General features: G+C 39.4%; 2 protein-coding genes across 3 annotated transcripts; one reads left to right on the forward strand and one right to left on the reverse strand.

The window, feature by feature from the left end:
- Positions 1-11695: 11695 nt before the first annotated feature.
- Positions 11696-56130, forward strand: LOC149004819 (cysteine--tRNA ligase 2, cytoplasmic-like). 2 transcript variants are annotated; one of them, XM_089169178.1, is made up of 10 exons: positions 11696-12061; positions 12148-12422; positions 13275-13338; positions 16328-16489; positions 38337-38510; positions 38623-38904; positions 39020-39145; positions 54688-54921; positions 55046-55165; positions 55505-56130. In XM_089169178.1, the coding sequence occupies exons 2-10, from the start codon at positions 12256-12258 to the stop codon at positions 55727-55729; spliced, it is 1554 nt and encodes a 517-aa protein (XP_089025304.1). In that variant the 5' UTR covers positions 11696-12061; positions 12148-12255; the 3' UTR covers positions 55730-56130. The 2 variants fall into 2 exon arrangements, with proteins under 2 accessions (XP_089025304.1, XP_089025303.1); XM_089169177.1 differs by having other exon boundaries at positions 12219-12422.
- Positions 56131-56238: 108 nt separating this feature from the next.
- LOC149004820 (wax ester synthase/diacylglycerol acyltransferase 4-like) lies at positions 56239-60027 on the reverse strand. The gene is made up of 5 exons (XM_089169179.1): positions 59754-60027; positions 59101-59676; positions 58319-58675; positions 58043-58180; positions 56239-56605 (listed from the first exon to the last, which is right to left on the reverse strand). The coding sequence occupies exons 1-5, from the start codon at positions 59952-59954 to the stop codon at positions 56468-56470; spliced, it is 1410 nt and encodes a 469-aa protein (XP_089025305.1). The 5' UTR covers positions 59955-60027; the 3' UTR covers positions 56239-56467.
- Positions 60028-72089: the final 12062 nt, after the last annotated feature.

Genomic DNA, 72089 nt, shown 5'->3' on the forward strand with positions numbered 1-72089 from the left:
GATTAACTTGCCTTACTGGGTTTCTTTCGAAACTCATTCCTTTTTTTGTACAATCTGTTGTTAGACTTCTCTACAGGTTCGGATTTCTTTGACGGTACGTATGAGGAAGCACAAGGTGAAGAAGATGAAGACTGAAGAACAAGAAGAGCTGACTGAAGATGTAGATTAGATTTCCTTTGTTTCTTCTAGACTTATCTTTTACTTTACTTGTATTAGCTTAGAGCTTTACTTGGATTCCGATCTACCTTCCGCATGTATTTGTAGGGTATAATTCCGCTATACTCTATAGTTGTCTTTTGATTTTGGTATCTTGTTATTCCGCACTCTGATATTTTTTATGATCCTTCTGAGATCATTTCTTGACTTTTATTATAAATTACTTGAACATTATGATTTGTTCTTGCTTTTGATTATGTTATTGTGCGAAATGGATATGATCATTCCTAAACTTGATCTTTTGGGCTGTGGATCACACTCTCGGGTATACCAGATAGGGTACCGGCTGGGAGGATGTGACAACTACCCTCTCGAGAGGGGGTTGAAGCCGAGTGACCTATGATGGCAGTGGCTAGATCCTGTGGGCATCCAACAGAGGTAACCAATCTGTGAAGAGACACAAGCCCACTATTATCATGTAATGTATTGCATATCTTGAGGGTTGGGCTCATGGCATCCAAAAGACGACTTAGGTGTTGTGAGGAGACATGAGAGGCACCCTAGCATATGTGAATGACCACAGGGTTAAGGAATGGTATCCAACAGAGGTAACTAGTCTGTGAGGATTAGCATTCATAAGTGGAAAATTATACTAGACTAACAAGGCACTAGGCATAAGGAAAGGTATTTGGACCACATGTAATGCATTACTGTATGACCTTGCATTGGGTTTTAGAATCCCTAACATGCACTTAGACCAATGGTTGTGGTGAGAGAATATGGACCTATACCTCACCTATGGTGATGATGTAGACTGTACCCCTTACCTCGGATCCCAACATAGGTAGCCAGTCCATGAGGGATTAGAGTAACAAGACCTACCCATAGGAAGGCTGGTGTATAACTTAATGCATGTCAGCCTAGATAGAGACTAGCATGGTTAGATTATTAGTTGCATGCTTAGCATATCATTGCTTCACTTCATTTTTCTTATGTTCTTTTGATCATGGTATATATATATATATATATATATATATATATATATATATATATATATATATATATATATATATATATATATATATATATATATATATATGAATTGTTCCCTTGCTGAGTTCTTTAAAACTCATCCTTGTGGATTTCTTGTTTTCTTCAAATTACTTTGTAGGTCATGATGGAACCATTCTCCAGGAGAGTTCGACGTTGACAGAACCAAGCTATGAACCCTCAGGAGATGCTCCGAGGTGCATGAAGACAGTTGCTGTCACACCCCACCAAGCCAGATCCGGTCATACCCACATACCCGTGGGGGTGATACACTGCAAAACCTAGGTTCAATGACAATTCCATACATCACATGATATAGCATAATTAAAAGGACAAGAAAAAAATCAAGTTCAAGTATAAAGTTATATTGTCTAAAGTTAATCAAAATGGACATCATAGTTTTGAAAAGAAACGATGATAGTTTTTTTCGCAGCGAAATTATCTAAGAGTTTCCCTACTTGGAGCCATATAAAAAAATAGTCCTAGCATGGGCATGAAGCTTCATGCGAGTCTACATCTTCTTCAGTCACTCCTTCAAGAAAGTCTACCGGGCGACAAATCCTCCACTTGGAAAGAGTCCCCATAACCTATAGTATATGCTAATAGAAACAGACATATAAAAGGAATGAGTTCAACAGAATTCAGTGAGGTCAACTCAACATCATATCATACATTCGTTCACAAGATTCCACACCACATGTATAGCATGAATATTGATAATATAATTAACGATAATAATATTATATATGAATGATTATGATATTATGCTCCAAACTCTATCATTAAGTCTCTATGGTAGACACACAGTAAGTCATACACCAGTCTCCTCTAGGCAGTCTCATTCACTCTCCCTCAACAAGAGACGTCTATTGGGTTCTCCACAGTTGTTGGGCAAGTCACATTAATCCGTGGCTGGGGTATAAGTCACCACTCTCTCACATCACCTTCTGGCATGAGAACCGGCACGTGTCATGGATTACTCTAGGCCAAATGCACAATCATACGGTCTCGTACTACGTATGGTCCAGATATTTCCCCTATGAAACTAGCCAACTCAGTTCAATATCTTTTTTCACCTAGAATCATCGTATCCTATGTCACCAACCAGCTTGGACTACATTGACTCTTAACCCTATTGGTCATCCATATATAATGGACAGGATGCTCCTATGTCCTCTCACGGGTTGGTTACTGGTCATGAGCGCATATGAGCCCTTATCTATTACATGCAACCCTACCATCTCATGATGGTAGTGGACATGCTTGATGCTCACAGGACCTAGCCATTGACATCACGGGTTAACCGGTTTCAATACCCCTACCGGAAGGATAGTAGTACTCATGAGGTTACCTAGCCAAACACTTCTAGTCCCTTAGCATTCATGCACTTAGGTCTGGATGCATACTCATGTAAGTTCACTAGGATAATGAGCGAACGCACAACCTTAGTTGGTAAATAGACATAAGAGAATCTAAGTCTCAAAACCATTTCCACACACATTCTCATATCATCATTCAAAGAATATTGGAAATAGAAGCAAACGTACTTTCTTACCTTTCATTCTCACAAAGTCACACACATAATCACAAAATAATAAATACTAAAGCAAGGCAAGATATCAATAATGAAAATTAATTAACGTCATTAAACATGCAAGATAAGGTTAAGTGTATTCCTCACCTTTCAATTCGATTCCTTTCTCAATTTCACAATTTCGGCTCACAAGAATCGACGATTAAACTCACAAAAATTCCTAATCATACAAGAAGATTAATAGACACAAATTATAATTCAATTGGGTTTCAAAAGAGTTCCCAAAATCACCCAACAAAACCCAATCTGACAACTAGTTTCAAACCCATCGTTATCAACCTAGTTTAGGCGAAATTCACTATTTCGCCACCAATTCGAGGTCGAATCGAAACAAAACTTAGGGAAAGTCTAATTGGAAGCAATAGGGTTTTAAGAATACCTTCAATTAAATCTAGTTCATTCTAGATCAAAAAGCCCCCAGTTTGGCTCTCTAAATCTCCCGCGGCGTCTTAGAGAGTCAAAACGCAAAATCTTTTGCAAAGATTTGCACCAACAACTCTCATACTAAAAGGAAACATTAATACAAGAATTTAAAGAGAATTCAATAAATCTAACATGCTTCCACTACCTTGAGGTAGTGCAGAAACTTCAAGGATGCTTTTCTCGATGAATTACCCAGAATACCTCTAGAAAGAGAGTTAGAGTTTGCCATTGAGTTGGCACCTGGAGCTGCACTTGTAGCTAAAGTACCATATAGGATGGCACCCTTGGAGTTGAAAGAGCTTCAAGATCAACTAAATGAGTTGCTAGGGAGAGGTTTCGTCCAACCTAGTGTATCTCCTTGGGGGCTTTGGTGTTGTTTGTGGAGAAGAAGGATGGAAGCATGAGGCTACGTATCGACCATAGAGAGTTGAACAAGCTCACCATCAAGAATAGTTATCCTCCACCAAGAATTGATGATTTTTTTGACCAATTGAAGGGAGCTTTGGTATTCTCTAAGATTGACTTGAGGTCGAGATATCATCAACTTAGAGTGAAAGCAAGCGACACATGCAAAATAGCTTTTAGGACTCGATATGGTCATTACGAATTCCAGGTGATGCCATTCGGTCTCCCTAATGCACCCGCTGCTTTCATGGACTGGATAATTAGGATACTTCATGATGTCTTAGATAAATTTATAATAGTTTTTATTGATGACATCTTTATCTATTCTAAGGATGAGAAGGAGCGTGCCAAACACTTGAGGTTGCTATGCAAAGGTTAAGAGAAAGGAAGTTATATGCGAAGTTTTCCAAGTGTGAGTTCTAGCTTCCACAAGTGGTGTTCTTGGGTCATGTCGTATCTACGGATGGAATCAAGGTAGACCTAGATAAGGTTAAGGTAGTGGCAGATTGGGATCAACCCAAGTTGGTTACTAAAATTAGAAGTTTCTTGGGACTTGCGGGATATTATAGAATGTTCATTGAGAATATCTCTAGGTTATCCGCCCCAATGACAAGATTGACAAAGAAAGGTGAGAAGTTCATGTGGAGTGAATCGTGTGAAAAGAACTTCCAAGAGTTGACAATGACATTAATCAATCCACCGGTTTTGGTTGTACCCGATAACTTTGGAGGCTTGACGGCTTACACGGATGCATCGAAGATCGGTCTTGGTTGTGTATTCATGCAACACGGGAAAGTGGTAGCTTATGCATCACAGCAACTCAAGGATTATGAACACAGCTATCCCACTCATGACCTTGAGTTGGCAGCAGTGGTCTTTGCTTTGAAGATATGGCGCCCTTACCTTTATGGAGAGAAGATAGCCATATTTACCGACCATAAAAGCTTGAAATACTTCTTCACCTAGAAAGAGTTGAATATGAGATGACGTCGATGGTTGGAGCTAGTCAAGGACTACGAAAGCGATATCCAGTACCATCCGAGTAAAGCAAATGTAGTGGCCGATGCTTTGAGTAGGAAGAGCACCCGAGAAGTGATTGATCTTAATGCACTTTGCAAGCCTTTGTTGAACTCCATCATGGAGTTAGAGTTGGAGATTGTACTGGAAGGTTCCAATGTGGTCCTTGCCTCTTTGACAGCAAGGCCTACCCTAAGAGATAGGATCATTATCTTACAGCCTTCGGATCCATTGTTGCAAGAGAAGCTAGAGAAGATTTCTTCGGATCCTCAAGAGGTAATTGATTTCCCCTTATCTTCCGATAATGCTTTAATGTACAAGGGAAGAATGTGTGCACCAGCGAATGAAGATCTTGACATAAAATTTTGGGTGAGGCACATCATTCGGTGTTCACCGTGCATCTCGATAACCCCAAAATGTACAAAGTTTTGAAAGAGCATTATTGGTGGGCTGGTTTAGAAAAAAAGATGTTGGGGAAGCCTTGTGGGGAAAAAGAGGATGAAATGCGAGTGAAGTATCCTATCCTCTTTGGCATCTCAAGTACGTCAATTTCGTGGACGAAATTTCCTTTAAGGGGGGAGGAATGTGAAATCACCCAAATTTCTAACCCTTTAACCCATGGTTTCAAGACCACGAACCTAGGCCTCGAGTCGGTGACAACTGTGGGCCATTCGAGTCGAGCTCAAAGGTTTGGAAGTGGACACAATGTTGGTGGATGGCCCTATTCATGACTCGACACCTCTCCTAGAATTTAAAAGGAGAGAGAAGGTTAGTCATAAAGGAATTAAAAAAAAAAAAAAAAGTGACTTTGGCACGCCCATAGGCCAACGATGGAGAGTCTGATTGATGAGGTTAATATATCCAAACGTAGATAATCGAAAGACCTTTAATTCAAGAAAAAAATCACCAAAATCGGAGTTTGGATGGGGGTCCAAACTTGGACCGGTTGACTGCCCCAACCCCCATCCCTTTTCCAGCTTTGGGACAGAATCAGGATTTCGGGTTTTTTTATTTTTTGGTAAACCGGATTTCGGGTTTTAAAACCCTATTTTATGTTTTAAGTCACCTCTAAACGCATTTTCTAATGCTAGGTCTTGTGGTGTATCACTCCCACGGGTATTTAGGTATTACCGAATCCGGCTGGGTGAGGTGTGATAGTTTCTCCTGCTGGGACTGTTCATATGGAGTCCAGCCCTTCTGAGACTCAAGAGTTATGAAAGCATCATGGCCTTGGTTGTATTATGTTTACGTTTGGTCACCAAGTTAGGCGAGTCCCTAGACTTTTCAAGTGGTTTGGGATAAAAGAAATATAAACAATAATGAGACTATTTCTTTGCTTCCGCTCACTTACTCTATTACAGTTATTTATTAGCATTCATTTTTGGGATTTTGAAACCTTTTTATTATTATAAATTGATGAACTATTTATTCTTACTCTTGATTACGAAATTGTGTGCTTTACTAATTATTGATACTGTAATCAGATCTTGCGGCTATGGATCACACCCATGGGTTGTTAGGGCGAGTCCGATACTGTTGGGTGGGGTGTGACAAAGCTTGAGTGGTCTTTTATTGAGGCATCTTTTAGGAGATTTGGATTTGTAGATAGACAAATTATGTGGGTGATGCAATGCATCACAACTGTGGAATATCAGCTCAAAATTAATGGGGACCTAACTGAGACGATAATTCCTTAGAAAGGGATTAGCTAGGACTGCCCTTTGAGCCCTTACATATTTATACTTTGTCAAGAAACCTTTAGTCAATGTTATTGTCCAACATTGGCATCCAAAGATTATCGGGGTTCAAAGTGGCTAGGCAGGCCCTAAAAATTAACCATTTATTTTTTGTTGATGATTTTATGATCTTTTATCCTGCTACAATTCAGAATGCATCACTAATAAAATTTTATTGTAGGAATATGAATTAGTATCAGGGCTCTACATCGATTCAAACAAGTCCAAAATGCTTATTTTCAGCCACATACTCCTCCAAACGCTAGATCTGAGGTAATCTCTACACTGGATATCCTGGAGGTGTAATCACATGGCATTTATTTAGGTCTCCCTACCACTTTTGTTAAGTCAAAATCTCACACTTTCTCTTTCATTTTAGATAGATTAAGCTCTAAATTATGTGGTTGGAGAGAGAAGTATCTTACCTAGGCAGGGAAAGAATACTCATAAAAGTCGTGGTTTGTACCCTCCCTATGTATGCAATGTCCCGTTTTTTTAATATCTCAAAAGCTATACAATAAGTTAAAAACAATGGGAGGGTAGTAAATTGGGTGAATTGGGATACCTTACACAAAAGAAAGCATGAGGGAGGCATGGGCTTTAGAGACTTACATTGTTTTAACAAGGCCTTACTGGCTAAGTAGGCTTGGAGGCTTTTCATGTGCCTTGAATCACTATGGGCTAGGGTCATGTCTACAAAGTATCTCTAAAATTATGACCTACTCACCGTAGTGGCCCCTAGAAATGCCTTTTGGGAATGGAAGAGTGTCTTAACTGGGTGAGACTTCCTACTTTCGAGTTTTGGAAAGAAGATTGGCAATGGACAAAATACATTGGTTTATTATGACCCTTGGATTCCTTCTTTCCCCTCTAAAGGTATTGTGAGCCCCCCTTCCCACTCAAACGGAATACATGGAATTCAAATCCCTGGAATCATGAAATTTAGTGATTTCACTTTTTTGCCTAAAAACATGAATTAAGCCATTGTTGGTATAGGTTGAAATCCATGGATTCCACCCTAAGTATAAAATGGATGAAATTTGTGGATTCATGCAGAGTAACTTGACGGAACTCTACAAACTTCAATAGATTTGAGGCTCGGTCAAATTTTTGAACTATGAATCCATAGATTTGAAATCTCATTCCATTTTAAATCCCTAGATTCATGTAACCAAACAAACCCTAATAAACTGGAATTCGAATTCATGGAATAGACCCCTTCTGGAGACTTTATTCTCACAAATGGAGATTAATGAGATTGTCCTCCTACTTATATTATCCCAACCCACCTTAGACACTTGGTATTGGGTGTAGCATACTCAAGGAAAGTTTACTATGAAATCAACAAATTCTTGTGCCTATCACAGTCTTGTGGAGTTAGCAATATTGCCTCTTCTTCTACTCCTTTTTACTATTGAAAGGAGATATGGAGTATTCTGAACCTCCCCAAGATTAAACGCTTTATTTGGAGAGCAGCAAGTGAAACCATTGCTACTTGTGCAAATCTATTTCATAGGTAGTGTTATGTGTCACCTTCATGTTTGATGTGTGGTCAAGATATCAAATTTACTTTGCATGCATTAGTCTTTTGTTCTTTTGCACAAGGTTGTTGGAAAGCATCCCCTCTTATAGTTAATTGCTTGGAATTCTCAGGCTCATCGTTACATGATTGGATTGCATTCCTACACTTCAAGTTTGAACAAACAAAGGATTTGTGGATATGATTTTTGAGTGCATTGTGTTGGATCGTATGGAAAGCTCAACACAATTTCTTGTTTAAAAGGAAGTATCCTTCTTTAGATGGCACTGTGAGAGCTTTTTGGGCTCCATATAATGATGTGCAATTCCATTCAAACAATCCTACAGGAGAAATTCCCTTTCCTCTCCATTCGGCCCCCAACTTATCAAATATGGATTTTCATTTTTAGGTATAGATACGTGGATGGAAGTTGGGGAAGACATACAAAAAATGGTGGCCACAGTTGTGTGGTATGGGATTACCATGGGAGTTTCTTAGTTGCCAAATCGATGTATGGCTCAAGCAGCTCTGTGGCGGCAATGGGAATCGAGGTTGTTAGAGACAGTATTCTACTGTCTCAGGACTTGCATGATTTTCATGCCTCTCATTAGAGTGGCTGAAGCTCTTAATGGGCAGGGACATGCTCTAGATTAGCCTAGCTACTGCATGATGGATGAAGCGCTTAGGATTAGGAACTATTTTGATTCAAATTTTTTTTTCTGCTATATTAATAGGGGCAACAATACTTTTGTGGATTATATTGGCCATGGGGGGCAAGAACTCTTAATCTTTGTAGGGTGTGGTGGAACTGTCCACTGCTATTTATGTTGGACTTCTCTTTTGCTACATCCAGGGGCGTTACTCTGAATAGCCTAATATTACTTATCCGATTGATGAAAAAAAAGACCTCAATTGTGTACTCAATATTTCATTTAGTTGTAAGTCCACAACCTTTGTTTTTATTACCTACCACTTTTTTTATTCTTAAAGTTACTTGATCAATCTAATATTATTATAGTAGGGGTAAAAAGAATTTACAAAATAAAAGATATAAATGTGTTATTTATGAGAAATGATCTGATCTACTTTTAGTGTGAATTTACTTGTCATTGTGGTTCATGTTTTTCCTAACACAATTTTCTTTAATTTCATTTTTACGATATCCTGCAAACTTTTCTGAGTATGGTTTATATATATTTTTCACAGTATTTTTTAAAGTGTTTTTTTCTATTATTTTCATGATTCATCTACATGATTTTCATGTCTCTCATTATGAATCACATCATTTAGGTTCTTTAAACTTAATAATAATCCCTGATATGATTTTTGCCTCTTTTGATGTTTGCTGGCATTATTTGATTATTATTTATGAGCTATTTTATATTTAAAATAAATCAAGACAATGGAAAGTAAAAAGCTATAATAATATCAAGAGATAATTGCTATTGTCCTCCCGTACTTCGGTTTTATTACTAATCAAATCTCTTTCTTTATGAAATTACTATTGCCCCCTCACTTCTAACGATGTTAAGTGGCTATTAAGATTGAATATGTAATGTTTATTTTTTCCTTCGTTAAAATTAAGAAGTAAAAAAGATGACATTACTCTCATTTAAAAAACTATATAGAATGCCAATTATATCATTAAAATCTTACATTTTAGAATCAGTTTTAGATTTGAAATAGTACCAGTCATCTCCATTTAAAATGTGATGAAGACCTAGATCAAGAAAATTTGTGAATGAATTACCTCTTGAAATCTAGCCTCTTCGTCATAAGTCCATCCAAATGTGTCGTGATGAAGACGAATTGTTTCGTAGTATAAATTTAAGTTAAAAAATTAGAGAAGTTATCTGGGAGAAAAGAAATGAATATCTGTGTGTATATTGTAATTCTTAGAATTTACCCAAAAAAACAAAATAATAATGATCTTTGTTGTATCGTGATACTTGTTAATGAGGATTTTACTGTTGCACTAAAAAAATATAAATCACATGTATTTTTAGGTATGGTTCATCTTCAATGGAAGCATTGTCTTGGATTTTTTTTTTCTTCTAAGAATTTAATTCGGGGATTGGTGAAACAACGCGCTTATGGTTGTTAAAACTCTCAAGCTCGACTTAAAATTTTCACAATCACAATGATGAAAATTTTACAAACAAATTAGCATATAAGATGTTACTTGATAGAAAATTTAGAAACATGCACAATGATTTGCATATATTAGGTGATTTCCAACTTTCAGCTTTGAATTAAATTTAATCTTTGAATTAAATTTAATCTTTCCTCATTTTTAGTTTCTATTTTGAGTTTTATTCAATCACATCTTTCTTTTATTGGATGTCTTCTTTTTAAAAAAGAAAATGGATTTAAAGTTATTTTTTCTCCGTAGTTAATTAAGGATAGTATTATAACCAGGGAACTGAATATCGTTCATCTCGCCCGGTTCGCCAGGGTAGCGAACCGGGCGAAATGGTGAAATATCGTTGACTTCTCGGCAATATTTCGCCAAGCAGTTCACTAAATTTCTATGCAGATTTATTTCTCTGTTCATCGAATCCTTGAGTTTGTTTTCAATGTTTAAGTTTAACTCTTGGGTTTTAGGATTTTAGGTCTCCTTCATACCTGATGCTACCCATTTCTTATTTCTCTCTGAAGCATTCACTATGGCTCCAAGATTTCTGCACCTCAAAGTACCCACCCTTCTGAGTTTTGATCTCTTAGTTAATTGGTTTTGAAGGTGTTTGTTTCGTAGAGAAGATGATGTTGCTCAAGAAGCCATCTCCTTCGTGGTGGTTTGACAGCCACAACAGCCCCATACGTTCTCCATGGCTTCAATCTACTCTCTCAAGTACATTTCTTCCATTTACCATTAAGATCCTTGATACTATAGCATAGTTTTTCTAATGGCTGGCTTTGCTGAAATCTGTTTCTTTTTACCAAAATCGCAGAGCTAGACCAAAAGACGGAGGTGATGCTGAAATTGATTGAGGAAGACGTGGACTCCTTCGCACAACGAGCAAAAATGTACTACAAGAAGCAATCGGAGCTTATATCCATAGTTGAAGATTTTTACTGTGCCCGTCGTTCCTTGGCTGAGCGGTTTGATCTTCTAAAATCAGACAATGGAAACCGACTATTTGGTTCTCCTCTTCATTGGTTACAGAGATCAGCTAGCCCTCTGGAGAAATATCGCCGATCAACTGATATTGCCTTCCATGCTTTCTTCTTCTTCTTCTTCTTCTCCTTCAACAATCCAGTTTTCGTTTGATTCGCCGGAAAATCAAGCGATTTTCGCTGATTCGTCGGAAAATCGTAAAAAAATTTCTTTCTGCCCTTTGGTTTCGGGTTCTCCAAGGGGCGAAATCACCGAATTTCGGCGATATATTCTTCTGTGATTATAACTTGACAAAAAGATAAATAAGTAAAGAGATAACTTTAGGGTTATTTTTGAGATTTGAGATTATATATAAATGTCACACCATCATAAATTAATGGAGCTTAACCATAGGAGAACATTAGTAATTGTAGACAAAGTTAGTGGTTGGAACAGTAATTTAAAAATAAAGAAGATAAAGTAGTAATAAAGTCGAAGTAGAGGAATGCAATAATAATTATCCCTTTGATTAAACATTTATATCTTAAGATATATGTTTTTTTGGGTAAAATATGTATTAAGATTTAAGGTATTCATGACTTAAAAAATTATTCATAAAAAAGAAAGAAGGGGGAACCCAGCGACGGTTAATTAAGGAAGAAAACTACAGGTCCTATGGAATATGAGTAAGGCTTGTGAAGGCTTTAGTTATAAGGTGATGAAAGGGGAATTTGGCATAAAAATGGTAGTTCAATTTATGTGAAGGATTTTGATGAATTGATATTCAAGACTAGTTTGGTTTGGATTTGGAGAGCCTGTTTCAGATTAAGATAGAAAAAGAAAAAGGAAACACTTTGCTTCGTTTCTTCGACTTATTTCAGTAAAATGTTTGAGAGTGTTTATATATTTCCGATTCTCAGTTTTAAAACCCTGATCGGCTGATCCTATCTCAGTAAGGAATTTATGCTGATCCGTGAAGGAAGTCGACATGGAATGACAAAGTTGTCTACAGTATTCATCTTCCGTATCTGTGAAACCCGGCAATTGAGGTGGAAAGCATATAGGTTCGTAGCAGATCACTCTCCTTAGATTCTAATATTTGCTTAGATTGGTGAACCGTAATGCCTTACCCAACGGTTTTAATCCGAAGGTGCCTGTTCCTCTGCACATAAATATACTATCTTGGGTGCTCGTTCGTCATAAAGATACCAATTTTTGCAGCCAAATTGTGAACGCATTGTGGAAACCCGAAGTTATAATGGCGAAGCCGGAGTTTCAGGTCTACAATACCATGACTAGACAGAAAGAAATCTTCAAGTCCAAAGAGCCTGGTAAGGTGGGCTTGTACGTTTGTGGCGTCACCGCCTACGATTACAGCCACATTGGCCATGCTCGTGCTTATGTCGCTTTCGATGTTCTCTATAGGTGAACTCTCTCTCTAGTCTTTCTGATAATCTTTGTTCTTTAGTGTTGCCCATGATTTATCTAGATTTAGTATTTTTCTGTTGGTATACTAAGCAAAGCTTTTTAATTGGAAAAGAAAAGTTTTTAGCTGGATTTTAATGAGCTTTTGCATATGGAGCTTAACAATTTCTCTTTAACTATAACTAATTTGAAAAAGGGCTTAAAAGTGATCATGAGTCTTTCTTCATCTCCTTTGTCATACTGTCAATGTTTGGAGGATACCTAAGATGTTTTGCGTATTGAGCAACTGCTCTTTGTGACCCTTTTAACTGCATGTGAATTTCTGACCTGGAATTTTTGGCTCATTAATGGTGAAAGAGAATTGTGTAGCTGGATTATAGTGTCCATATGCAGTAGGCTGTTGGCATCTGATGTACTTCATATTGCATACTTGACCTTTTATTCAGTGTTACTTTTCATATCAAGTAAGGCCTCAAATCAAACTGATTAGAGGGCGTTGATGTTGTGCTGTTTTCTGTTACTTGTATGTCTAATTATTTTTGTCTTTGCAAGGATCCCTGTAGCTGACCCCATTTAGTTGGGATAAAAATTGGTTGTCATAGGGAAAGTGTGGTGCCTTTTGGTAGTACATTGAGTCAATTTCTTTGTTTTTAGTGACCAATAGTTTGGTAGATCAAATTCAATAACTAATTGTTGCAATCCAATTATCATTGAGAAATGGCATTGCATCCTGCCTTCTTTCAATAAATTTGCTAGTTAGTTGGACTGTGATTAACTAAATCTACTGCAGACATCCCAAGGTGACCCTAATTTTGGATATTAACCAGGTTTTGTTTTGTTGAGAATTGGCAGATACCTAAAATATCTGGGATATGAAGTCAATTATGTGCGGAACTTCACAGATGTTGATGACAAAGTGAGTATATTGTTGAAAGATATCATTGTTTTATTTTTCCTACTGTGGTTACTTCAACACATTTTAGGCTGGAACAGCTTGGAGAGCTATGGTGTGGAAGGAAAATAGTGACTAACGTACCCTCCCTTCTATGAAAGCTGTTGTGTTATTTATGAAGTGATTTCTTCCACTAGTTCAGAAGTGGGTTATTCATTTAGAGTTATTGGTTTTATATCTGCACTCAAGCTTTTTCTGTGGGTGGTACTTGGTAGACTGTGCCACGGGGGTCTTAGTGGTCACTGTTAAGTCCTTGTTTGTGCACATGCGAATAAACATCATATAGATTTCAGCCTGAAACTTGACACTGATTAGGAATTAAGCAGGTTAGTATTCTTATCTCTGCCATCTTTCACCTAATGGGAATCATCGCAGTCTGGTAACTTCTGATGGGTGAGATGGAGGAGATTGATGGTGATCTGGTTGAGAAAAAGTAGTAATTGAAAATTCTTGCCATATTAGACTGAGAAGAACCCTGGTTAATTGGATATAAACCCCCCTGCAACAAAGCTCCTCTCTAGCTCGTACACCTGCAATACAGAATTTCACCACACCACACACATGCACTCTGCAACTGAAAGATAAACAGAGCTTGAAGAAGATTGTAAATATATTAACTCAATCAACTCAACACTAAAATTGGTTAATGTTGACTGCAATACAAGACATCCCCCCAACCTGAGTACCTACTTAAATCACCACTAACTGAAAGTCTTCTTCTCCTCTGTGAGCTTAGCTCACCCCTCGCTTACTCACTTTTTGCCTACCTCTACTTCCTGCTCTTCCCTCTAATATAATTATATAACCCAAACAAAAAATCTAACCAACTACTTTACACCTAAGCTGTACACTGCAGAATGCCAGCATGAATGTTGCTGCTCCCCCATGAGCCCTGCCACCTGTCCTTGTCTTATGATTCTGTCCTGCACATGGTCCGATGGGTGTACCCCCTATGCATGAGTGCCTCATCAGAGACTTCTATTTTCTGTTTTTGAATGAATAATCACAGGCTTGTATCTCTTTTTCTAGTTAATCCCAGTTGCTGGTTTCTGATTCCTATTTCCAATAATCCTGGATTTGCATGATTTCTCTTTATCTAATCCTGATCCTTTGGTCATTAAAATGGCCATTTTTTAGTTCATATAGGTTCAACCAGGAAGGCCTAATGATGTAGGCCTAATTTCCGCACAGTGCAGATTTTGTGGGGCCTCAATTTTCTGGACAGGAAGTCACCTCTCCAACTCACTTGCCAAGTTTCACTGAAATGGTGTTGTTGTCACTGCCTTAGAAGTTGGGAATTGGATTGTGGAATTGGCCAATCTGTACTGGAATATTATGTCACAGAACCATGGTTGTCAAGGTGTCACCTAGGTGTCTAGGTGTCGCTGCTTTATTACCTAGATTTCCCCCATGCCCCCACCTAACCCAAGCCTTGCTTGCTTGGACACCATGACAACTGTGGTCCCAACCCAATTTCAACTGATTCAACATGAACGGTCAAACCCTATAAATTTCTGTATTTTTTGGTTTGTGGATTGATTCTGGGGTTTATTCTAATCAATTTTGTTCTGATCTGGATTTTATCCTCATTGGCTGATTGCTTTCCTGGTTCCAAGTTATAAAATCTTAGGTGTTAGCCAAATGGCAAAATGAAAGCTCTGAAGATCTTCCGCAGAGTAGTTGAAAGTATGAAACTTTCTGCAAAATTGTTGAAGTTAAGCAGATAAAATGGAAGGGAAATGCTAATACAGGAGGGTTTTTTTTTTTTTGGTTTGCCAACCCCGGTTTCCAAGGCTTTGCCCTGACTAAACCGGTGTTCGACCCGGGTCGCACACCTGGCTGTGGTGGGTGAGTCTCCCAGCGGGAATTTTTTGCATCTACAAGGTTTCGATACCGGAACCTTGCTTAAGCGGACCAAGCTGCTTACCACTTGGACCAACCCCCGTTGGTAATACAGGAGGGTTTTATAGTATTGATTTTGCCTTTGAAATTCAGTAGGTGGCCAATCCAGACAGCACCTTACTTAATGGTCCGAAATGCTACATGGCTAACGTTGGTGGGTCATGGCTGAACTTCCTAGGTGTCTGGCATATGGACTTTTTGTAATATTATAGTAAATCAAATTAATAATATTCTCATTATAAAAATTGAAATGTTGAGCAAAAAGGGGATTCTACTGATAGACCTGGATTAAGACAGGGTTGCGTTTGTTCTTTTGAGTAATATAAATTTATTACATGGTTGAAGTGGTTGCTTAGTGGCTTGGTATTCTACGTTGAATGTATAATCCAACATACTCTGTACCTGGTTAGTGTTTCAACTTTCAACTGCCCAGAGCTCTTGCCTAGCCATACTGGTTTGATGATCTGTTGTTTACCAGACTTGATAAAAAACAGGTTATAAAGCTCCCTAAGTTGACAATACTTGAATCCTTCCTTTGTATTCAGGAGTGTCCTTACCCATTTTTCTAAGAATCCTTTTGAGGTTGTTGGAATAGGAAAAATTCTAATCAAAGTTGACCTCTATTTGAGTAACCTTTCACTGTTGGTAATTAGGCAATGCCATGTGCAAAGTATGATTGTGGATGATGGGGCATCCAACCTACTGTATATTTGGTATCCCCATCTGTTCGCCATAGCATTTTAGTTTTTCAGGTTATTGTGGAAAGAGCATCACTGGACAAGAGAATGCGATGAGCTATAATTTTATGTGATTTTGTTTGGAGATTCATCAAGTTGCTGTTCTTTAAAAAGTTGAATTTTTTGAAGCCAAGATTGCTTTACAGCAAATGTTGTTTGGGATAAATCATATTTTTTTCTGTTTTTTTTCTTCTAAATGTTCTTGATAATATTTATAAAATTCTTCATGTCCTTTGGTTGATATTATGTGTTCTGGTATTTACTGATTGTTTTATATTTCTTGGATGGTTGGCTAACATTTGGTCAATTTGCAGATAATTCGTAGAGCAAATGAGCTGGGGAAAGATCCAGTAAGTTTGAGTGGTGAGTTCTGTGAGGAATTTCATAAAGACATGGATGCTATAGGGTGCTTACATCCTACACATGAACCTCGTGTTTCTGAACATATGGACCAGATTAAGGAAATGATTACTCAGGTGTCCTTTCTCCTCTTCTTTCATATGTTTTGTCTATTGAAATGGCTCTGGAGGAAAATGTTGTAATTCTGATGATTATTCAATAGTCTATGGCTAAGCTTGTAGCTTCATTCTTTGTTGAACAGCTATTCTTCACCTCATGATTTTCTAACGTTAAGGGTATCTTATATTTGTTCTTATTTTTATTTTATTGGTTGAAAACTGAGTTACCAGATCTTGCTCTTGAGGTCAATCTCGCCCTAGAGAAAAATTGAGATCTCACCACTATTGAAATGGTTCTCGAGGAAAATGTTGTACATCTGATAATTGTTCAATAGTCTACAACGAAGGTTGTAGCTTCATTCTTTGTTGAACATCTATTCTTCAACTTGTGATTTTCTAACGTTACGGGGTATCTTACATTTGTTTTTATTTTATTTATTGTTGTTGAAAACCAACTTACCAGATTTTGCTCTTGAGGGCAATCTTGCCTTTAGAAACAGTGAGATCTTGCTCGAGATCTGGTATTTTTTCTTGGGCCCATTTAGGGGGGTTTTAAGGATCAGGTTGGGTTCAACGTTGGTATTTAGCCTATTTTAGGCCTTCTAAACACATTGGTGGCCTTAGATTTGTGAGAAAACAACCTTAAGTATGAGTTCCAAATTGATCCTAAATGTGAAACCGAAATGTTGCAGGAATGAACATGCAAGGTTATAAAACATGAAATATAAAACCATTAGGACATATAAACGAAAAGCAAGTGATAAGATACATCAAATAACTTAAATACCAACGGAATTCCATCCATATGAGTATAATAGAACTTCACATTCTCGACTCTCAAAATGCAACCATCATAACTTCATAATAGAAGTGTTGGGTATGGCTCATGCTTTACATTCTGTTGTTGACGACCTTCCCCCTGATGCACACGGGTTCTTGCCCCCGAGTGAGCAGGTGAGGGGCCGCCTTGGTGGGGGTGTAAGAGGCAACGCCCCTGGGCTAGTAGAGGCCTTATATCACTTTGAGCTTGGGGATTTTCTTTGCAGTTTGTGCTTGGGCCCATGACTAGCTATTGTGGCTTAGGGTTTTTGAGCCTATATATATTCTATTGTAACCCAACATCTGTAACGAGTTGTTAAGAACAGAATATAGTGAAAACCTAAAAGCTGGACGTAGCCCTATGTTGGGGTGAACCAGGGTAAATCAATGCCTCTTTTCTTTCTTGCTCTTACTTGATCGTATGTGATTGATTGTCCTAATCCTAACAAGAAGAAGGTGAGAGTGTTATGATTATGGTGGGCCAGGGGTAGTTAGAGTAATAATTATACTGTGATTATCTTTACATTGGCTTAGTGGTTATTAGTAAGTTGTTAAATGGGAAGTTGTAACTGTAAATAGTAGTTGTATGTGGTTATTCTCCTATGTTTATGGAGATAATAAAATGAAAAAAGTTACCTTTTTTGAACCCAAATTATGATTCATTTGTAGAGGAGGATGCCTCAGTACGTCCAAGTTTCCTAAAGCTAATCTTTTTCTCTCGAGGTAGCTACCTGAAGGAAGAATTTGCCTTCATACGTACCAACTTGGTATCAACGCCTAGCTATGGATCAACGAGTTGAAAATTAGAAGGTGAGTTAAGCTCTCTGAATGAAATGCAACAACAGATACTCTCCATAATCAATGAATTGTTCCAACGGCGTACAAATCAGTCCGCTATCCAGCTTCTCTTTGATGAAGTGTCTGTCAATCTCAATGTGCTTGGTTCGGTCATGTTGAATAGGGTTATGTGCTATAATGATTGCTGATTTGTTGTCACAGTAGAGTCTCATTGGTCCAACCCATTCAACCTTTAGGTCTTCTAAGATAATCTTCAACCAAAGTAATTCACATATTCCTTGAGCCATTGCACGAAATTCGGCTTCTGCACTTGACCGGGCCACAACATTCTGCTTCTTGCTCCTCCATGTCACAAGATTGCCACCAAGAAAGGTGCAATATCCTGTGGTTGACCTTCTATCTACTGCTGACCCTGCATAATCAGCATCAGTGTATGCTTCTAGTATCATACCTTTATTCCTTCTAAATAAAAGGCCTCTCCCTGGCGTCCCTTTTAAATATTGTAGCACACGGTGAGCTACATGCAAGTGAATTTCCGTTGGACTGTGCATGAATTGGCTGATTACACTAACTGCATATGCTATGTCGGGCCTTGTGTGAGACAAGTAGATTAATCTTCCTACTAGTCTTTGATACATCTCTCGGTCCACAACAACATCTTCTTCGCATTCCCAAGTTTCTGTTGGGATCTATTGGAGTGCTTGCTGGTTTACACGCGGCCATTCCTGTTACTTTAAGGAGATCAGTGATATACTTTTGTTGAGAGATGAAAATGCCTTGTTGAGAGTGAGCAACTTCAATGCCAAGGAAGTATTTTAATCTTCCTAAAGCCTTGATCTCAAATTCCTTAGCCAAGCATTGAGTCTAATTTTGTTTCTCTTTTTCTTCATTTCCTGTCACTATTATGTCATCAACATACACAAGTAGTGCCGTGACTCCCCCTGATGATGAGTGCTTGATGAACAATGTATGGTCTCCTTGACTTTGCTTGTAACCCATACTAATCATGACTTTAGTAAATCTGCCAAACCATGTCCACGGTGACTGTTTGAGTCCATATAAGGCATTTTTTAACTTGCATATAGTATTAGCAGCTAAATCATTCTCATAACCCGGTGGAACCTCCATGTAAATTTCTTCCTTTAGTTCACCATGCAAGAATGCATTTTTAACATCAAACTGTTGCAAGTCCCACTCATAATTTTTCGCCAAGGATAGTAAGATTCTGACAGTATTCATTTTTGCAACTGGAGCAAATGTTTCAAGGTAGTCAATCCCGTAAGTTTGGGTGTAGCCCTTGGCTACCAACCTTGCTTTGTACCTTTCTAAAGATCCATCTGCTCGATACTTCAATGTATAGACCCATTTGCACCCCATAGGTTTCTTCCCTTCTGGTAACCTTACAAGTTCCCAGGTTCCATTGCTTTCTAATGCTTCCATCTCCACATTCATAGCTTGCTTCCACTCCTTGTTGGATAAAGCCTTAGATAAGTTGTTAGGAATGGCAATGGTGTTTAAACTTACCAGAAAGGCTCTATGAGATGGGGAAAAATGTTTAAAGGACAAGAATTGGGCAAGAGGGTACATGGGTTTCGTTGTGCATTCTCTAGTGCCTTTCCTAATGGCAATAGGAAGGTCTAGTTCATTACTATCTGTGGGCACATCAGATTCGGTTTGTAGTGAAGGATTAGTCATTTGTACCTCATTTCCAGAATTTGGATTGGAGTCTTGAACTTGCACTAATTCTGGAACAAGATTCTTCTTCCTTGAGAACACCTTTCCTTTGCCAAATCTCACATGCTCAATATCAGAAATAGGCTCTTTCATTTCAAAGTTTGACATATGTTCATGTTGTTCACAGTTTGACACAGACGAGTTTGACACAAGTTTAGGTTGTTCACAGTTTGACTCAGGTGACATAGTGAAGTATTTGGGAGTAAACTCTAAGTCAAGTAAGGAATTCCCATTCTTATCTTCCATTATTGAATGCTCCCCTTGAAGATGAGATGTGGAAAAATAAGACTTATGTTCATGAAAAGTGACATCAATGGAAACATAGAACCTTTTTGAAGGAGGGTGATAGCACTTATAGCCCTTTTGAGTGGAGGAATATCCTATAAATAAACATTTGAGTGCTCTAGGATTTAATTTACCCCGATGTGGTCCATGAATATGAACAAATGAGACACACCCAAAAATTCTTGGAACAAGGTTATTTGTCGTTTGTAGGTTTGGGTAGAACTGGGAAAGGACATCCATTGGACTCTTGAATCCTAAGACTCTCGAAGGCAGCCGACTTATGAGATGAGTTGCTGTGAGGACTGCTTCCCCCCAAAATGACTTAGGCACATTGTATTGGAATAGGGAGGCTCTAGTTACATCAAGAAGGTGGCCATTTTTCCGTTCAGCTACTCCGTTTTGTTGTGGGGTATCAACGCACGATGACTCATGTATAATTCCCTCCCTTTGAAAGAATGGAGTTAGAATTTGATTGAAATAGTCTCTGGCATTATTAGATCTAAATCTTTTTATACTAACTCCAAATTGGTTTTTAACCATGGAATGGAAGTTGGGATGAACACAACTAACGTCGGATTTGTTTTTGAGTAGAAAAATCCATGAGACACGAGTGCAATCATCAATGAATGATACGAACCACCTAGCCCCAGACACATTAGGAACTCTAGAAGGACCCCAAATATCACTGTGAATGAGATAAAAGGGGATGGAACTTCTTCTCTTGCTTAAAGGAAGTGGTACACGCTTGTGTTTAGCAAGCTCACACACATCACAATGAAACTCATCAACACGTATGCCTTGAAACAAAGAAGGAAACAAAAGACTGATTACCCTAAAGGAAGGATGTCCAAGTCTGTGATGGTAAAGCCATATTTTTTCTTTATTGGTTTGAGAAGGACTACCATTAGTAGCATGTGATTGGCTTGGTGCCTCAAGGTAGTAGAGTCCATCCCTTTCTCTAGCATGTCCAATTGTCCTCCCCGAATCCTTGTCCTGAAATACACAATGACTATGGTGAAAGACTACATTACAATGTAAATCTTGCGTGAGTTTCTTCACAGAAATGAGATTTGTAGATAGTCTAGGAACATGTAGGACATTTTTCAAGGTGAGGGATGAGTTGAGCTCAATATTTCCAATTCCAGCCACAGTAGTTAACGAGCCATCAGCAGTAGCTATCTTCCTACTACTTGGACAGGGAGAATATGTGGTGAAAAGATTTGGTGAGTGTGTCATGTGGTCAGTTGCACCTGAATCTATGATCCAGGGGCTTGAAAGAGAATTACTAAAGACATTTAATCCAATAGAAAGTGGAAACTCACCTGAATATGCCAAAGAACATGTACCTGGTTTTTTGTTAAGGTTGCTCAAAAGAGTTTTTATACGTTCTATGTCCTCCTGATTAAGGCTAGCAACCTCTTTATTGTGGCTTCAGGTTGTTGTGTAGATGTAACATGCGCCTGACCATTATTTCCAGATTGCTCTCCTTTGTGCCCCCACTCTCAGCTAGGAGGTTTACCATGAAGTTTCCAGCATCTTTCCCGTGTGTGACGAGCTTTCTTGCAATAGGTACACCATAGATTGTCTCTGTTTTGCTGTTTGGATTGCCCAGCTTTTCCACTTTCAGCAGCAAATGCCTTGTCGGTTGTGGGAGTTGAATGCTCTCCTCCTTGAGATACCATTGCTGAACTATCAACACTTGTAGGCTCTAACATCAGTCCTCTTCTGCTCTCTTCCCCTCGAACCAATGCTACAACTTCATTGTAACACGACACATCTGGTTTTCCAAGAATCTGAACCCTTATTTGGTCAAACTCAGGATTTAACCCAACCAAAAAATCATAGACTCTATCTTGCTCAATATACTGCTTTACTACTGCAGCATCCTCAGAGCACTTCGTCTTGATGACTCGGTAATGATCCAACTCTTGCCACAAAGCTTTCAGCTGGTTGGCATATTCTCAGAATCGTTTTATTTCCTAGTTTGGCTGCTACTGTTTTAACCTTGACTTCATAGACTTGGGCCGCATCTCTCGCCTTAGAATACGTCTGTTGGATAGCCTCCCAGATGTCTTTGGCAGTTGCCAAAAACATGCATGTATCACTGATTTCTGGAATCATAAAATTCCACATCCATGCCATAATCATAGAATCTTCTTCGTCCCATGCTTCATATTTTGGATCTCCTGGTTTCGGTCCATCTCCAATCAGGTGGCTCATCTTTCTTTTGCCCTTCAGAATGGTCCGAGTGAGTTGAGACTTGAGACCATTTTAAATAATTTCTTCCATCGAGCCTGTAGGTAGATTGAATATTCTGCAATTCTCCATTCTGCAGATTTTTGATTGTCTGATCAAATGCAGTCCCGGAAGTAACCTCTCTTGGTTCTGACATACTCTTTGTAGGTGCTGAAAAATAGTATGTGAAACAGTAACCAAAGATGCAGTAGAACAACAGACAAGACGGAGAAAGAAAAAAATCTGTTTTTCAGGTAAGGAAAAAAAAAACAGAACAGAGCTGAATAAAGAATGGCGATAAAGGCCAAAGGAAGAATAATCTCGTGTGGCGGAAACACCCAGAGATTAAAGGCAATGAAGGCCTGAAAGCTGAACAGCAATCCCAAGATTGGTTGGCTTTGATGCCATGACGAAATAGGAATTGGAGTGTTGTATTCTTCTGTATATTATTCAGAACTTTACAATCAATATATACACAGCTGCTATCTATGTAATAGGAAAGAATATCCTAGATACTAATAAAATATTATGATATGATTCTAAGATTTTCCACAGTTTACCTTCATCCTGTATTAATGGGGGACCCGAAGTTGGAGAGAATTCAAGGCCTTCATCTAATGAAAAATCTTCCTATTCCAATCCATCACATCAATCCACAACACCTAAACTTGTTAAGCTTGATTTCCCACGCTTCAACGGCGGTGAAGATACTACTAGTTGGATTTGCCACGTAGAAATTTTTTTCCAATTCCATAGGACACCGGAAGAGGAAAGAGTTGCTCTTGCATCTTTCCACCTTGAAGGAGATGCTCAACTTTGGTTTCAATTATTCAAGCAAGGGAAGACATTGTTACTTGGTCGATGTTTTGTGAAGGAGTTCATTCAAGATTTGGACCCAACCAATTCCAAGATTTCTTCGGTGAACTCATTAAATTACAAAAAGTGGGCAGTCTTCGAGATTATCAAATGCAGTTTGAAAAACTTCTATTGAAAGTGGGTTCGTTGTCAAGTGAACCACAAATTAGGTGTTTTATGATTGGGTTGAAGGACAATCTCAAGGCCAATGTTTTGGCGAGACGTCCAAGTACCATCTCTACTACCATTGGATTGGCATGGCTTTACGAAGCCCGCAATTCATCCCCACAATGAACTAGTGCTTCTTGGGACATCAAGAGAAATCCACCACCAACTAGGGAGTAGTCTAAAATCTGCAACCTTGTCGATTCGTTGATTCACCACTACTGAGATGCAGGAAAGATGATCCAAGGGACTCTGCTATAATTGTAGTGAAAAATATGTACCTGGTTATCGTTGTAAAAAATTGTTTCTTATTGAAGGAAACTGTGATGATGACATAGAGGAAGATGTAGATCCAGAGACAGACCCACCATTTGAAGAACAAGAAGTTGCTGAGATTTTCTTGCATGCCATATGTGGTTACCAATCACCAGAAACTATGAGAGTTAAGGGTAACGTAGGCCAAGTGACAGCTACAATATTGGTGGATACCGGCAGTTCCCATTACTTAATTAGTAATAATTTGGCAAAGAAGGTAGGATTAAATCTGACAACAGGAAGCCACTTTAAAGTAACAATGAAGTAACAACGGCATCTGAAGAGAAGATAACCTGTGTAGGTAAGTGTACCAACGTGGGATTCAGTTTACAAGGAATCCAATTTCATGCGGAATTCTATATCCTTCCATTATGTGGATATGAAATTGTCCTTGGTGCACAATGGCTATGGACTCTAGGTCCAATTTTGTGGGATTTTGCTAAGCTGTCAATGGCATTCAAATTCGATGGGAAGGAGATAATTCTTATGGGCCTGGTCGAACCAGCCAACAAATTGGTTGATGGTGAGCAAATCCAACGTGATATAAAGAAGTCCAAACATGGTACATTGCTTCAATTATGTGCAATTTGGACTCCTCAAACTACAAATCTGGAAGTGGCCCCACCACTAAAATTACCGAAATTCCTAGATACTTTCCAAGTTGTTTTTGAAGAACCCAAAGGTTGCCTCCTCAATGTGCACATGATCAAAAGGTTCCCTTGGAACCTAGAAGTGGCAAGTATATTCTAAGGCTTGTTGACATTCGCAATCCTCATATTCATAAAAAAGAAATTGAGACAATAGTGGCTGATCTGCTCAAGGCAGGTGTGGTTAGGCCGAGTTGCAGTCCATATTCTTCACCAATACTTTTAGTGAAGAAGCAGGATGGGTCTTGGCGGATGTGTGTGGACTATCGTGCTCTTAACAAAATTACCATCAAAGACTGGTTTCCAATTCCAATCTTTGATGAGTTACTAGAGGAGTTACATGGTGCTCGAGTTTTCTCAAAATTGGATCTTTGATCTGGCTACCACCAAATTCGAGTCTCTCTTGATGATGTTGAGAAAACAGCATTAAAACATGTCATGGCCACTACGAATTCCTTGTTATGCCATTTGGGCTTACAAATGCTCCATCAACTTTTCAGTCTTTGATGAACAAGGTATTTCAGAACTACTTGAGAAAATTTATCTTGGTTTTCTTTGATGATATATTGGTCTATAGTTCATCATGGGAAGAACATCTTCAGCCTTTACAAATTACCTTCTCTATTTTGAGAACTAAGAAGTTGTTTGGTAAGCAAAGCAAGTGTCAGTTTGGCCAAGATAAAATTAATTACCTTGGGTATATATTGTTTCTCCTGATGGAGTAGAGGTGGAACCTGAGAAAATTGCTTCAATGCTTAAGTGGCCACAACCCAAAACGTTGAAGGCATTAAGGGATTTCCTTGGATTAACAGGTTATTATAGGAAATTCATTCAAACTTATGGGAAGGTAGCGTCTCCTTCGACCAACATGTTGAAGGACAATTTTCATTGGATTCCTGCTACAGTGGAAGCCTTTCAAAAATTAAAGGAATTGATGACAAGGGCACCTGTTCTAGCATTACCAGATTTTACCAAAAGATTTATTGTTGAATGCGACACAAGCGCCACTGGAATAGGAGCTATCTTGATGCAAGAAAGGCCCATTACATTTTAAGTCAAGCCTTGCAAAGGAAGAATTTGCTGCTCTCTACTTAGGAGAAAGAGATGCTGGTGTTGATCTTAGCCGTACAACATTGGCATCCCAATCTTTTAGGGCGGCAGTTTGTGGTGCGAACGGATCATAGGAGTCTACAATATTTTTGGGGTCAAAAATTTACGTCGCCAGCTCAGCAGAAGTGGTTGTACAAACTCATGGCTTATGACTTTGTAGTTGAATATAAAAGAGGACATGAGAATGTAGTTGCTGATGCACTATCCAGAAGGGATGAAGAGACGGCTGAAGAGGTTGTTATGGGTGGTGAACTTAACTCGTACTCACATCCTATTGCTGATTGGGTGGAAGTTAAGGATGAGGTGGCATTTAATCCATTTCTTCAGGAGCTTACCAACCAAATTAAAGAGGGAGAATCAGTCGGGCCATGGACTCTTATGGATAGACTTATCTTCTTTAAAGGTAAAGTCTGTCTTGCTAAAAACTCTCCTTTAATTCAAGATATTGTGGATCAATTTCATGGGAGCACCCATGAGGGTTATCACAAGACCATGCAACAAATCTCTGCAAACTTCTGTTGGCCTTCCATGTGAGAGACAATCAAGCAATTCATCTCCAAGTGTGACACTTGCCGGCACCACAAATCTGAACATACATTGCTAGCGGGTTTACTTCAACCTTTGTCAATTCCTTATCATATTTGGGAGAATATATTGATGTACTTTGTAGAAGGACTCCCAATATCTAAAGGTAAATCTGTGGTTTTTGTGGTGGTGGACCGTTTGTCTAAATATGCTCATTTCATCCCACTTTCTCATCCTTACACTGCTGTGAAAGTGGCCCAATGCTTAGATCATGTATTTAAATTTCATGGCATGCCCAAATCAATTGTCTGTGATCGAGATGCCACATTCACTAATCATTTTGGGCTGAATTATTCCGTTTTAATGGCACCAAGTTCAACTACAACTCTGCTTATCATCCCCAAACAGATGGGCAAACTGAAGTTGTCAACCGTACCTTGGAAATGTATTTACGTTGTTTTTGCAGTTCTCACCCAAAAGAAGGGGAACACTGGTTATCATGGGCGGAATATTGTTACAATACAGGATGGCATTCTTCCATTAAGACCACTCCTTTTGAAGTTGTTTATGGACATCCACCTCCTACTCTTCTTACTTATGTAAAAGGCACTACAACAATGCAATCAGTGGAGCATCAACTTCTTGCACGTGACGACTAACTCAAGGAGTTGCGAGCTAATCTCCGACTGACCTAGGAACGGATGAAAAAGATTTATGATCGCTATTATTGTGAGAAGAACTATGAAATTGGTGACTGGGCTTATCTCAAACTCCAACCTTACCGGCAGGTTACTCTCTCATCAAGGCAAAATATGAAACTTTCCCCTCGATTTTATGGACCATGTCAAATTGTGCAAAGAATTGGACCAGTACCTTACAAGTTGCAATTACCTGCTGATTCTCGGATTCACCGAGTATTTCATATTTCTCTTTTAAAAAAGAAATTGGGTGAAGGGTTTGAACGTCAGTATTCCGTGCCAGTTGTGAAAGATGAAATCTTGCTTCCACGTCCACAAGCAGTCCTTGATGAACGCATACGCAACAGGAGGAAGGAGATTCTTATTCATTGGAGTGGACTTCCTACTTCAGACGCCACTTGGGAAGCAGAGGATGGCATTCAAAATTAGTTCCCAGATTTTGAAACTTGAGGACAAGTTCCATGCTAAGGGGGAATGGACGTTATGATTATGGTGGGCCACGGGTAGTTAGAGTAGTAATTATACTGTGACTATCTTTATGTCGGCTTAGTAGTTATTAGTAAGGTTTTAAATGGGAAGTTGTAACTGTAAGCAGAATTGTATGTAGTTATTCTCCTGTATGAGATAATAGAATGAAAGAAGTTACCTTTTTTGAACCCAAATTACGATTCATTCGTAGAGGAGGATGCCTCAATACGTCCAAGTTTCTTGAAGCTAATCTACCTGAAGGAAGAATTCGCCTTCATACGTACTAGATAGGGAGTTATGGGAAGCTATTGGCGAGATTCTTGTGCAACTTTTACATTGCATTCACTTCATAAATTCATCTCATTCTTGTGCAACTTTTACATCGCATTCACTTCTTAAATTCATCTCATTCTTGTGCAATGTTAGGAACTCGTGAATCGAACACGAAAAAGAATAATATTTGATTAATAGAACAATGAAGAACAATGATAAACTGGTTACAATGGTGCCAGTCACCCCCACAGCACACCGCTGCCCCTTAACCTACTACTGCCCAAACACCCACATAAATAATCCCTAACTACTTCTCACATCTTATCCCTATTTATAACCCCTAATCAACCCTAACTCTCTCTCTCTCTCTCTTCCCCCCCTCTCAATGTACCATAATACCGTGATCCCAGGGTCCTATCACTACCCACCTCTCAAAAATCACTTTGTCCTCAAGGTGATGGAAAATTAAGAGTTTAGTTTTCACATGCTTGCCACATAACCATGCCAATTTTGCATCCTCAAAAACAAAACTCTCTACAAGAGTCAAGGATAAGGGAGGATGCGGATACAAATGTTCTTCACCTAGGAAAAACTGATCAATTTGTCCAGTTGCATTGCCAAGGGGTCCAAGACTGCCCCTTCACTCCACAATGGACAATCAGATTGCCCGACGTATAAATTGGCACTAAGAGATATATGCATGGAAGTTCAAATTCCGAGTCATGAACACAGAAGCCATTTAGGAAGCTTAGGTAAGGAAAGCATCCTGAGATTGCAAACATCCCCTGGGTGTCATACGACTTTATGGAAGCAATTGTAATGTCCACCCTAGTATTAGTGTCAACCCAAATTTCTGAATTCGCAGCTAAGAAGTAACCAACTGAGATCCCCTGTAATGTACCTAACCACTGTATATTATCGATGTCAACTCCATAATTTAAATGCTCATGCCTATTGAGGTACCCACCTTGCAGCCCACACCCAAGACAAGAAACTGAGTGCATCTCGATATATCTTCCTGGGTTGTAGTTGATATATTATTGTGTTTCCCATTTACCACACCAAATGAAACAACAATGCTGAAAAGGAATAAGGGCACTGCAAAGTCTGCAATGGGAATATTGTACCATGGGGAGCAATTTATGGATGGAAACAATCCACCTTCATGATCAATAGTCAAGGTGTCTCCAATCGCTTGACAGTCCAAGCTTCGACTTGCAACTAGACATCCCTCAGCCCTAATTGATCCACCATGGGAACGCCTTTGCATCCCAAAAAGTTCGCAAACATTGTGTTGAGATCCTTATGTTCAATACGTGAATTGCGCCAAGGAGTAGGAAAAATTTCAGAAATGAAGACACCGGTGCCAAAAAATCTTCCTGGAACAACTGCAATTGCGAGGTGCCACACCATCACCCTTGGAATCGAGACCACCACCCATGCCACCGTTGATTGGGGGTCTTCCGCCATTGCCTTTGGCTCTTGGAGGCTTGATGGCAATTGAGTGTTGGACTTCAAGCTTATGGTTTCCGCTACCCTTGGTTGCACAAGAGAAGTTGAGAAGCTGGAGGTTAGGGGTGAGGGAATGGTAGTTTTCCCTAAATGCCCCTCTTTGAAAACTTTTACTAATGGCCCAAAACCTCTCTTGGCAGGCAGTGTTTTTCCTCTTATGCTGGGCCTAGCAAAATATTCTTCAATTGGCCCATGATCTGGGGCTTGGTGCTTCAATCTGTGCCTCAGTAAATTAGGCTGACAGCTAGTTAATTCAGTTGGGTTCCTTAAGGCCCAATAACCTGTTTTCAGTTGCTGGTCCAAGTAAATGAACCAGACCAGTGTTGGAGGTTTAATTGACTCAACGCAAGGTTGCATCTGAACCACCGGTACAACCTGTATCTTCCTTTTCTCTTCTCGTATGATCAAGACCCAATAGTTTCCTTCTTCTTTTACCGTCAATTGTGATTCTTCTTTCCGCTTTTGAGTTGTAGACAATCCCATACAATACTCGTAAGATTTCGCCATCAAATTCAATTGGGTAATCAAATCTTGGAGATCCATCTCAATGGGAATACTGAATTAGGATCTTACTGTAATTTCCACCATTGTCGGATCTGAAACCAATCCATGACTTCTACCGCTGCCTCCGCTGTAATCCAAAGGGGCTTCACCGGAGCTCTCGCCTCCTAGTCGACCATCACACCGACCCTATGAGGCTTCCCCATCTCTCCGTCCTTGAGGCCTTCATCTTCTTCTTCTTCCACTGCAAACAACCCCATCAAAACTTTGCCGCAGAAATACTGCCTGCCTGAAACACTATGAGAAGACCTGATACTATCCACCATGCCATATTGACTGAAGCAAGATCCTACGACTTCAATTTTCTCATTGGACTCCAAAGATCCAGGAGCAATCATTGTTAAATATACTTGCGCGTGAATCTCTTTTGATTTCATAAGTTCAGCAGCCCTTCCAATCTTCTTGTCTTCATTGAAGTCCACTTTCAGAGCTTCTTTGAAGCATGACCAATTGAATTCTAACAAATTCTTTTGGTAAACCCAATCTAAAGCATCCCCTTTTAGGTGTTGGAGAGCCACACTCAACCTTCTCTCCTCCTCAATTTGGTGTTCCTAGTAGAATAGCAACACTTCAAGAAGCCATTCTTGAACGTTGCCTTCGCCAAAAAATAAGGATAATCCGGTGTTCATCTCTTCCCGCGGATCGTCACTTCTCTGATACCAATTTGTTAGGAACCCGTGAATTGAACACGAAAAAGAATAATATTTAACTAATAGAATAATGAAAAAATAATGATAAACTGGTTACAATGGTGCCAGTCACTCGACTCACTCCTACAGCAGACCCCTCAGCGTACGGCTGCCCAAACACTCACATAAATAATCCCTAACTACTCACATCTTACCCCTATTTATAACCCCTAATCAACCCTAATGCTCTCTCTCTATCTCTCTCTACCCAATGTACCATAATACCATGATCCCAGGGCCCTATCATGCAACTTTTTAGTATTATTTTTCTCTCCTTAGCCTCACTTGAATTTATCTTTACACTCCAACTTTTAGTGAGCTTAATTATAAAAAAGCATCTCTAACTCCAAGCAATAGTTCTTTTTTGGGATGTTTTAAACAACTTGTTGGTGGTGTGGGAGCAGGGCAATATTGCATTTCTTTTTCTGAGTAATTATTTGGATTGTCTCTGCCACTTTCTGTAAAATTTTGGAAAAGTAAATGTCAGTTTGACATGATCTTGGTACTCACAACATATTAATAGGATGCCTGACTATGATGGAGTTTTCCTTTGGGAACTCTAATCGAAGAGTGCTATGATTCAGGTTGGAGGAGCTAAAGTATATCCCCTAAAATTGCATATATGTTTGATAGGTCCTGAAAATAGATCTATCTTTCGGTTGAACAACTAAAATGACCTCAGGCTCTCAAGTAGATATAATGGCAACGTAGGATTCATTTAGTTTACTCCATGTGATATCTCATGTGTGATGTGTCTTTGTTTCCTTATTTGTTATGGTTCTTTCTTTCTCTTGCTTGCGTGTAGAGTTGTATCCTGTCTGATTCCTACTTCAGTCACAACTTAAGTGCTGTAGGTAGATTAACTGGACTAATAACATATAGCTGCAAGAAGCTTGGTGGCTGAACTGAGGTCCAAATAAGGAGCTCACTTCTGCTGGTCGAACAGTAAGCTAGGTTGGGTAGTCTAGCATTGGCTTAGTAGTTTATTAGCTTATTTTCAAATCTGGCTGGAGTAGGAGTAGTTATCTAATTTTTTTTTTTTTTTTTTTTTTTTTTTTTTTTTCTGTTTTCAACTTGGCAGTAATAACTTGATGACACTCCTGATTGTGATGTGAGTTTGAATTGAGCTTTCATGGCTCAATTAGGAAAATGTTTTGATGACTATAAATATAATGTAAGATTTGAACAGAGACATGGTTTGATTATTGAATTGAAGCTGCTGAGTTTCTTAGCCCGATAGCTGCAAGAAAAGAGCCATAATTTTCCATGGTTTCATTGTCAATTTTGGAGAAAAAGTTGATGCTGAAGGTTTGTCAGAGTGTGAAATGAATAAGACTATATAGCATGCAGCTCTTGATTCCACCATTGACACTGATGAGAAGAACGTGTTGAGGTTAAAAGCTGAGGAATAAAATTCCTGACTCCTTGTATCCTTCTTGAACAAATGGAACTCGTCCCACCAGTGCCTTCCCCTGTCTTTCCTGGTTGAATTGCCCTTCTGATACTGTGTTATATCCAGGAAAAATGCAAAGAGACCAGCTACAAATGCTTCCGAGGAAAAGGGTACGCAGACGATATCATTGCACCATCCTGCACTAGTGTGAACTGGACATAACCATTAATTACTGTGTAGTCATTGAAATATTGAGGCACTGATAAGCCAACGAAAACAGAGAAACCTAGTCTGACGGAGGATCAACAAAACCCAAATAGGCGATGAACAGGCAATATAATGCACAATAATTGGTGCAGGAATAGATGGAGGAATGCTCCAAATTTTCCAAGAACAAACATGAAGCCAGGAAATATTTGAACCACCCTTTGGCTGCCAACACGTGTCAGTGCCAATAATCCAGCATTTTCAATAGATACTGAAAATGTTTTTCAATGTTTCCTAGTCCTCTTTGCTATTGAATTCCTTCGTAGGCCAGAGATGAGGTTTTCTGCCAGAACTTAGGGCTGCTACTTGATGGAGGTTTTAGGGTTAGGTGGGGCTGAAACTTGTATTGGGAAAAATAGGATGAAGGTAATTCTACCAACAATCTCAACCCATTACACAGCAGGGGCAAATAGGTCATTTACTAGACAAAATTAACAATCCATTAGCAGTGTTAGTTTTTTGCACCTGTATGCAAGTTTTTGAATTTTTTGGGGAAACACATGATACAGGTCAAATTTGAGGAGGTGCATGTAATTAATTCTTCTTACTATATATGATTTTCTTAGGTTAGGCTATTAAGAAAAATTATATCATATTCCATTGATATGACTTCTATGTTGTATATAGCATAATTATCCAACATTAATAGCTGTATTACATGTACTGCATGCCTGTACATCCCTTCAATGCCTTGTGTTGCCTATTCACCTTGAGAACTATGTTCATATAATTTTCATTCTCTACATAAAATGCTTTTTAATTTAGGCACTTATGTTTGTATATATTTCAAAGATAAAACAACATAGACTCATACTCTTGTGTTACTTTTGTTGGGAAAAATATTGAAAGACGATTCACTCTTTTCCCGACTGTGTAAAAGATCGACAGAGAAAAAGTAAAATAAAAAAAATTTGTGAATTGTGCCAGTGTGAATAGTGCCTGTGTGAATAGTACTTGTGTGGGACCCATGTGAAAGATAACAAATAAATAATCACAAAAAAAACACAGACACAACAATATACGTGGTTCAGCTTTGCCTACATCCATAGGCATAATGAGACTTTTACTATAAGAGAGTAGAAATACAACATTTGTATAGTGCTTGGATTTATAACCAAACCCAACCCTGTATCCAAAATTGGATATCCCTATACACCCTCTCTTAACTCACACTCTCAACTTTTGAAGAGTTTGAAACCCACAACTCCAACACAGAAAGCACCTCACTCAAACCTCTAGAACCTTGCACTTAATGAGTTCTCTTGCTCACTTTCCTTTACCTTAGGCAAACCCCCCATCTATTAATAGATGGGGAGGTGAACGATTATGAGAGAAACAAAAACCTCTCACATTAATTGCATTTGTCATCATGCAATTAATAACATCTTGACAGTTACATCTTTGCATTTATAAGGAGATAAGGAGAGAAGAAATTCTTCTCTCTTTTAGCCTCATTTAACACATGGTTTTTCTCTTTGTCAACCAAAAGGGCTGAAGAAAGAGATGTAATTTGGTGTGTCTTCTTGTGAGGAGGACCCACAACAAACTCCCCCTCCAATTCATAAGGAGGGCAACTCATGCCTGCCATGCTTCTATAGTAATCATGTTTGCCTTTTGGTGGAGCCTTTGTCATCATATCTGCTCCATTTCTATCAGTATGGATTTTCTCAAGCTGCAACTGCTTCCATTCCAGTACATCTTGTATCCAGTGATACCTTACATAGATGTGTTTGGATTTATAATGGAAACTCGGATTTTTACTTATATGAATTGCACTTTGGCTGTCACAGTCACGACATACTTTTCTTGTTTCAAAGCGAGTTCTTGAGTGAATTGCTTCATCCACAACATCTCTTTACATCCTTCAACAACAACGATGTACTCTGCTTTGGTGGATGACAAAGCCACACATTTTTGCAGTTTAGATTGCCATGATACTGCTCCCCCTACAAAAGTAACTAGATATCCTGATGTGAATTTTCTAAAGTCAATGTCTCCTGCTAAATCAGCATTTGTTTATGCTTGTAACTTGCTTGTTTAAGTAAAGCGCGTTAGCCCTTTCTCAACCTCTCGGTCGAGCTTCTTCGCCCCTCAACCCTAACGGGCGTGACATAGGTTTCTGGCCTCCAAAACATAGAGAAATGTTAGTAGTACCTTTAAGATATCTCATTATCCACTTCACCGCTTCCCAGTGTTCCTTTCTAGGTTTGGAAAGAAATCTACTAACAACTCCTACTGTATGTGCAATATTAGGTCTAGTACAAACTATGGCATACATCAGGCTTCCTACTGCTGAAGAGTAGGGAATGCTCTTCATTTCATCCTTTTCTTCTTCAGTTGAGGGACTTTGTTCACTGCTTAACTTGAAATGACTACCAAGGGGAGTACTTACAGGTTTTGCTTTGCTCATATTAAATCTTTCAAGTACCTTCTGCACATACCTTTCTTGTGATAGCCATAACTTTCGGTCATTGTTCGGTCACGATAAATCTTTACACCTAAGATTTATTGCGCAACTCCCTAATCCTTCATGGCAAAGGACTTGCTCAATTGTTTCTCCAACTTGTCAATTCTATTAAGGGTCCTCCTCGTAAGAGGACACACCAAATTGCATCTCTTTCTTCAGCCCTCTTTGTTGACAAAGAGAAAAACCATGTGTTAAAGGAGGCTAAAGGAGAGAAGAATTTCTTCTCTCCTTATCTCCTTATAAATGCAAAGATGTAAATGTCAAGATGTTATTAATTGTATGATGACAAATGCAATTAATGTGAGAGGTTTTTGTTTCTCTCATAATCGTTCACTTCCCCATCTATTTAATAGATGGAGGGTTGCCTAAGGTAGAGGAAAGTGAGGAAGAGAACTCATGAGAGAACTCATTACGTGCAGAGTTCTAGAGGTTTGAGTGAGGTGCTTTCTGTGTTGGAGTAGTGGGTTTGAAACTCTTCAAAAGTTAAGAGTGTGAGTTGAGAGAGGGTGTATAGGGGTATCCAGTTTTGGATAGAAGGTTGGGTCTAGTTATAAATCCAAGCACTGTATAAGTGTTGTATTTTTACTCTCTTATAGTAAAAGTCTCATTACGCCCATGGATGTAGGCAAAACCAAACCATGTATATTGTTGTGTCTTTGATTTTTTTGTGATTATTTATTTTGTTATCTTTCACTTGGGTGCCGCACAAGTACTATTCACGTGGGCCCCACACAAGCACTATTCATGAATTTTTTTTTGTACTTTTTCTCTGTCGATCTTTTACACAAGCGGGAAAAGGGTCAACCATCTTTTGGTATTTTTCCCAACAAGTGGTATCAGAGCTTGGTTCGCGTGACTGTTTGTAAAAGATGTTGATGGAGGCAAGCGCCATAGGACAGATGATCAGCTTGAACGGGAGCAACTGGATGATATGGAAATCCAAGATGAAAGATTTGCTATATTGCAAAGACTTGTATGATCCCATAGAAGGTGCATCGTCAAAACCAGAGTAGATGTTTGAAGCGGAATGGAAAGTCCTAGATCGGATGGTCGTTGGCTTCATTTGCCAATGGTTAGATGATTCTTTTTATCATGATGTTTCCACAAAGAGTTCGGTGCATTCACTATGGAAAAAGCTGGAAGGTCTGTATGAGAGAAAATCCGCCTACAATAAGGCATTCTTTATTAGGAGACTTGTAAATCTCAAATACAAGGAAGGGAGTTCTGTGGTAGCACACTTAAATAGTTAAATTAGGTACAAAGTATTGTTAACCAACTCAGTTCAATGAATGTGACACTTGATGATGAGTTGCAGGCTTTGTTATTGCTTAGTTCGTTGCCAGAAAGTTGGGAGACCTTAGTTGTTTCTCTTAGTAACTCAGCTCCTGAAGGGAAGCTCACAATGGATATAGTGGCTGGAAGCCTACTGAATGAAGAGACAAGAAGAAAATCCTCAGTTTCATCTCACAGTGAAACCCTTGTCACTGAGAAGCGGGGGAGAAGTAAAACTAGACCGCCTCATCTTTGTGAGAAATCACATGGAAGATCTAAGTCAAGAAGCAGGATCACATGTTATTACTTTAAAAAGTAGGGCATATGAAAAAAGATTGCAGAAAGCCTAAAGCACAAATCGAGAACCAAAGTGAGGACAAAGAAGACCAAGAAACCACTGCCATTAGCTCAGATGGAGAGATTATCATCGTCTCAACTAGTGACGAGTTTTGCCTCACTTCTACATGCCATAAGTCGGATTGGGTCATTGATTTAGGTGCATCCTTCCATGTTACCCCTTACAAAGAATTCTTTACCACTTTTGAATCAGGTGATTTTGGTACAATAAAGATGGGCAATAGTGGCATTTCAAAAATCGTGGGAAAAGGTAATGTGTGCATCAAGACAAATGTCGGATGCCAATTGGTTCTCAAGGAAGTGAGGTATGTGCCCAGATGTCCGTTTAAATCTAATATCTGCAGGAAAACTAGATGAAGAGGGATACCATAACCATTTTGGCAATGTTCAATGGAAACTTACCAAAGGATCTCTAGTGATGGCAAGAGGTAGCAAATGTTGCACTTTATACGAAATACAAGTGCAAATTTGCAAAGTAGAGGTAATTGCAACAGAGGAAGAGTCCACTGTAGAATTATGACATCAAAGACTTGGCCACCTGAGTGAGAAAAGTATGCAAATTCTCACAAAAGGGAATCTTCGGCCAAACATTAAAGGTATGCACCTAAAACTATGTGTTCATTGTTTAAAGGGAAAACAACATTGCGTTACCTTTAATAGAACCTCTTCCCAAAGAAAAAGAAAATTTTTGGAATTAGTACATTCGGATGTATGTGGTCTTATAAAAATAAAAACTCTTGGGGTAGCTTTGCATTTTGTAACTTTCATAGATGATGCATCTAGAAAAGCGTGGGCATATGTACTAAAAACTAAGGATCAAGATTTTGATGTATTTAAAATTTTTATGCCTTTGTTGAAAGAGAAACAAGTAAAACTCTTAAATGTGTCCGTATTGACAACGGAGGTGAGTACATTGGAGCATTTGAAGAGTACTGTAAGGAGCATGGAATTCGCCATGAATAGACTGTTCTAAAGACCCCACAACATAATGGTGTAATTGAAAGGATGAACCACACCATTATTGAAAGAATAAGATGTATGTTTTCATATGCAAAGTTGGCACGGTGTTATTGGGGAGAAGCAATGCGCACAACCGTTCATCTAATCAACTTATCTCCATCAACCCCTTTGATTGGAGATGTTCCTCAGCAAGTTTAGAGTGAAAAGGAGGTATCCTATAACTACTTGAAGGTGTTTAGTTGCAGAGCGTTCGTGCACGTCCCAAAAGACGAACGAACCAAACTTGATGAGAAAGCAAAACAATGTATTTTCTTGGGTTATGCTATTGACAAGTTTGGTTATAGGTTATGGGATCTAATTGACAAGAAGGTGATCAGAAGCAGAGATGTGGTCTTTCTAGAAGACCAAACAATCTAAGACTCTGATAAGATCGAGAAGCCTCAACCATATAATGACGATCTTATTGACCTTAGTCCAAACACTTCACCATCGGTGCAAGGTGAAGGGGGAGATGTTCAAGAAGGCAATGGTGATAGTGACAACAATGGCACTCCCAACAATGGTGGACAAAGGGAGCAACCGGCTCAACGAACCACCATTGAGCCTGAGTTAAGAAGATCCACCAGGCCACGATGTCAATCTACCAGATATTCACCTAATCAATTTGTTATGCTAACAAACGCAGGTGAACCAAAATACTTTTAAGAAGCAAATGACAAAGAAGAGAAAGATGAGTGGTTGAAAGCCATGCAAGAAGAGATGGATTATTTGCATAAGAACCACATATATGACTTGGTAAAGTTATCTAAAGGTAAGAAAGCACTCGAGAACAAATGGGTGTTTAAGCTAAAAGCCCAAGAGAAAAGCTCACAACCAAGGTACAAGGCAAGATTGGTCGTGAAGGGATTTAGGCAAAAGAAAGATATTGACTTCGATGAATTTTTTTAACCTGTAGTAAAAATGTCTTCTATATGGGTGGTGTTAAGTTTAGCTGCTAGTATGTATTTGGAAATCCATTAACTAGATGTAAAGATAGCCTTTCTCCATGGAGATTTGGAGGAAGAAATTTACATGGAGCAACTAGAAGGTTTTGAAGTCAAAAGTAAGGAACACATGGTCTGCAGGTTAGAAAAGAGCTTGTATAGCTTGAAACAAGCACCAAGGTAATGGTACAAGAAGTTTGATTCATTCATGATGGATCATGGGTATAACAGAACAACATCAGATCATTTTGTGTTTGTTAAGAAATTTTCTGAAGAAGATTTCATTATTCTCTTGCACTATGTTGATGACATGTTGATTGTTGGTCAGGATGTCAATAAAATTGACAACTTTTTGATTTGGTGAACACTCATGTTGGTAGATATCTCCTGTAAGATAACATAGATTCATCTTGCTTTCTTAAAATTAACTCTTCTTATATGCATCAATCTTTTATTTCTGATGGTGTTTTGTGGCAGATTATTGATAATGGCTGTGCCTACACTGTTGATGGAGGAGATGTGTACTTCTCAGTTAACAATTTTCCTGAGTATGGCCGGTTGTCTGGACGGAAACTAGAAGATAATCGAGCTGGTGAACGGGTAGCTGTTGATTCAAGAAAGCAAAACCCTGCTGACTTTGCACTGTGGAAGGTGAAATGACCTTGATGACATACGTCATGAATATAATTAGCCCTATGGTCATGCCCTTTCCTTTCGATAAGTGGTTTATATTGATTTAATTTTAGTTTTCCAATGTTTGTAGGCTGCAAAGCCTGGAGAGCCAAGTTGGGATACTCCATGGGGCCCTGGAAGACCAGGATGGCATATAGAATGCAGCGCCATGAGTGCACAATACCTTACTTCCTCCTTTGATATCCATGGTGGTGGGATGGATTTAATATTTCCACATCATGAAAATGAGATTGCACAGAGCTGTGCTGCCTGCTCAGGTAGCAAGGTTGGATACTGGATGCATAATGGTTTTGTGAATCAGAACGATGAGAAAATGTCCAAGTCATTGGGGAACTTTTTCACAATTCGTGAGGTACCTGTATTTTTTTAACCTTGGGACTCGATATATATATATATATATATATATATATATTCCCACTTCTTGAAGCATTCATGTATTTTTATTGTAAATATCAATTTTCTTGTAGGTTATCAAACAATATCATCCATTGGCTTTGAGATATTTCTTAATGAGCACGCATTATCGGTCTTCTATCAATTATTCGATTTCACAACTTGATAATGCATCGTTTGAAGTTCTCACCCTCTATCGGGTAAGTAACATTTCTTAACTCCAAGACTTAGCTTTTTTACACTAGAATAAGTGTAATTTGTTTTTGTTAGAGTAGGGATTCCCTGTTTTACTGTTATGGTTCAAGTCAGCCGTTGCATAGGCTTTTTCTCATTTCTTATTTTGTATTTCCCTATTATGTTTCTTATGTCATCATATATAGTGAATGAAGTGGAAGCTCAGACACTAAGTGAAATATTTTCAACAATGAATAGTTCTGTCAATTCCCATTGTTTCCCTTTCTCTTTTCTTTTCTTTTATTCCCTTATTTGTTGTTTGCATATTCTTTTAAATATGTCAATTATAAAATTCTCAAAAGAACTCCTGAAGGCAAGAACTTACTATATTAGACAGGATTGCAGGGGCATCTTGTTCTGTATAAGTTTACTGAAAACTAATTGTAGTAATTCTGTACATTTGTCAGTCTACATATCTCTGAATTCTACTCGAGAACCATTGATTCCTTTCACTTCATTGTGACCCTGTACACTGGCTCAGCATGATTATCAAGTTCTTATGTGGTCTCTTGCACATTGCATAATTCATGTCAATTTTGATATAGGAAATCTCAATTCTCAAAACATTCTTGTCTTTTGGGGTCTTAATAGAAGGGGCAAGCTCCACACATAATCCATGAATTTTCTGACACACTCCAGTTCTGCCCCATGCTTCAGACTAACAAGAGGTACACTTGCTATTAATAGGGGCAATCCAGAAGACAGGGAGGGGTATATATTTCATCATCACTTGGACAGTAGAAATATGTCACATTTTAGGGCCCCTGTGATCTCAATAATGGCTCTTTGGGCATAGATAACTGAGAGTTAGATATTATGAAGGCTGTTGTTCAAATGAAGGATGCATTTAAATGGTAGAAAGCATTTCTCCTGCTTTTAAACACTTACAATTTGAAGCATCAATGGGATCTGATTATGAAGAGCAACAAAGCGGAGCATCTTCTTCCTCTTGATAATGTAATACTGAGTTGGAATAATCAAACAGGACCAAATCGGATATTTTCAAAAGAAATAAATTCATATTTAAGGAGTAATCAAATATAACAATAGCAATTAGTCACAAAACTACCAAACTCAAGTTGGTTAACCAAAAAATGACTAGAACCAAGGAAGAAAATTCAACCGAAACAGGAATTTTGACCTTACAAGAGGCCAAAATTTTGATGTTTCGGCCGAAATTTTGGTCGAAACTGGACACTTTTTTCTGGAAATTGAAACTTCAATTTCGGGCCTCATATGAACTCAAAATGATATGGATTCTTGCATACTGCCTATTTCAAGCATAATGAACACTATAGAACTATTAGTTAACCAAAAAAACCCATTGAAAATGTAACATCCAAGTATATACCAAGGAAAAAACTTCGGTCGCAACCAAGATTTCGACGCAAGAAAAGGCCAATATTTTTGAAACATGTGATTTTTTTTTTAAATTTCGACCCTAGGTTTCGGGCCTTATATGACGTCCATTCATCTGATTTATTGCCTTCTACCTATTTAAAGCACAATAAACACATTGGAACTAGTATTTTGCTAAAAAAAAAAACCATTGAAAATTTATCATTCAAGTATACTAACAAATGATTGGTTCCAACAAGTGCAAACTGTATTGCATACAAGCATAGAATCATCAGCATACATGAATTGTTTGGTAGAATGGTTACATAATACATATACAACAAGTTAGGGGTGCGGGCTTTGTCACCCTCAACCCAAACATAACCCATTAAGGTTCGGTCGAAATTTGACACTTTTCCGAAATAATTGGAATTTCGTTTCGTTTTTGAAAAATAGAGACATTTTGACCGAAATTTCAACAATTTCGGTCTAATATTCTTCTATGACTAGAACAACTGCTGAAAATCTGAAATCAACCCAATGGATAAATAAGTAGATATAGTGTGATCTTCATATGACTAGGAATAGTGCAAAGCAGTATATTTCCAGATGTTTAATCAGAGACAATTTAGGTTTGCACCACCATAAAATTCTCATATGAATCTGATCTCTGTTAGTAAAATAGAGAGCAAAAATCAGAATTGATATTGATATTGATATTCAGGCTATAAAACAGTGGGTTAATAAGAAACAGGGAGAATTGGTGGATAGGGATGGTTCCGTATCAACACATCAGAATATTGGCCAAAATTGGCTCGACTTACTCTTTTCGATTGAATCACATTAGGTCAAAATACAGGCCAGATTCTAGTGTCCAGATTCTTCAGTTTAGAATGTGAGCAGGAAAAGCCTTGCATATGATTTCCTAACTAGACCTCGACCTTGCTTTCATCCCTTCCTCTTCAAATGGCCCTAGCCCTGTCGCTCATTGTCCCTCTGCATCCACTGCTGTTTGCATTCAGAGATGGTCCTCTGCTATCATCGGCCAATTTCTTGGCCCTCCTCCCCCTTTCGGTATCTTGAAAGCTTCACTCTCCAAACAATGGAAAGCCCAGGGTATTCTGGATATCCGGATTGTTGACTCTGGCATTTTTTTGTTCAAATTTGACTCCCCTGACTGTCGTTCTCGAGCCCTTGAAGGCTCCCCTTGGTTTGTAGGGAAAACCCCTGTATTCCTCAAACCCTGGACCCCTTCTCTCCCGCTTCGCAGGGTCGACTTCAGCTCCCTCCCCCTGTGGATCAATTTGCCGGGATTGCCGCTCGAGTTTTGGAACTCCGATTGTCTGAGTAGAATCGGCTCTGCTCTTGGTAAGCCCATTCGTACTGATGCAAAGACGCTGAATATGTCTCGCCTCTCATACGCGAGGATCTGTGTTGAATTCTCGGCTTCAAAGGATCTACCTTCTACTGTCACTATCGCGGATGATCTTGGCCTCAAGTATAATCAAATCATTGTGTATGACTGGATTCCTTCCCGCTGTGACCTATGTTCATCTTTCGGTCATGGCTCTGCCGAGTGCTCCTTTGCTCCTATTCAACAAGCTATGTCCACCGCCCCTGACTGTTCTCTGCCGTCTGATGACACAAGGTTCTCCGTCGAAGCTCTTCTAAAAATGAATACAATTGATGCTCTAGAGAAGATAACCATCGCCGTTCCTACTGTTGCTGTTCAGTCCGTCGATGCCGTTCCTGCTGATGCTACTCTTTCCGTGGATGTTGTTCCCGCTGTTCCTGTTGTTCCTGCTGATGCTACTCTTTCCGTCGATGCCGTTCTTGCTGTTGTGGCACCATCCGTCGCTACAAGCCTCCCGCCGGTTGCCGGACATTCAACTCCGGCAACAAATATGTACCGTAGAAGAAGAAGAAGAAGAAGAAGTAAAGCTGCAAACATACCTGACCCTCTGCTCCCTTCCTCGGTTTTCGCCAAACCTTTTGACGATGACCATTCGTTAAAGCCTGCAGTTCCGGATAGTTACTTTCCGGGTGAGGATTCTGAAGCTCTTGAGATGTCGGCTCCTGCCTTCGAAGTTGCTGCTACCATCAGAGCTCCAGACCGACTGGTTGAGGTAAGGGGTTCTGCTTCTAGTTCCATTGACCTCACGTCACAGGCTTTCCCAAATGATGCAACTCTGAGCAACCTAACCTCAAAAGCTTCCTCGCCCAGAGCCTTCTGCAAACCCTCGTCGAAGTCAATAAACCCAATCTCCCTCTCTCCCTCTGAACCGCTTTTACCCACGCCCTATCTCCAGTGGGGCCCACCACCATCCAACGAGATTCATCTTCAAAACAAACTCACCGCCTTTCCCCTAATACCCTCAGCTTTTCATCCAATGGGCCGAGGCCCATCGCGCCTTTTAACTTCGGACCTTTGAACCGTAAGCCTCGGTCCATTAGATCCTTGCACCCTAAAGCTAGGCCCACTTCGCCTATTGGACATTTCCTACCAACGACCTCAGTCCATTCCAGCTCAAGGACCCATAGTTCTGATTCCTTAATCCGCCCAGCCATCCCAATACATAATCCCAACCTGCTTTCTGTTACCAATCCTTCATACCATTCAACTGAGCCTTCATCTCCCAACTCAGACTCCTCCATTGACCCAAACATCTTTGAAACCCCCTCCCCTGGTGATTCTCAGCTGTGTGAGACTATGTTCCCTAGCCTGACCCAAAATGCTTCTCCCGACCCCAATTTTGTTTGCTAAATCCCCCCCCTGTTCCTATGTCAGATTTTATTGTATGGAATGTTAGAGGTCTGAATGCAATTGCAAAACAGAGTGAAGTCAAGAAATTTCTCTTGGATTCCAAAGCCAACTTTTGTGCCCTCCTTGAGACTCATGTTCAAATTGAGAGTTCCCATCGGATTGCCAATTTCTTAGCCCCTTCCTGGTCTTTTCTCTCCAACTATTCTCAAAGTCCTAATGGTAGGATTTGGATTCTTTGGAACCCCTCTTCTCTCAAAGTCTCTCTCATCGATGCTTCCCCCCAATTCATGCACCTCTCTATTTCCCCTTCTAATGCCAATTCTGATTTTTATCTCACCATAGTTTATGGTTTTAACCTGGCTGCCGATCGTGCCCCTCTTTGGGACTCCATCCGTTCTTCTTCCTCTGCCCATGCAAACCAGCCCTGGGGTGTGGGAGGGGATTTTAACATTGTTCGCTTCTCCCATGAGAGGGTGGGCGGGCGCCCGCCCAATCCTACTGCTGTCGAAGATTTCAACTCATGTCTCGATGACTCTTGTATCACTGATCTAAGATGGTCAGGTCACTCTCTCTCTTGGCATAACCGTCGTATTGGTGAGGACAGGATTGCATCGAAGCTTGATCGTTTTCTTGTTAATCACCATTGGCTATCCTATTTCCCGAATTCCCATGCTTCTTTCTCCCCTCCTTGCCTGTCGGATCACTCCCCTTGTCTAGTCCATATCTTCCCTCTCTCCTCCTTCGGCCCTAAGCCTTTCAAGTTCTTTGATATGTGGACCTCCAACTCTTCTTTCTTGCCCACTGTTAAGGATGCTTGGGAGAAACCTGTTCACTGTCATTCCCTTCCCCTTATCAGTTTTGCCCGCCGGCTTAGGAACACAAAGGAAGCTCTCCGTAGTTGGAACCATTCCACCTTTGGAAATATCTCCTCTAGGGTCTCTGACTGCCGCTCAAATCTCTTGCGAACTCAAACTTTTCTCCAAAATGACCCTCTCAACCCCATGCTCGCGGAAAATGAGAGGAATCTCTCTTCTGAGCTTTCTTCCCTAGTCTCTTTAGAAGAGAGTTTCCTTCGCCAAAAAGCCAGAATCAAATGGCTCCAACTTGGGGACTCCAATTCCGCTTTCTTTCACCGCTCCCTTAAAGAGCGATCAAATTTTAACTCCTTTCCTGCTCTCCTATCTAGCAACGGAGTGTGGATCTTCGACCCTCCGGGGATCAAAGCCGAGGTTGTCTCCTATTTCTCAAATCTTCTCTCTCCCCCTCGTTCTTCTCTCCCGCCGCGTCCCCCTCTCCCCCCGGGCCTGATTAATAAATTTGTCAGCCCTCAGTCTTGCCCTTCTCTCTTTTCTATCCCTTCCCATGATGAGATCATTCATGCCATTCGATCTCAAAAATCCAATCGTGCTCCCGGCCCTGACGGATTCAGTATGGGTTTTTATTCAAATGCCTGGAGCATAATTGAGGATGATCTCATCAAAGCAGTCCGCAGTTTCTTCCTTAATCCATCTCAGCTCTCTTCCATCAACCAAACTTTCCTTTGCCTCATACCCAAAAAGGCTGGGGCCTCTTCTCTTACTGATTTTCGCCCTATCTCCCTTTGTAATCTCCTCTACAAGTTCATCTCCAAAATCCTTGCGATCCGGCTAAAATCGGTTATGCCTAACTTGGTTAGTGCAAACCAATCTGCTTTCATTTCGGGCCGTAGTATTGCGGATAATATTCTCCTTTGTGCAGAGATTGTCAGGGGGTTTGACAGAGTGTCCCACTCCCCTGCTGCTCTCCTCAAAGTGGATCTCCACAAAGCTTTCGACTCTATCCGCTGGGATTTTATTAGTGATGTTCTCCTCGCCATGAGATTCCCTCCCTCCTTCATCCATTGGATCGAAATTTGTATCTCCTCCCCTTACTTTTCAGTCATTACTAATGGTTCGCCTGCGGGCTTCTTTCCCTCTACTGTTGGCATTCGGCAAGGTTGCCCTCTCTCTCCCTACCTTTTTTCCCTGGCTTTGGAGGTCCTATCCCGTCTCCTTCAAGCCAAGACTGATCAACTCCTAATCTCCCCTATTCCTAAGTGTAAAGCCATCAATCTCACCCACCTCGCCTTTGCTGATGATCTTATGATTTTCTCTAGAGCAGACCTCAACTCCATCTCCTCCATCACTTCTACCCTTTCTTTCTTTGAGTCTATCTCTGGCCTTAGGGTCAATCTAGACAAATCTACTCTTTTCCTCTCTGGAGTTTCTGAGCCTCTTCGCTCCAATCTCCTAAATCTTTCGGGGTTCAAGCCTGGATCCTTCCCTGTGACCTATCTCGGGCTCCCTCTCATTCCGGGTAGGCTCTCTCGCCATCATTGCTCCCCTATGTTAGATCACATCCGTAAGTGTCTCCAGCTTTGGAAAAGCCGTTTCCTCTCCTTCGCAGGTAGGGTAGAACTCATTCGATCGGTACTCCAATCTTCATACCTGTATTGGTGTGGCATCTTCCCGATACCTAAAGCAATCTCGTCTGCCATGGAATCCCTCTTCTGTGCCTTCCTCTGGAAAGGTCAGGATTCTTCTCGATTCCTGCGCCCCATAAGTTGGTCCAATGTTTGTCGGCCCAAATCTGAGGGGGGTCTTGGAATTCGTCGAATCCAAGAAGTTAATTCCGCTGCCTTACTCAAGCTCATCTGGAAAATTGTCACCAAAAATGACTCTATCTGGGTCAAATGGGTTCACTCTTACCTTCTCAAATCTAACTCCTTTTGGACTGTCTCCATCCCTCCTAATCCCTCTTGGACTTGGAGGAAGCTTCTCCTTCTTCGGCCCCGCGCTCTAACTGTTATTACCACCCACATCTCTTCTGGTTCTTCAACTTCTTTCTGGCAGGATCCATGGCATCCGATGGGCATTCTCCTCTCGCTCTTTCCCCCCCGCACTGTATATGAGTCTCGAATCCCCAAATCTACCCCTCTCGCGGAATTCATCTCTAATGGCACTTGGGTCCCTTCCCCACATCATAGTCTCACACTTGTCTGGAATTCTCTCCCCCCTATTTACCCGCATCTTCATGATACTATAATTTGGACCCCCTCCATCACCAAAACATTCACCATGTCCTCTGCTTGGAACTTTGTTCGCTCCCCCTCCCCTTCCCCTCCATGGCCCGCCCTGGTTTGGTTTAAAGACCATATTCCCCGTCACTCTCTCACCCTTTGGAGAGCCCTAAACCTAGCCCTGCCAACCCAATCTTTCCTTATTTCACGGCATATCCCTGTCAACCCAAAATGTATCCTTTGCTGGAATGGTACTGAGGACATCGAGCATCTATTCTTTACTTGCCCTTTATCTAGTGCCCTTTGGAGGAAAGCCCTTAGTTACATTTGGCCCCGCTCCCGTCGCTCCTTTGGGTTTGCCCGTGACTGGTCTTGGATTTTGAGCAAGTTCCCTGGCTCCTCTATCTGTGATCGGATTGGTAAGCTAGTGTTTGGTGCTACTGTTCATCATCTCTGGTGGGAACGTAATCTCAGGCGCTGGAACTCCAAATCCCGCTCCATAGACGCTATATGGAATGCTATATATTTCGATGTTTCTTCTAGGATCTCCTCTCTCTCCCTCCCCCTGGTAGTTGACTCCCCAAGGAACAGGCTCATTGTTGTTACCTGGGGTCTTAACTCCCAATTCTCCCCCTCTTCTTGATGTGAGCTCCTGGCTCCCTTGTATTTGTTTTGTTCCTTGGTTCCTTTAATAGATTATTTATTCATCAAAAAAAAAAAAATTTTTAAAAACAATACTGGAGAAGAAGAATGAAGGTAGCTCTGATGTAGTTCTAGATTGATGGATGATCAACTAGGAGCCTGTCTTCCCAGATTTCAATTAGAAAAAGCTAGGCTTATAGGGTTTTAGGATTTTTGGGTAGTTGATTGGTGTACACAAGAACCTCAGTTGTAGTGGTTGGATGGGGCTGAAACTTGCAGGGAACTTAGGTGATGGTATATGGCATGGATCCCTAAAGTTTAGGACAGTTCTGTTGGTTAGTAAAGACTGGAGATAGGCTTTAATGGCTTGGATGTTCGGAAGCTGGAAATACAGAAGGGAAATAAGATTTGGGCTGGAAAATTAGAAGAAGAAGTGGAGATTATTCAACTTATTGTTGTCGAAGGTCCTCTTGGACAGCAGCTTGAATTATAGAATAAGCTTTTGGGGAAGAAAAGCGAAGGAGAAGAAGATAATTTAGAATTGGGATAGCAATCTCATATGCATCACTTAACAACACCAAAACTCTTATTAAAAAAGTCTGTTAGCTAGTTAAAGCATCTTTCATTGATGGGGGATACATTATATAGACTTTCTAAAATTCCTAATTTGACTCTGTTGAAAGTATGACTGAGGTTTTCTAATTAGACTAAGTTTCCTCTTTGGTTTAATGTTTTGTGTTATACTAGGACCTAGGTTCCTGATAAGTCTAGAATTAGTTTTTCTATTCCTATTTGACTTGTATTTCCTTTTTGTACTCAGAGTGGGACTTACTTAGATTGTGACTATAAATCCCCTATTGAGGCATATAAATGAAATATATCTTCTGAGTAATATCTCTCAAAATTACATTATGATATCAGAGCCAACTCTGATCCATCATTGGGTTTCGTCACCACCTTCGTTCCTTATCCCCCCCTCTCTCAATCAAATGTGCGAACCCCAGAAAAAAAAAAATAAAGGAGAAAAAGGCAAAGGAACCAACCTGTAGCCATCGCATCTTCGTCACTTGCAATTTCTTCACCACCTGCGACTCAACCCACCATCGCAACACCATCATGTTCTTCCACTTGCCTCTTACATTACTACAACCTGCTGCCAGAGTCCATCACACCCAACTTTTCCATTGCACAACTCCACATCTGCTGTTGGAACCAGAAGAGAGAGAGAGAGAGAGAAGGAAAAAAAAAAAAAAAAACTTAGACCATCAAAACCAAAAACCTGAAACCTCTTCACCCCTTAGCCAAGAGACAATCAAACTTTTTTTTTTTTTTTTTTTTTTTTTCTGAATTGACATCAACCCATCTTCTGCTTTTGACATTAACCTCTTCTCCACTTTCTTTATCTGAATCGAAAGTAACAAAGCCTAAAACCAAAGCCATCAACCCATTGAACCCTATTGAACCGAACCAAAAAAACAGATTAATGAATCCATTGACTCAACCAAAACCTGCTCCAACCCATTTAGTGTCGTAGGTATAGAGGGCTACTTTTAAAAAAGAAAAAGAAAAAAAAGAAACGAAAGCAAAATAGAAAGTTGCCTCTTCATGTTCTAAGATTTTTTTCCTGAACCATCCTTTCTGAGTTATAGTTCCTGAAATGGCCGATCCAATTAACCTTGCCTCTTTTGGTACATCCAATATTGTAGGTCCTCTTGTTTCATTTATTTCTCGAGATTGTGAGGCCTGCATTTTGCCCAAATAGACTAGGTATTTCAAATCATCATAGTAAAATTCTTTTTTTAGTTGTTCACTTTGATTTGGGGGTCCTTCTCGGACTGTGTCTTTATCTGGTCATAGATGGTTTGTTACCTTTATTGATTGTTGCACTTGGACCACCTGGGTTACTTAACAAAAATGTGACATTTTCTTGTGTTTTCAGAATTTTCATAATATTGTTAGGACTTAGTTTGGGGTGAAAGTCAAAATCCTTCGTACAGATAAAATGACTAAGTACTTGGGTGAAACATTCATTCCCTATATAGCAGACCATGACATTATACACCGGACTAGTTATGTTGACACTCCACCTCAAAATGGGGTGATTGTACGCAAGAATAGACATCTACTTGAGGTAGCACGTTCCCTTATATTTCCATGCATGTGCCTCCTTGGTTTTGGGGTGATGCGGTTGTTACTGCAACATCTAATTAATTGAATGCCTTCTTGGGTTTTAGACAATGATACTCCCTTAAGGTTCTTTTAGGACAATAGCCTTTACTGTGCCACCTAAAGTTCTTGGCTGTGTTGCCTTTGTACTAAACCACTATGTTCATGGTAAGTTGGATCCTCGTGGGTTAAGGTGCATTTTCTTTGGTTATCCTCTTACACAGAAGGGGTATAAGTGTTATCATCCAATTTCTCGTTGTTTTTCATCTCTATGGATCTTGTGAATAAGTTCCTTATTTCCCCTACCTATTCAGGGGGAGAGTTGTAGTGAAGAGGTTCTAGTGTTGATTCCTCCTGAGATTCGTGAAGATGATCCTCCTTAGGAAGATGGAGTGACCAGACAGGAACATCTGGTAAATGGAGTGTAGGGGGAGACTAGACCTCTTAAGATCTATCAAAGAAAGCAAAAAGTGACCCCTTCTGAATTAAGCCAGTTAGAGGCCTCGGTTCCTAGTCCTGAACAATTTGTTCCTCTAGTGAGTCTGTCTTTGACCCTTCTTCTAATCCTACTTTGGAATTACCAATTGCATTGAGAAAATAGCCACAAGCTTGCACCAAACATCTTATTTCCAATTATGTTTCATATCAGTCTCTATCTCCAGAATTTCAAAGTTTCATTTTCTCTTTGTCCCTACTTCTATTCCTAACACTTGGCATGAGACATTATCTCACTCAAACTGGAAGGAAACTATAGATGAGGGAATGCGAGCTTTAGAGAAAAACAAAACATGGGACCTGATGACTTTGCCTACAGGAAAGTGGACTATTGGGTGCAACTGGGTGTTTGTGATCAAGCACAAGGAAGATGGGACCATTGAGAGGTATAGGGCAAGATTCGTGGCCAAAGGCTTCACTTAGACTTATGACATTGACTACCATGAGACATTTGCCCTTGTTACCAAGATGTACAAAGTTCAAACTATTCTTTCATGTGCAGTTAATAAAAGGGTGGAGTTTACAACCGTTAGATGTGAAGAATGCTCTTTTGTATGGAGAACTCCAAGAGGAGGTATACATGGATGTGCAACCTGGGTATTCTACTGTCGAGACTTGTTTGTAAAATAAAATAACCGCAAGCGCACAGTATCGTGTAGCTAACGGGTCGATCTCAGGGAGATATGCCACCTATAATTCAACTTCTTAATAGTAATGCGAGAGTGGAATGATTCAATTTTTGTTAACTAATTACTTAAACTAAACCAACGATCCTATCCATACATCTAATGCAATCGAATTGAAACGAAAAATAAAGCAAACATAACCAATGCATAAATAAAAGACAGGAAAAATAATGCGAACAAAGAAATTGCAGAAAAAAATAACAAAGCAATAAACAAAGCAATAATAGCAAAAGGGAAACCTTAACCAAAGAGAGGCACAACTGTTGGCATCTTTGATCAAGGACCCAGGGGAAGGGAGAACAATAAGTAAATGCTGAAATTTAAATCCTAAATTTAGAATATGGAGGGGTAGATAGTAGCGGGAATGGAGGGGGGAGAGAAGATTATTGAAGAATCTTACTTGCATCTTCCAAACAAAACTTGAATAAACGATTTGAATCTCAACCAACCCTAACAACCAGATCTAGAATAAACTAGATCTGCAATTGCTAGACCTAGAGAGAAAGCGAATCCTCTTAAACTTGAACTTGAATTTGAACTTGAAATTGCATTGATAAAACTAAAGGAATTACACTTGCATAAAAGAAAAATTACACAACTTCAATATTCCTAAACATTTAATCTAAAAACTAGAACCCACAAATTAATCAAAGAACTTGAGAAAACCTAGAGCAAACTAAAGAGAATAGAAAGTGCAAAACTAAAGTAAAACTAAAGAGAAAGTAAAGTGTAAAACTAAAGAGAAAGTAAAGTGTAAAACTAAAGTAAACTAAAGAAAAAATCAAGTGTCCCCTAGACCTAAGAGGGAGATAATATTTATAGAAGAAGGAGAATAATTTACAAACAAAGAAATAAAATAATAATACCTAATAATAATAATAATAATAACAAAAGAGTAAAATAGAAAAAGAAAACAAATAAAGAAAGAGCAAAATTCATTAGAAATAAAGAGAGAGAGAGAGAATGTGGGGAGAAATAAGATAAAATAAAAAATAGAAATACGTTAAGAGGGAAAGTGGATAAAAAGAATAAATAAATAAAAAATAAAAAATAAAACTTAAGATTGAGTTACACGTAGAGAAGGTGGAGAAGAAAGAGAAAGAGTGGAAGAAGGAAAGAAGGAAAAAATATATATATACTTTTAGAAAAACGATTTTGGGTTAATTAAGGAAAAAGAATAAAATAAAATAGTGAAAATAATAGAAAGTGGGAAGAGAGAGAAAAAACTACTTAGAGAAATAAATAAAATCTTCAAAAAAAATAGAAAATCCTAGTCTTTGACTACTTGTGGGCCCCATACAATTCTCAATTACAATAAAGAAAAATAAAATAAAAATCCTAATCTAATTTTACAAGATATTCTGGAGTTGGCCCATAATTGCATCTCTAGCCCATCATGCTCCAAATCAGGCCCACTTTTGCACTTTAGAATTTGAACGGACCTCTTGACGTGTAAAATCGCATGTTTCATACCCAAAACTCCAGATATTCGCTTATGTCCTAAAAATTCATAAAATCTGCAAAAACAACATAAAACCCAAGGTAGCTCCACTCAAAGTGTGTAAAATGCATGCTTTATGCCCTAAGATTTCACACATAAATGTGCTGATCAAGACTCATGGGAAAGCGTGCATGTCGAAGAGGGTTTATATGGGTTGAAGCAATCTTTAAGAGTATGGTTTGAAAGGTTCCATAAGGCAATGATATCTAATGGCTATAAGCATAGCAATGCAGACCACACTTTGTTCATCAAAAGAGACGGTTCCCACCTTATTGTACTTTTAGTATATGTAGATAATATATTGTAATCACATGCAACAGTGATGATAAGATTTCAACATTAAAGACTTTTTTCGCAACCAAATTTGAGATCACAGATATGAGAAAACTTAGATATTTCCTAGGTCTAGAGTTGGCATTTTCTGCTAGTGGTGTATCTCTCTCTCTCTCTCTCTCTCTCTCTCTCTCTCTCTCTCTGAGGAAGTATATATTGGATTTTCTTGAGGAAACTAAGATGCTAGGATGTAAGCATATTGAGACTCCTATTGAGCCTAACTTGCACTTGAAGGCAAAGGAAGTAGAACCAGTTGACAATGCAAGGTATCAAAAATTGGTGGGTAAGTTGATCTATCTATCTACACTAGGCTTAATATTACATTTGCAGTTAGTATTGTTAGCCAATATATGCATGATCCCTATTCCTCATACTTGGATGCAGTGTATCGGATTTTGAGGTACTCGAAGGCCACTCCAAGAAAAGGGATTTGACTTCCAGCTTATGGACATTTGAAGATTGAGGCATATACAGATGTAGACTGGGTAGGATGTCCAGATTATAGGATGTCTACCTCTGGGTATTGTGTGTATGTGGGAGACCTTATGACTTGGAGAAGTAAAAGGTGGTTGCGAGGTCCAATGTTGAGGCTGAGTTTAGGGCGATTGCTTAGGGCATTTGTGAGTTACTATGGCTGAAAGGGCTACTTCAGGAGGTGGGGACAGATTCAGAGGTTCCTATACAGTTGTACTCAGATAGTAAATCAACAATCAACATAGCTCATAACCTAGTACATCATGACAAGACTAAACATGTGGAGATTGACAGACATTTCATCAAATAGAAGGTTGAGGTTGAGTTGATCCATATCACCTTTGTTTTTATCAGACGAGTAGCGAACTGATGTGCTTACAAAGAGTTTAAGCACGAAGGTGTTAAGTAGTATTATGGCAAGCTAGGCATGATAAATATCTATGCTCAACTTGAGGGAGAGTGTTGAAACTAGGATTGAGGTTTTCTAATTAGAATAGGATTCCTCTTTGGTTTCATATTTTGTATTAGACTAGGCTTCCTAATAAGTCTAGAATTAGTTTTTCTATTCCTGTTTGCTTTGTATTTCCTTTTCCTACTCGGAGTGGGATTTACTTAGATTGTCACTATAAATTCCCCATTGTGGCCTATGAATGAAATATACCTTCTGAGCAATATCTCTCAAAATTACGATAGACTCATAAAAGACCTGATCACTTTAAAAGATTAAATTAGGTTAAAAAAAATAAAATCCAAACAGAATACTGTCTAGCTATTAAATATCACTAATTTAGTTCAGGCATTGACTCGAATACTGAGTTTAACTACTAATCTGGTGAACTAATATTACCCTTACTTTATGGGTTTATAAGTTAGCCTCATTACATCAATAAACCCCAAAATAAGAAGCCTAATGTGTATCAAACCCATCCATGGGCCAAAAAAAGATTTTAAGCCCAATTGATCCATTTGAACACTGTTAACTGCATCACTCTCAGACTTGGGTCTCTCACCTGCGGCCATCCTCTGCATTTTGGTCTCTCCCCCATGGCATCTTGCCGTTCTATTTCACAAAGCAAAGGACAAAGCTATATTGTTTTCTCGATCTCTCTAATCAAATTCGTGTACAAGGCTTTGATCCCTTACATGCTTGTATATAGGACTCAAAGATAGGCTCAAAACACCAAGAAGGGAGGCCACCCAATTGTGACTAAGAAGGTAGATAAGGAAACTGGGAAACTAAAAGGACAGAAGCTCAGCTTTACTTAGCTGCTTCTAAAACTAGATATCATAATTTAAGCAGTATTTACTGAGGTAGTTTCTTTCACTGGAGATCCATAATCTGGATTCTAATATTGCATTAATCTGTTGTCACTACTGCCCAAATCTTGTGAAAGAACTCATATTTAAAATAGGGTCTTAAATAATTATGACTTCTCCACAGATCCCACTCTTTGTTTCTATGGGCTGAAATGTTGTGAATAAGCTCACTGATCATCTGAGGATCTTACCTCCTAGGATTGCTGGTTTGCTTCTTAAAGAAATACCTATCTGTGCCCCTGCCCCTTGAGGGTTCCCTATGCTATGGGCTAGTCTTCTTGGTGCTCTATTATCATTTTTTATGTTTTCATCTTCAAAAGAAAATTTTGGTCAACCCTGCGTCCGGGGCAGCAGGGGTGTTTAGGGTTGGTATATCAGGTCTTGAATTGTTTTACTGCCAACTAATGAGTTGGATATCTACGAAGAGAACAAGCACATTTTCACTCTACCATAGTGCTTTTCTGCCTGCCAATTAGCTGGCATGTGTTACCTGTTTGCCTAGTGACACCAACTGTTATTCCCCTCTTTCCCTGCTACATCTACAAAGATGCTTGGGGTACTTTTGCCCTGTAATGTCTCTGTTTCCCCCCCCCCCCCCTTACTCTGATTAACTGCATATGAGATTGTGCACTTTTATCTCTTATAATATTTAGAATTGTAAACTTATTCTTTTACAGTATTTTATACAATGCAATCACCTCACCCAATCCTTAGTTGTGAACAATTGTCTGAGAAGGTACTTCTAATGACACTAGGCTTTGCATAACTGTGAAGTGGCTTTGTCTCCATTTCAAGAAGGGAACCTCACAGATGTTGCAGCACAAAATGCCCAAAAAGCACGTATAGCTCCTGCCGCACAGGGCTGCATTGACACATTACGCAGCGATTTTGAGGCCAAGATGGCTGATGACCTGCATGTGGTTGAAATATTGAATGGAGCTCTAAAGGATTCCCTAACATACATTAACAGTTCTTTGGGGTTGCTCAAGGTATCATTCTTGCCTCATATATTTCAGGTTCCCACCTGGCATTGGGTTTTGTCTTCTGTTCTCATGGAACTTCAAAAGTCCTATTTTCAACAGCCTTTATGATTTCTTGATATTTCTTTGGCAGAAAAAACAAAAACAACAGCAAAAACAACCATCACCTTTTCAGTCTCTTATTGAAGTGGAGAAAGAAGTGAAGAAGGTTTTAGGTTATCTCGGATTGTTGTCATCTAATACTTGTTCTCAGGTAATAACATTGTTTGATATCATTTGGAATTGATCTTGAATTAATTATTTATGAGTTACATGGCTCTAGAAAAGACTTTTAATCTCAGATGGCCAAAACATCTTAACAATCTGTGGTGATATAATGGATATGCATTGTAAAGTAGAATCATAATCTCAGAAATCAATTGGGTTAGGGATGGTTCGAAATAGAGTAGGACTCAACATTAAACCTACTCGTACCTGAACGGTCAACCCGCTGACATGGTTCTATCCTAAATGTTCTTAATAAAGCTAAAAGCTAATACCATTCTGGGAGCATAATTGCTACTTTCCTAAAGTCGTAATTTTCAACTTGCAGGTTTTGGAGGAGTTGAAGGAGAAGGCCCTTGTGAGAGCAGGGATGAAAGAGGAAGATGTGCTGCTTATGATTGATCAAAGAGCCAACGCTAGGAAAAACAGAGATTTTGAGAAGAGTGATGAGATCAGGAAACAGTTGTATGCTAAAGGCATTTCTCTTGAAGATGAAACTGTGGGCACGACGTGGTGGCCTTGTGTTCCTCATGAAGATCCGAAGCCTAGTTAAATTTAGAACTATTGAGTATAAAGAATTTTGCTTCTAGCAACCTTAAGAAAGTGCCCACAAATTTTGTAGGCTTCCCCTTTGAACTCCTATTCTTTTGTTAGTGATCTGGATTACCCTTCAGGGATTTGCGTCTCTACTAGCAGCGATGCTGGAACAATTTACCAGAGGTTATTTGTAGGGAGTCTGTCTATACAGCAAAACTCTTTGTAATTTGATTGATATTTATAATGGGTTTTTCAAAATTTAGATACTTTTTTTCTTTTTTCCCCATTTATTGTAAACTACTTATGCATTGATTAGACCAAACTTTTACATATTTGAAGAAGAAAACTGGAAAATTTTATTGAAAACCTGAACCGTTTGTCCAGGTTTTGGTAACCTCTCGTAAGCATTCCACCACCCAGAAGTGAGAACAGGAGGCAACACAAAGAAATGCTATAACTACATATCAATAATTTATTTTGATTATAAATTATAAAAATAATAAGCTTTCGGAGTACATAATGTTAAATTTGGGCAGAAAAAGAAAAAAGGAGAAGGTATTTATTTTGAATTTTTGGGTACATAGTATTTATTTTGGCTAAGAAGGGAAATTATATTAAGAAAATACATCTGGTATCTGAAGAACACACCCAAATGAGAAGAACAACGGTGGAGATCTGCACAGACTCTCTGTTTAAAGAGAATTTACAGTCACCCAACCTATTACTGTAAAATAATATAGTAATCGAAAGCATTTCATGCAGTTGCTTCAAATATCCTTGTGAAGGCATTTTCCAAACAAGAAATATACAATTTCTCATTTATGAAACCTTTCTCTGCGCCCACCGCCAATCTCAGCTTTCCATTGTAAGTCACAATGGTTACAACAAGACTCTGCAAATCTCATCAATTCATCCATTAATTAATATTCAAGTAAAGCCAAATCCAAATCACAATACCAAATCAGGTACCTTTGATGCATTTGATAACGGTTTCGGAGAACAGTTCAGTCAGTTCTAGTGTTCTTTTATTCTTGGAAGAATGAGTGAAAGGTACTTCTTAAAGCGTTTCGTTCTTTTGTTCTTAAAGGACGAACTAGTGATCGAAGAAAGTGGTAAGAGGCTCTGAAGGTAAAAATCTCTCGAGACCATCCCAACCCATGGAAAACAATTTGCCGAATTTCGGCCGTTTCAATAGTTAGCGAATTTTTTTTGAACTGAAACCGAGACGTACCATATATCGCTGAGATATCGACCGGTATATCGCCGATATCTCATTCTCTTGCGATATTTTGGTGATTTCTCATGATTTTTAGGCAATTTCTCTCATGATTCTATAGTAGAATCTTCAATGTCAATGGACAATCTTATCAATTCTGTCCTAATGATTTTCAAACTTCAAAAGACAAAGTGCCAAATGTGGTTAGGGAAGAGAATTTACATAGAATAATTTTTGGAAATAATTCAAATTAGAAAAACATTTTGTAGCAAAATCTGCAAGATCAATGGGCAATCTTATCAATTATATTCCAAAGATTTAGGTCTCAAAAGGCAACATGCCAAATGTGGTTAGGGAGGACTAGGAGTATATGTATGAAAGAATCTATAGAAACAATTTAAATTATGAAAGGATTTTGTAGTGAAATCTTAAAGGTCAACAGACATTCTTTTTTTTTTCTTTCCCGGCCAATACGGACAATCTTTCCAATTATGTCATAATGATTTAGGCCTCAGAAGGTAACATGCCAAATGTGGTTAGAGAGAAGAATTTGCATAGAAGAATTTATAGGAAATAATTCAAATTTACCAAGTCTTAGTGTGTGTGATGGCATCAAATTAGGCTAGACACCGAATTTTTGCCTAAAACACCCCCCGAGAAGGGGAGGTCAAATCTAGCCAAAACTGACCTAAATTTCGGCTGTTGGCGAAGGGCGAATTTCGTAAAAATTGTTGCACCTTGCCCCCCCCCCCCTCATCCCTACTCACAAACCTCCTTTATCTTGCTTTTCCAATTTGTGTCCTTACTCGAAAACTAGAATTTTCAAACTGTGGGAACAATTGGGAAATGTTCTCAAAATGGATTTATCGAATACCTATGAGTCACTCGGCAAAGAAAAATATATACAAACAGTTTCACACAAGAATTGGTCTTTTGTAACGAAAACATTACCAAATGCATACTTAAAGAATAGAGATTCATGGCCCAGGAATGGGCTTAAGCCCAATGCTAGACCCAAACAAATCCATGTTTTGTACTAGGCCGGCCCATGAACCTCTATTTCTTGTACAAGATGGCTTTGAGGAACAACAGCTATGGTTTTTGAGTTGCTACCTGAGGTGAACCAGTCACCATGAAGTACATTCCCCTAACAGGATGATCAGCCAATGACATTTGTTCCAATGGACCAATCATATTTGTGATCGCCATGCTCGAGTTCTTTAGCGTGGTATGGACTTGTTGAGCTGTTTTCTGCAAACCCCCAAATTAAAGAAGCTAGCTAGATTAAATTTTAATTAGTAATTATTCTTCATCCACCATAGGTGAATGAAGAATCTCTTCACCACCTAAAAAAATTTAATTAAGAGAATTAGTAGTGAAGATACTTGCCTCAGGGCCTTTGATTTTCCTCGTCAGTTCTAGTAATCCAGCAGAAAGATGAACCCCTAATGAGCTTCTTTTCCTCTTAATTGTTTCTCGTGCTTTGTAGATGAAGTCAAGGGGGTTTGCCATTTCTGGATCAGCCGAATGAGGAATCGACACAGATAAGAAAGCGAAATGGTTGCCCCATGGTGACTTGGATTCTGGTTTATTCAACTCTTCGAGTGATTGATAGTTGGTGATGAATCTAGTGTTTAAGAGCACCAGTGCTGTTGAATGTGAATTAGTAGAATCTGGAGGACCAGAGATTTGCATGTATAGCCGTGTTCCGTAGAATAATATCCCAGTAATCACATCATTAACCGTCTGGATTGAGAAAATAAGAGTCATAATCAGGAAACTAAACTTTCAAAACTGCATCACAAGATAAGTTTAAGTTAATTGAAAAAATGATATGTTTGACAACAATTTGGGAGAAGGGGACCATTGAGTAGTACTGTTAGACTTTGGTGCTAATTAATGATAGAAAACTTGTGGATAGGCACAAAAGGCGAGTCCCTCTCCTAAATATATGATAAAGAGGTGTGAGAGGATTCAAATCTTATATGTTTGAGTTGGGAACCAGACTCTCTCAAGTGTTTTCTTGGATTTCAATGCAAACCTATAATACTCTATCACTGGCAATGGAACACATCATGAGCTAAACCAAAGCAAAGCATTCATTTCTGAAAACTTAAATGGTGTTTGATCTTTACTACTCAACCAAACCAGTGCTAAGGCAACAATATTACCGCACCAAGCTTGTTCTTGGTTTGTTTGATCTGGTCAAGACAGAAAGTAACAGTTGAAATGCTGAGTGGCAGGAACTCCAGCCCCTCATGGGCAGACCTGATTGGCGTCCTATCGTCTTCCAGAAAACTGCTCTTCAGAATGCTCCATGCAAAGTCCGATGTAGAGTTGACTACCATTGAGAGAAGGTCAGTGACTCTCTTGATGATACTGCTTCTCTTGCCATCAGAACTCAAAACATGCTTTGAAGAAGGAAAAGTTAAAGGAAGAGAAGGGTTATCAGCTCTTCTCAAGCAATTAAATAAAGCTGCCATGAGTGAAAAGCCATCACCTAGTGCATGATGAAGCTTAAATACTACAGTTCCAGCTGCTTTACTTGTTGGGTACTTGATCATGTGAATATCCCACAAGGGCCTGCTTTGTGGAAGACTTTCCATGGCTATCTTTGACAAATATTCTTGCAAGTGCTCATCATAAGCTTCTGGTGATAACCCATCTGGAAATATAGGGACATGAACGTGATCTTCCAGCTTCACCTCCACCCTCTTCCATTGTCTCACACCATTCTCATCTCTAACCTGAAAACAATCAAACAAAATGAGCCCGGCAAAGGAACATACTGGTTAAAGTGTTGTGAGAAACAGAAAGAAGGTACCATGATAGAGGAGAAGCGTGGGTTGATCGGGAGGAATAGATTGTCAAGCAAAAAGAGTGTCTGTGATCCATCGATGGGGATATCAAATTCCAAGGCTGCAAGAATGGAGATGGAAAGCACAGAACTGTTGAAGTAGAGACCAGTAGGGCTTACTGGTTCATCAACTTCTACAGCATCGGTTTTTTCTCTCTTGAACTCCATTTGATTCACTTTACTTTCAAGACTTTCAAGACTTTCGATGCTTGAAATAGTTAACCACCTTGTCTTATAAAGGAAATTCTTCTGGATCAATTCTATTTCCTGGAACCTGGAACCTGTCATTTAATGGTTTGCCCAAAAAAAGAAAAAAAGAAAAAAGGGAAACCTGCCAGGCTGTCACTTTATATCCTACTGTCTCTCGAGGGTCCATCCTCAGTCCTGTGCATTAAATGCACATGACCATCTTGCCAAATAACTTCATCCGTCGGATCAAAATCTGGGTAAAGATTTCGATCTTGACCATTAATATTCATCGGTCGACCGAAATTTTGGATATGATGGTCCAAAATTGGGTACGGTCCTACCTATTTAATGTGTAAAAGTAAAGCAGTTTTGGTCTCTCGATTATGCACTGATGTTAATTATTGTCACATTAAGGTGACATTTTCTAGGTGAGTATACCTGTCACATTAAAATTCTTGTATTTTTTTTTAGTAAAACATTAAAATTCTCACCTTCTAATGGACTTTCACGAGTTCCCTGACACCTACTTCCATGTTTTATTTCACTTTTTTCGTACTTGTTCGCGTTGCGCATTGAAGGTTGTCTCATGATATTTAGCAGGCTTCTATATATCATATATCCAACAACAGCTGCAAGAAAGTCAATTTTTACTTTTTGGTGAACAAAAAAGTCAATTAAGGCCACCGAATGAAGAGCAAATCAAAGAAATCACTTTTATTTGTTTTTAGCTCAGAGAATCACACACGAAATTTTAAGAAGCATAGAGAGTTGCAAGAAATTATAAACGACTTATCTTTTATATGGTTTGATTGTGAAGAAAATTGTGGCAGGCTGAAGCTGCAGACAGGCTAATTTTTTGCGTTCCCCTCCTTCCAGCTCAGGATATCTCTAAAAGAGGAGACTGTAGTGGTGCCTAGACTTTAAATGATATTTCCCAAAATCTATAAATTGCTTCTGCCTCTTTCCGTTCTTGAGTTTGGAAATTCTATGAAATAAAATTATTTCTAATGCTTTTATGCTTGGGATAACTTGATTTAGGTATGATTTATCTTATTTTTAGTGTGTATTTTTACTTGCTAACTCTAGTGTAGCACTTATATTTTTTTTCTTGTATGAATTTTTCTTTAATTAATTCAAGGAATTGCTCAATCCTAATCTTCTTGGGATTTTTGTCCACAGCTGCGTGGATATCTTCCACGCAGTTGTGTGAGAGCTACATGCGTTGTTAGATACATCAGACGGCTTAAATGTATTTATTTTTTAAATATTACAACAATCTACCCTTGGGACTTTTCAAATTTACAATAATTAACCCTTATTTCTCCCAATCAGAAAAAACTCTAAATGTAAAAACGGCTATTGGGTGAAATAGAAAACAAAGTTCCGATTGTCATGGAAGCAGGTTTAGGGTTTTGTTTTATATTTCTCTCAACTAGAAAAACACCTTAAACCACTACGTACTCGACCCTTGGGCTTTTCCCCTCAAATTTCTTGAGGGAATGTCATAACTCTAGCTTAGTGAAAACTTCGTTACATGAAACCCCAACAAGTTTCTTTCTGATCGGAAAAAGAGGGGAAAAAAACCTCTTAACCTTAAGTAGGTTTTTCCATGCTGGTAGGTTTTCTACCACAGATCTGATATCTTCCCACCACCATTGAGCCCGCTAGGTCATCAACCACTATTTTTGAGTTTTGAAAGGTTTCTAAATTCTCTTATAGATCTAAATATTTTTTTTTCTTGAGATTTTTCAAGAAAAATCATTACTCCAGGTCAAAAAAAATACTCCCATACTTGAAACACCCCAACAGAGGTTCTTTCAGATCGGGAGAAATAAAGTTAACTTTTGTAAATTTAAAATATCTTAGGGATGAAAGATGTTAATATTCAAAACTTTGTAAGTATAAAAGTCACTTTGACCATTAGATGTCTTTACAGACACACACGTCACCTTCTCACGGTTGCGCAGATAGATATCCGCGTAGCCGAGAACAAAAATCCATCTTCTTGGCATTATAGGAAGTAAAGAGTTGTATTGGAGAAGGAGAGGGCGTGAAATATGGGAAGTAGACAGAACAAATTTTCTAAGTTTTGCTGCAGCAATGTTGTAGCATAATTTTCTAGATTTGGCTAATCCAAGCATATGTGGCTCAAATCAATTGAGATCAGCAAAAGTGGGGCTAGTTGACTAGACGTATTTTTTTGTCACTACCTAAGAGATCTCAACCATTCACTTTAAAAGAGAATGTTCAAATCCTACAACTCATACTTACCCTAGCACCTTAGGAGGGATACATGAGAGCCAAAAGAAATAGAGGTGTCACAACCCACCCACCGGTCTCGGTTACCTGCCCAACAACCCGTGGGTGCGATCCATCACAGGATCCACGGTCTTACCCATCAATAATAATAATGCAAGAAATAGATAATCAAGAGCAAGAGCAAGTTCAAAAAATTAATCAAAAGGATTACATGAGTCCAAATACTCCAATAAAAGAATAAAAGAAAGAATCAATGTTCAAAAGTAAAATCAAGTTCGAGTGTTCAACGAAAGCAAACAAAATAAACTAAATAATCTTTTTTCCAGTTTTTTTCTCTAAAGCTAAATAGTGTTTTTCATGAATAACAAGAATGGGGGGGGGGTTCACCAGTTCTTCTCCATACGATCCTCATAATATCTGGCAATCTGCCCCCTTCGGCCATCAATGGTTGCTATAAGTGCACTTCAAGCATCCGTAAGAGGCTTCATCCAAGCTATCTCCATCTCCCACTGATGGTGCCACATCTTCTTCATACGAGAGGGTTTGATCATATGAATTCTTTCCAATTTCCGAGGACGTGAAACCATCTGTACAATTTAGTATAACATACAAAGAAAGGAATGAGTTCTGACAAACTCAGTAAGGATAACACATTTCTCGTACATATGTCAACATTATCAGCAATGCATCTATGATATGAATGATATGCAATAATATGAATGCTATTAAGATCTAACTATGCAAGTCTCCAGATAGTTGACATGCTTTAAGATATAACACCAGCCCCCCTCTAGGTAGGTCTAGTTACTCTGATTCCTCACTGACTAGTTACCTTTATTGGGATCCCGGGTAAAGTGGTCAAGTCCTCATCAGGCATCCATGGCTGGGGATTAAGTCAACACTCTCTTACCACGACCATTGGCATGAGTATTAGTGCATGTCGGAGTTTCTAATCCAATGCAAGGTGTAACAACCCCCATATTTCTAACCCGGGATTCGTATTCTAGGTCCGAGAACAGGAAGGTCTAGCCGGATAAATCTGTAGAGTGTCCGGATAGAAGCCCATGATCCATACCCTGAACCCATGGATCTGGTTTCTCTTGATGAAGATCCTGCCTTGCTTGGTAGTTGGACTTCTGTAAGGCAAGTGATGTCTGGAGATGTTCAGAATGAAGGTAAGACCTCCCCCATGTCTTCATTAGGGTTAGGTTGTACTTGGACATCAACCCCCTGAGCAAAGCACCCTTGTATAGTAATATACATGGGGGCGGTTGCTAGTGGCGGTTGATTAAACCAAGCGACCGCCTGGTCCTGGTTGCGGGGTTTTGCCCTATTTTGCCCCCAGACTCCTATAAATAGTAATCCTTGCCTATTTTACGAATATTATATTGGGAATTACTGTTTTTGGAGGTTAGACGACTGTGGAGACGTGTTGGAAGTAGATCTGAAGTGCTGTTAGAGTCCCAGAAGGATCCATTGTCCTTTATAGTTGATCTGGTTGAGGTAAGTGATTCCCCATTCACTCATACTTCACCACTTGCTATGATAAAAGTAGATTAGTGTTTCCCTTTGGTTGTTCTTGATCCTTTTATTGCACTGTCTACCTTTTTGATGATCTTGGTGAGATCAGATCCGAAAACGAAACCGTGCTTTCATGAAAAGGGCTGATCTAATCAAGAGGAAGGATTCTGGATAACCAATTTGATGTCTTTGGTTAGGTTTAGTATTCACCCGTGGTTATGGGAGTGATAAATTTGAGATTCGGACTATGATCATTCAAAATTCAGATTGAAATCGGATGATCAGAAGCTTGAGTTTCGGATTGAAACTTTCTGTTTTTGGGGCGGTAACTAGTGGCGGTCGCTCAACCTAAGCGACCGGCCCAAGCGACCGGCTGGTTTCCAGTGACCCAATGACTTTTGGTTTTGATCCGAATTGATTCATTCGACTTATACCTTATTGTAACCCTGTATATAGGTGTTCTCTATTTCAAATAAAAGTCTTATAATAGTTCCTGGATTGCAAGTTAGAGGGATTCGCATAATTACAGGTAAGGACATACAATCCTATCTTTATGAAATGACTTAAACATGCTAGTCCAGTGTTTGTTATTATTGTTCTTTCATTTCATATGCTGTTGTAACCTTGTTTAGCATGCTGATTCTTATGATATGCTTGTTGTTTGCACTGTTTTTACTTATACTCTGTGGATTATGAACGTGATATGCTAATGTTGGTTGGTTTGTGGTTCTGATGGAAGGGGTATCCATTTGGATATCCTAGCTTGGGATATCAGAGGGCTGTGGTATGGGACACATGCTCGCTGATGTCTCTAGCACTATCATAGCTACTGGATGGCAAACCTAGGTAGAGTCTAGAGTTGCATGGCTAGGTACCCCACATGCTACTACCCTTTCGGTAGGGGAAATAAAAAACCAGATGACCCGTGATGACAGTGATGTGACGATGGTCCACTGTTGGTCATATAAATGGTAGGGTTGCATATGTTAGGGTTGGGCTCATGGATGTCCAAGGAACGGACCGGATTCGTGAGGAGTCATGAGAGCTTTCCGCCCCAACAATATGTGGATGACCATAGGGTTATGGAATGGAGTCTAATAGTGGTTGCCAGTCCGTGAGGATTCTCATTCCTAGGTTGCGAAGGATACTGAACCAAGTTGGATGGTGCCATAGGGGATGTATCTGGACTTCATGTAGTATGTTACCATTATGACCTGCATTGGATTAGAAACCCCTACATGCGCCAGTACTCATGTCAATGGTCGTGGTGAGAGAGTGTTGACTTAACCCCAGCCATGGTTTGAGAGCCAGGTGTGGACTTTCCATTTTACCCAGGATCCCTACAAAGGTAACCAATCCTTGCCGGATTAGAGTGACTAGACCTACCCAGAGGAGGGTTGGTGTCACACCCACCCACCGGTCTCGGTTACCCGCCCGACAACCCGTGGGAGTGATCCATCACAGGATCCACGGTTTTAGTCTATCAACAATAATAAATACAAATAAAGACAATCAAGAGCAATAACAGTTCAATAAATGAATTAAAGGAATTACAGGAGTCCAAATACTCCAATAAAAATAATAAATGAAAGAATAATGAATTAAAATGAATACGAGTTCAGCGGAAGCAATCAAAAGAGTTATATTATTTTCTTTCCAGTTTCCTTTTCTAAGGCTAAGTAATGTTTTTCATGAATCTCTAGAAAGGGCGTCCTCCAGTTCTTCTCCATTCGCTGAGCGAACTGTCTAACCACTTTCCATCTCTGTCCATCAATAAGTGTGATAAGCGCACTCCATGCACTCGCAGAAGCTCCCGCACGGAGCTATCTCCATTTCCCACTGCCGGTGCCACATCCTCTTCATACGGGAAGGTTCCTTCATAGGAAACCAGTCCATCTTCCGGCACAATTCCTCCATCTGTGCAGGCTAATAAAACATATACAATAAAGGAGTGAGTTCTAGAGAACTCAATAAGAACAATTACAATTCCCATCAATTATTCAACAAATCAGAAATGCATAAATGATATGAATGAGTGCAAAATATGAATGATACTATGATTCTAACTATGCAAGTCTCTAACAGTTGACATGCTTTAAGATATACACCAGCCCTCCTCTGGGTAAGTCTAGTCACTCTGATCCGGCAAGGACTGGTTACCTCTATAGGGATCCTGGGCAAAATGGAAGGTCCACACCTGGCTCTCAAACCATGGCTGGGGTTAAGTTAACACTCTCTCACCACGACCATTGGTAATGAGTAATGGCGCATGTCGGGGTTTCTAATCCAACGCAAGGTCATACAAGTAAAATGTCTACATGAAGTCCAGATACATCCCCTATGGCACCAACCAACTCGATTCAGTATCCTTCACAACCTAGGAATGAGAATCCTCACGGACTGGCTACCGCTGTTGGACTCCACTCCTTAACCCTATGGTCATCCACATATTATTGGGGCGGAATGCTCTCATGACTCCTCACGACACCCAGTTCATTCCTTGGACGTCCATGAGCCCAACCATAACATATGCAACCCTACCATTTAAATGACTAACAGTGGACCAATGTCACATCATTGTCATCACAGGTCATCCGGTTTCAATCCCCCTACCAAAAGGATAGTAGCATGTGGGGTACCTAGCCATGCAATTCTAGACTCTACCTAAGAATGTCATCCAAAAGTCATGACAGTGCTGGAGACATCAGCAGGCATGTGTCCCATTCCACAGCCTTCTGATATCCCAAGCTAAGATATCCCAAAGGAATACGTCATCCATCAGAACCTCATACTAAGCATTATCAGTATATCACATCCATAATCAACAAAGTATATATGTAAACAAGATAAACAACATTAATATGACAAGATCAGTATGTAAAATATGATTACAGTAGCATATATAATGAAAGACTAATACTAACAGACACCGGACTAGCATGTTTAAGTCTATTCATAAAGATAGGATTGAATGTCCTTACTTGCATATAAGTAAATCGTCTGTAAAATAGAATCCTTAAACTATTATAAGACTTTCTCTTCAAACAAAGAACACCTAAACACAGAGTTACAATAATACATAAGTCAATTGAATCAAAGTGAAGCAAAACCAAAAGTCATTTGGTCACTATTTACCAACCGGTCGCTTAGGTTGAGCGACCGCCACTAGTGACCGCCCAAAAAACAGAGAGTTTCAATCCGAAACTCAGGCTTCTGATCATCCGTTTTCAATCTGGATTTCGAGTGATCATGGCATAAATCTCGAATCTAACACTCCTATAGCCAATGGGTGAAAGGAAACCTAACAATTACCATCATTGGATTACCCACAACTCTCCCCTTGACTAGATCTATCCTTTTTATGAAAGCAGGGTTTCGTTTTCGGATGAATCACATCAAGAAGATTGGAAAGAGAGTTACGATTGATCAAAAGGGTAACCACCATGATGAGGGGATGGGTTAACACGAAATTGAAAGACAAAGGAGATAAAGGATGAAGGGTGAATCCATTACCTCACTTCAGAATACCAGAAACAGGGGAAGGATTGATCTCCGAGATCATTGCCGCACTTCAAATCCGCTTTCGGCACTTCTCTGCAGCCGTATAACCTCCAAAAACGGTAACCACGAATAAAATATTCGTAAATTGGACGGGGGTTACCTTTTATAGAAGCCAGGGGGCAAAATAGGGCAAAACCCCAAAAACAGACCGGGCGGTCGCTCCAAACGGTCGCTTGGTTTGATTGACCGCCACTAGCAACCTCCCCCATGTATTTTACCATACAAGGGTGCTTTTGCTAGGGGGTTGATATCCAAGCACAACCTAGCCCTAAAGAAGAGATGGGGGAGATCTTACCTTCATTCCGGACATCTCCAGACACCACTTGCCTTCCAGAAGACCAACTACCAAGCAAGGTAGGCTCTTCAGACAGAGGATCCAGATCCATGGGTTCAGGGTATGGATCATGGACTTCTATCCGAACACTCCACAAATTTACTCGACTAGACCTTCGGGTTCTCGGGTTAGAAATACGGGGGTTTTACATCCCTCCCTCAAAAGAAATTTCGTCCCGAAATTACAATGTACCTGAGGGTCCAAAAAGGTGAGGATACTTGGACCGCATCTCATCTTCTTTCTCCCTAGATGCTTCCTCAAAAGACTGGTTCTTCCATTTGATCTTCACCAAAGGTATAGTCCGGTTTCTCAACTGCTTATCCTTCTGATCCAAAATCTCAGCCGGTTCTTCATCATACGTCAAATCCGCACTCAAACCTTCCGGTTCATGCTGGAGCAACTGCTCTGCGGTTCCCAAGCATTGCCTTAGCATAGACACATGGAAAACATCATGCACACCAGCAAGAGACAGAGGCAGAGCCAACCGATAAGCTACTGGTCCAACTTTTTCAATAATGTCAAAGGGACCAATATACCTAGGGTTGAGCTTTCCTTTGATATTAAAACGCATGACTCCTTTCATTGGCGAAACTTTCAAAAACGCACTCTCTCCAACTTGAAACTCAAGATCTGATCTTCTTTTATCCGCATAAGACTTCTGTTGAGACTGAGCAGTTTTGATCCTTTCTCTAATCATATCCACCATAGTACCGGTGGTTTCTATTAGATCAGGACCAAGAACACGCCTTTCCCCAACTTCATCCCAATACAGAGGAGTTCTACAAGTCTTTCCATACAGAGCTTTAAACGGGGCCATTCCAATAGTAGATTGATAACTGTTATTATAAGCAACTCCACCAAGGCTAGGTGGTCATCCCAGTTACCACTCATATCTATGACACACGTTCTAAGCATATCTTCCAAAATCTGTATGGTCCTTTCCGATTGGCCATCGGTCTGAGGATGATGAGCAGCACTCAAATTCAGCTGAGTACCCAGAGCTTCCTGCAGACTATTCCAGAAACGCGAAGTAAACCTCGGGTCTCTATCTGACACAGTGCTAATAGGAATGTCATGCAGTCTCACCACATTATCAACATAAAGTCGGGCCAACTTATCCATAGTATAAGTGATCTTCATCGAAATGAAGCGTGCCGATTTGGTTAATCGGTCCACTACCACCCACACTGAGTCATTCCCTTTGCTAGTTCGAGGTAGACCTGTGACAAAGTCCATAGCAATGTCTTCCCACTTCCAACTAGGTACTGGAAGAGGTTGCAGAAGGCTGGACGAAGGCTGCAGGACATCTTTCACAGGTTGACAAGTTCCACACTTAGCAATGAAGTCTTCCACATCATTCTTCATGCCAGATCACCAAAAATACCCTTTCATATCATGGTACATCTTGACACTTCCGGGATGAATAGTATAGATGGACTAATGAGCATCAGTCAAGATTTCATTTCTGAGGTCTTCAACAGCAGGAACACAAACTCTTTCTCTAAAAACAAGAGCACCATCAAAGGCTAGGGAGAAATCTTCCACATCCTTAGTCTTCGAAGTGACCAGGTCAATCTTCTTCTTCAATTTCGGATCAGTCGACTACAGAGCAACAATTCGGTCCCTCAAACTCAGTCGAACTGACATAGCTGCCAAAATAGCACCGGAACTTCCTGACAAAATCTCAAGTCCAAATTTGACAATAGAGAACAATAAGGGCTTACTGAGATATGTTAGATATACACTTCCTCGATTACTCTTTCTACTCAAAGCATCAGCAACCACATTAGCTTTTCCTGGATGATACAGAATATCACAATCATAGTCCTTCACCAGTTCTAGCCATCTTCTCTCGTCTCATATTCAACTCCTTTTGAAACAAAGTCATGTCACCATTGTCACGGGTCATTCGGCTTCAATTCCCCTACCGAAAGGGTACCTAGCCATGCAATTCTAGACTCCCTAGGTATGTCATCTAACAGTCATGATAGCGCTAGAGGCATCGGTGAGCATGCGTCCCATACCATAGCCCTCTGATATCTCAAGCAAAGATACCCAATTGGATACCCTTTCCATCACAACTACACCACATCATTAACCATCATACCATAATCATTCATTCAATAACATGAAGTGATACAGTATATAAATACATCACAAACAGTAGGTATATAATAATATTAAAATAAATTATACAACTATAGCAAGGTACATGATTAATGAATAATATAGGAAATGATTGATTCATCATATACATGTCATTGCATATAAACAAGATAGTGTGCCCTTACCTGTAAATAAGTAAAAACTCAATAGAATGCAATCAAACCATAATTATAAGATCTTCAGTAGACTCAGAGGACACCTAAACATAGGGTTACAAGAATACACGAGAGTCATGAGTCAAATTAAAGCAATCACAAATCACACATAGCCACTGTGACCCAGCCAGTTGCTTGGGCTGGTCGGTTGGGTCAATCGACCGCCTCAAGCGAACGCCCCTGTTACAGACAGTTTCCAATTCCAAATTCAAACTTTTGATCATCCAATTTCAATATGATTTTGGGATGATCTTAATCCAAATTTCAGTCTTAACAAGTCTATAATAAAGGTGCAAATCAGTAACCTAAAATTAACACAGATCTATAACCCAAATCACCTCCCTTGATTAGATCCATCCTTTATTCGAATGCAGGGATTCATTTTCGGACAGGATCTTATCAAACACATTGATTAGGGAATAGAACTAATCACAACTAGGTTACCCCAATATAAAGGAGATGGATCTACACCATTCCAAAGTTGAAGGAAGAGAATGGAGTGAAGGGGATTCACTTACCTCAACCAAATTAGCAAACAGACGAGGGAAACAGATCCATATCGCAATCCACGCTTTCTTCACCTTCCAAAGACATGTCTTCTCCGCTCCCTAACTGTCCACAATGGCAATCTCGAATATCATAATGAGTTAAAAACATGAGATTTGCTATTTATAGAGGATAAGGGGCAAATTAGGGCAAAATCCCGCAAGCAGACCATGGCGGTTGATTGGGCCCAATCAACTGCCTTAAGCAACCGCCCCCTAGTACTTTGCAGTACATGGGTGCTTTGCTCAAGGGGTTGATCCCTAACCTCAACCTAACCCTAAACAACACATGGGGAGGTTTTACCTTCAATCTGGACATCTCCAAATGCCTCTTGACTTCCACTAGGGATCCAACTTCCCAACAAGGCAGGTTCTTCATCAAGAGAATCCATATCCATGGATTCAGGATATGGATCATGGACTTCTATCTGGACACTCCACAACTTAATCCAACTTGACCTTCGAGTTATCGGACCTACAATATTGATTCCGAGTTAGAAATACAAGGGTTGTTACAAGAAGAGCACCAAAGGGGTGTTTGTGAAATTAAAAAGTAACCGCAAGTGCACGGTATCGTGTAGCTAACGGGTTGATCTCAAAGAGATATGCCACTTAGAATTCAACTTCTTAATAGTAATGCGAGAATGGAATGATTCAATTTTTGTTAACTAATTAACTGAACTAAATGATCCTAATCTATACATCTAATGCAATCGAATTGAAATGAAAAATAAATTAAACACAATCCATGCATAAATAAAAGACAGGAAAAAAATGCGAACAATAAAAATAAAAGGAAAAGGGAAGTGATCCCAGTGTCACCTCTGGATCGAGGAAGGGGAGTATAATAATAATGACTTTGATCGTGGACCCTTGTCGTAGCTTACAGTCCACCGATCGGGGGAATGGATATTAAAGAAAAAAAACAGTGCAGAAAGTAAATAACGAAGCAATAAACAAGACAATAAAAGGAAAATGAAGCATTAACCAAAGAGAGGCACGACTGTAGGCATCTCTAATCAAGGATCCAGGGGAAGGGAGAATAATAAATGCTGAAAGTAAATTGCAGAAGTAAATAACTGAAAGTAAATTGCGGGAAAGTAAAATGGAAACCTTAACCAAAGAGAGGGCACGATTGTAGGAACCTCTGATCAAGGATCCAGGGAAGGGAGGAACAATAAATAAATGCTGAAAGTAAATCCTAAATTAAGAATATGGAGGGGTAGATAGAAGCCGGGAATGGAGGGAGGAGAGAAGATTAATAAAGAAGGCTACTTACTTACGAATTGAACAAACGATTCTAATCTCTACCAACCCTAACAACCAAATCTAGATCTAGAATGATTTAAATCTGCAATTGCTAGACCTAGAGAAAACAAATCTAAAAATTTGAAACTTGAACTTGAATTGCATTACATAAAAAAAAAATTAAACCTAAACATTAAATCTAGAAATTAAAATCTCACAAATGCAAGCAAAGAAAACTAAAGAAAGCCTAAATAAACCAAAGAGAAAAGAAAATGTGCTTCTCCTGAAAGCTCTAGAGCACGTCCTCCCTTAATGGAGTATGCTC

The sequence above is a fragment of the Hakea prostrata genome, chromosome 9 (assembly GCF_041222555.1).
Source record: "Hakea prostrata isolate BN-2017 chromosome 9, UWA_Hpros_2, whole genome shotgun sequence".
Classification (NCBI taxonomy): Eukaryota; Viridiplantae; Streptophyta; class Magnoliopsida; order Proteales; family Proteaceae; genus Hakea; species Hakea prostrata.

Bases quoted from the DNA above. Each gene is read 5' to 3' on its own strand.
- LOC149004819 (XM_089169177.1), top strand. From the start codon at position 11,961: ATGCTGATCCGTGAAGGAAGTCGACATGGAATGACAAAGTTGTCTACA. The intron at 38,511-38,622 runs GTGAAATGACCT...CAATGTTTGTAG, and splicing joins CTGACTTTGCACTGTGGAAG to GCTGCAAAGCCTGGAGAGCC. The intron at 38,905-39,019 runs GTACCTGTATTT...ATTTTCTTGTAG, and splicing joins ACTTTTTCACAATTCGTGAG to GTTATCAAACAATATCATCC.
- LOC149004820 (XM_089169179.1), bottom strand. From the start codon at position 59,954: ATGGAGTTCAAGAGAGAAAAAACCGATGCTGTAGAAGTTGATGAACCA. The intron at 59,677-59,753 runs GTACCTTCTTTC...GATTGTTTTCAG, and splicing joins CACGCTTCTCCTCTATCATG to GTTAGAGATGAGAATGGTGT. The intron at 58,181-58,318 runs GCAAGTATCTTC...GGGGGTTTGCAG, and splicing joins GGAAAATCAAAGGCCCTGAG to AAAACAGCTCAACAAGTCCA.